The sequence below is a fragment of the Musa acuminata genome, chromosome BXJ2-8 (genome assembly GCF_036884655.1).
Source record: "Musa acuminata AAA Group cultivar baxijiao chromosome BXJ2-8, Cavendish_Baxijiao_AAA, whole genome shotgun sequence".
NCBI classification, from domain to species: Eukaryota; Viridiplantae; Streptophyta; class Magnoliopsida; order Zingiberales; family Musaceae; genus Musa; species Musa acuminata.
In genome coordinates this window covers 11,654,716-11,726,804 of record NC_088345.1, presented here as the reverse complement: position 1 = coordinate 11,726,804, position 72,089 = coordinate 11,654,716, and the positions used below count along the sequence as shown (strand labels likewise).

Genomic DNA, 72,089 nt, shown 5'->3' with positions numbered 1-72,089 from the left:
AACGATATGAGATATCCAAGAGTCTCTTCTGTGCTAGGATGACTGAGGGGATACCGATTCAGAACCATGTCCTAAAAATGATTTAGTGGATAGAAAAACTCACAGGTCTAGAAATTATCCTAGAGGATGACTTGTGTGTAGACCTTGTACTTTAGTCCCTATCAGATTCTTTTTCTCAATTAATAATGAATTTTAATATAAACAAGCTTAAGGTGACTCTCTCTGAGCTCCTCGATATGTTAAGGGAGGGAGAGAGTACCATCAAGAAAGAGAAGCTAGTTCTCTATGCTGGTGAGACCAAAAAGAAAAGAAAAATAAAAAAGTCCCTTAAAAAGGGCAAGGCCAATTACTAAGAAAGACCTAGCAAAGGACAAAGGCTAGTGCTTCTACTATAGCAAAGATGAGCACTGGAATGAGAAATGCCAAAAATACCTTGCAGAGAGGGTGAAACAGAAGCTTGGAGAAGCTTCAGGTATATTTATTTAGTCTCCATTTGTTAGAATCTTATGATAACACATGGGCATTAGATACCGATAGTGCTTATCATATATGCAATTCATTGCAGATTCTGGCAGGACCTAGAAGATTGGCGAGAGATGAGATGGACCTCAAGATGGGCAATGGAGCAAAAGTTGCTACAGTGGCTATTGGCGAGGTCACCCTACATTTGCCCGATGGAGCTATTATTGCATTGGATGCATGCTATTTTGTTCCTTTTATTATCAAAAATATTATTTTTATTTTATAATTGATAGTTAGTGGATATAAATTAGTTTTTGAGAATAATAGTTGTTCAATATTATTAGATGATGAGATCATCACGAGAGGAACATTACATAATGGTTTGTTTATGCTAGACACCGCTCCACATATCATGAATGTAAGTGTGTTCAAGAGGAAATGAGATAAGGTGAACAGTGTATACATATGACATTGTATGCTTGGTCATATCCATGAGGGAAGGATTCAAAAGTTGCTAAAGGATGGATATCTAGATCTATTCGACTATGAGACATATGCAACTTGCGAGTTTTACCTTCGTGGAAAGATGACCAACTCTCCATTTAGTGAAACTAGAGAGAGAGCTACTGAGTTGTTGGAATTCATACATAGTGATGTATATGGTTCTATGTCAACTCATGTCATAAGTGATTACTCATACTTCATTATTTTTACTGATGATTTCTTAAAATATGGATATGTGTACTTGATGAAGTACAAGTCTGAGGCATTCGAGAAATTCAAGGAGTATAAAAATGAAGTGAAGAATCAGACTGGAAAGAGTATCAAGACTCTTCAATCAGATCGAGGAGGTGAGTACTTGAGTACAGAGTTCACCCAGTTCCTCAAGGGCCATGAGATTCTGTCCCAGTGGACACCTCCTTATACACTCCAACTCAATGGTGTATCCAAAAGGAGGAATCACATACTGTTAGACATGGTGCAGTCCATGATGAGTTTTGTCGACCTCCCTATCTCATTCTAGGGATACGCCCTAGAGACCGCGGCTTACCTTCTGAACAGAATTCTAACTAAGTTGATAGTGTCTACTCCATATAAAATATGGAAATGGAAGAAACTTAAGATTGTTAAGATTTGGGGCTGCCCTGCCCACGTCAAAAGATAACCCCAATAAATTGGAATCCAGGATGGAATGATGTATATTTGTGGGATACCCTAAGGAAACTAATGGGTATTATTTCTATCATCCAGAGGACCAAAAGATCTTTATAGCCAAGAGAAAGGTGTTCCTTGAGAAGGAACATATTCTTGGTGAAGATAGTAGGAGCATGATAAAGTTGAGTAAGATTGGAGAACCCAGCTCAAGCACCACTTCATAGCTCGAGTCTGTTCAGGTACCTAGTACACAAGTTCCGACTTTACGTAGGTTCGGCAAAGTAGCTCATCCCCCTAAAAGATATGTGAGACATATTAGAGGAGAGGATATTGAGAATATTGATCCTCTGAGATGGATTCTATGTACTCCAATAAGGTTTGGAACCTAGTTGATACACCCGAGAGTATTGTACCCATTAATTGTAAGTGGATCTTCAAGAAGAAGATCGAAGTAGATGAAAATGTAGAGACATATAAAGCAAGGCTAGTGGCTAAGAGATATCGTCAAAGGCAAGGTGTTGATTATGACGAAACATTCTCACCCATAGCCATGTTAAAATCCATCTTTATTCGATTTGCTATCGCAGCACATTATGATTATGAGATCTGGCAGATGGACATGAAAACCATGTTTCTCAATGGCAACCTCGAGGAGGAGGTATATATAATACAGATGAGGGATTCGTGTTCATGGATAGTCCAAATAAAGTGTGCAGGTTGCTTAGGTTTATCTATGGATTAAAGTAAGCTTCCCGAATTTTAAACATAAGATTTGATAAGGTGATCAGATCTTATGACTTCATTAAGAACGAAGATGAGCCTTGTGTGTACAAGAAGATAAGTGAGAGCGCTATCATTTTCTTGGTGTTATATGTAGATAACATCCTGATCATTGGGAATGATGTAGGAATGCTCTCCACGGTAAAGGCTTGGCTATCTAGACACTTCTCCATGAAGGATTCAGATGTTTAAAGATAGATCTAAGAGAATGCTTGGCTTGTCCCAGTCCAAGCACATAGACACCATTGTCAAAAGGTTTGGCATAGAAAATTCTAAGAGATGTCTCATACCGATGAGATATGGGATATCACTTTTTATGAGTATGTCCCCAAAGACTCCTGAAGAAAGGATAGAAATGGATATGATACCCTATGCCTTAGCGATAGGATCTATCATGTATATTATACAATGTACCAGGCTTGATATAGCGCATGCTCTAAGTGTCACGAGCATATATTAGGTGGATCTAGGCTTGGAGCACTAAAAAGTAGTAAAGTGTATTCTTAAATACTTGAGAATGACTAAGGATCTTTTACTGGTATATGGAGGTAATAGCCTCAGGGTTGAGGGCTAAACATACTCGAGATTTCAATCCGATATCGATGATAGCAAATCTAATTCAGGGTATTTGTTCACCCTTAATGGAGAAGTAGTGTGTTGGAGGAGTTCCAAGCAAGACATTATTGCTGACTCGACTATAAAGGTAAAGTACATTACTATGGTAGAGGTAGCAAAAGAGATAGTCTGGATAAAGAGCTTCATTATAGATCTGGGAGTCGTGCCAAGCAATGAGGAGCTGATTCCCTTATATTACAATAACAACGAGGTGATTGCTCAAACAAAGGAACCCAGGTCTCATCAGAAGTTGAAGCATGTTCTGAGGAGGTTCCACCTGATCAAAGAGATTATCGCCCGAAGAGATGTAGCAGTGGAAAGAGTTCCATCAGAATATAACATCGTATATCCATGGATAAAACCGTTGTCTCATATTATCTTTGAGCGTCACAGGGGTCTGATGGGGATCAGACATATAGGATATTGGCTTTAGGTCAAGTGGAAGATTGTTAGTCATAGGTACCTCGCAAACCAATCATGTGAGTGATGACACATGTAACATGATATACATTCTTTTTGTTTATTATATCTTGACATTTTATCACTTTATATTACTTGTTGCATATATGTATGTATGTATATATATATATATATATATATATATATATATATATATATATATATATATATATATATATATATAGTATGATGTCCATGGATCTGTGCAATGAGAATCAGATTGTGATGAGATCACAAAAATATGAGTGATTTACCTTTAAACATAAACCTTAAATAATCATGGTTATAGGTTACTCGAAAGGAACATCGAGATAACCGGATAGACTAGTGTGTGTATATATATATATATATATATATATATATTATGATGTCCATGGATCTGTGCAATGAGAATCAGATTGTCATGAGATCACGAAAATAAGAGTGATTTACCTTTAAACATAAACCTTAAATAATCATGGTTATAGGTTACTCGAAAGGAACATCGAGATAACCGGATAGACTAGTGTGTTATATACCCGTCCATATGATAGAGACAACTGGTCTCATAGTTGCTTGTGTGGGGACACTAAGGATACAATGCAAGTGCTTATTGGAGAACGAGTTTACTGATTGATCCACTCACGGAATACTGGATGGTTGATGATGTCTTATTATCAGACAGTAATTATGTAATCCCAATAGTGTATCTGGTCCTTAGACTTGAGACACCAAGGATGTCCTATATGACTACTCTACTCTTTGATATCAGACTTATAGGTTTGGAAGTTCCAAATCTAATACAACCGGTTATTGGGAGTGGCAGCCAACCTTACGAAGGCTATCGAGTGTCGATAAAGGATCATATGCTCTCGATATCATGAGAGTAATATCCTATATATTCTTACTCAAACAAATCCTTGGCCAAGGTCATTCGGATTGAGAGAGAAAGAGTTCTTTGGGAGAATTCGATTAGAGCGAGACTCGAGGTAAAACCGTATGGGCCTGACAACACCATGCCCACTATATTGTCTATGGGATATTAGATAGATGAGAGACTATAGGTATACAGTAACTGAGGACAGATATGTCCAAAGGATTGGATTCCCCTATATCGTCTAGGGACTACGACGTAGTGGCCAAGTACGTCTGTAGTCGATAAGTCGAGTGAATTATTATGGAGATAATAATTCACTGAGCCAGAAGGAGTTCTGATATATATAACTCATGGTCAGCTCTATATTAGGCCTAGAGGGTCACACACATATGGTAGGTATTGCGACGAGTAGAGGTTCAGATATGAGATATCCGTTGGAGCCTATATCTTATTGGATATCCAATAAGCCCATGACTTATTGGATCTCATGGATGAGATCCAATAAGAGCTAATAAGAGATTATTGGGTAGAGACCCACTAATCTAAAAGACTTGGGTAATTGGATGGATATCGAGTACCCAATAGGGCAGGATCCATTAGGGTTAACTAAGGGCCTCTATAAATAGGAGGGAACTAAAGGCCTATAGGCTGGGGCTTCTTAGTTGCCACCTCCTATTCTCCTCTCCCCTTTTACTCCTTAGATAACAGGCATGGATATTTAAGGAGCGTCATTGTAGCCCTGCTGTGTGGATCATCGCTAGAGAGGAGGATGCTTGACCTCCTTCATCCTCTCCAACAAATCTATAGGGATTTAAGGATATACGATCTCCCTAGGTAATATAACTATCTCACACGTAGTTTTTTGTGTTGTGGGTTTTGCACACTAATTTGCGCATAATGACAAACACATATTGGGAAATTTAGGGTTTTTGTTTTATATTCTTCTACTGCGCATGTGATGTCGCCCCTAGATTTCCCTACACTAAGAGGCTTGGGTAGTTGAATAAAGATCCAATACCTAATAGGGTAAGATCCATTAGGGTTAAGTAGACATGAGACCTCTATAAATAGGAAAGAACCAAAGACCCATAGGCTAAAGGCTTCTTGGTTGCCACCTCTTATTCTCCTCTCCCTTTCTCCTCAAATAGCAAGTGTGGAGATTTGGGCAGCGATTTGAGGAGCGTTGTCACAGCCCTACTATGTGGATCACCGCTAGAGATGAGAGTGCTTGACCTTATTCATCCTCTCTTGCAGATTTGTAGGGATTTAGAGATATATTATCTCCTTTTTTAGTTTCGTGGGCTTTTTCATACCAATCTTCGCACGACAACAAACATATTTTTGGGAAATTTTGGTATTTTTGTTTTTTTTTCTTCAGTTATGCATGTGACATCATTCTTAGATTTTCATACAAAAACTTGTAGATTTATGTGATACAATAAAGGAGGTCAACTATCCTTCTCTCTAATAGCGATCCATACAACATGGATTGCGAAGACACTCCTTAAATCGCTGTATAATCCTCCTCGTTGTGTGCACCACATAATAAAAAAGGGATTGCCCCTTCTTGCTGTCCACACTATCACGGATAAACTTCTAAATATGATGTTTGATGTAATGCTTTTGTATGTTCGTGCCTTTTGGTATGTTTATGCTTTGCACAGCATGTAGAGGGATGGTCGAATGCTTAACAATCCTATTTTAGTTAGATTTGGTGGTCATTTTAGGCTTGTAAATAAATGTTGTGTCATGTGGACACTTGTGAGAGATATTCGGTATGTAGTGGACCATTTTGACCATTTGTTGTGCAACCATTCACAGCTTGTAAAGCTTCCCTCTTTATGGGACATTGGGACTTGTCTATCGCTCATTTTTAATCTAATCACTTTTTGTTTTACAGGTCTTTCGGGACTTGTACAAGGTTGCAACTAGGCTGAACCTTTGCGGATGCATATGTCGCAAGGATGCCTCAAGACTTAGGTAATCTCAGCTAAGTATGTGAAATTGGTGCATGGGTGCGTCGCAACTTAGGCAACTCAAGCTAAGTTCGTATCTTGGCCGCAAGGGTGTCTCACTACTTAGGCAATTCCATCTAAGTCTGTGACATTGTGGTATCAGAGCTAGGTTAAGCAATTCGAGCAAGCAGTGAAGGAACTTCGTAATTTCTGTTGGGAAATCTTGGGGCGACATCAGATGCGCAGTGGAAGAACAAGAAAACAAAATCCCCAATTCCCAAAGAGATGTTCGTCGTCGTGCGAAGATTGGTGCGTAAAATCCACGAAATTGAAAAACTGTATATATAGTAGATTGTGTTACCTAGGGAGATCGTATATCCCTGTTTCCTTGCAGATCTTTAGGAGAGGGTGAAGGAGGTCAAGCGTCCTCCTCTCTAGCGGTGATCCCCACAGCAGTGCTGCGACGACACTCCTCAAAACTCTAAGCCTGCTCTGAGATGGAGAGGGGAAGAAGAATAGGAGAGGTAAGCAAAGGCTCTAGCCTATGAGGCTCTGAATCCCTCATATTTATAGAGGTCTCTTGTCAAACCCTAATAGATCCTCCCCTAGTGGGTATTGGATCTGCATCGAATAACCCAAGCATTTTAGATTAATGGATCTCTATCCAATAATCTTTCATAGGCTCTTATTGGATCTCGTCCATGAGATCCAATAATTCAGGGGCTTATTGGATATCCAATAAGACAAGGGCTCCGTTGGATATCTCATATCCGACCCTCTACTCATCGCAATGCCTACCATATATATGTGATCCTCTAGGCCCAATATCGAGCTGGCCGTGAGTCATACCTGTCAAAACTCCTTCTAACTCAGTAAATTATTATCTCTGTAATAATTCACTCGACTCATCGACTACGGACGTACTAGGCCACTATGTCATAGTCCCTAGACGATACAGGGGAATCCAATCCATTGGACCTGTCTGTCCTCAGATACAGTATATATATAGTCCCTCATCCATCTACATCATTCCCAATGATCAGGATGTCATCCACATATAATACCAAAAAGGTGATAGCACTCCCACTTACCTTCCTATACACACAAGGCTCATCTTTGTTCTTAACGAAGTCATAAGATCTGATTACCTCATCAAATCTTATGTTTCAACTTCGAGAAGCTTGCTTTAGTCCATAAATGGATCTAAGCAACCTACACACTTTATCTGGGTAATTCTTGGACACGAATCCCTCATGTTACATCATATACACCTCCTCCTCGAGGTTCTCATTGAGGAATGCAGTTTTCACATCCATTTGCCATATCTCATAATCATAGTGTGCTGCAATAGCCAATAGAATTCTAATGGATTTTAGCATTACTACGGGTGAGAAGGTTTCGTCGTAGTCAACACATTGCCTTTGACGATATCCCTTAGCCACTAGCCTTACTTTATAGGTCTCTAACTTTCCATCTACTCCGATCTTTTTCTTAAAGATCCACTTATAACCGATGGGTATAATACCTTTGGGCGCATCAACTAGGTTCCAAACCTTGTTGGAGTACATAGAATCCATCTCAGAATTCATGGCTTCTTGCCACTTCCCAGAGTCTATACTCATAATAGCCTCCTCGTAGGTCTGAGGATCAATATCCTTAACATCCTCTCCTCTAATATATCCCACATATCTCTCAGGAGGATTGAATACTCTATCAGACCTACGTAAAGTTAAAACTTGTGTATTAGGTACCTGAATAGACTCGGGCTGTAGAGTGGTGCTTGAGCTTGGTTCTCCAACCTCGCTCAACTCTATTATTCTCCCACTATCTCCGCCAAGAATATGTTCCTTCTCAAGGAACACTGCTCTCTTAGCTACAAAGACCTTTTGGTCCTCGAAATGATAGAAATAATACCCACAAGTTTCCTTGGGGTATCCCACAAATTTGTATCGCTCTGTCCTTGATTCTAATTTATCGGGGTTGTATCTTTTAACGTGGGCAGGGCTACCCCAAATCTTAACAATCTTAAGATCAGGCTTCTTCCCTTTCCATATCTCATATGGTGTAGACACTATCGACTTAGTTGGAACTCTGTTCAGAAGGTAAGCTGCGGTTTCTATGGCATATCCCCAAAATGAGATGGGTAGGTTAGTGAAACTCATCATGGACCGTACCATGTCTAATAGCGTATGATTTCTCCTTTCAAAGATACCATTGAGCTGAGGTGTATGAGAAGGTGTCTATTGGGATAATATCCCATGGTCCTTGAGGAACTGAGTAAACTCTGTACTTAAGTACTCACCTCCTCAATCTGATCGAAGAGTTTTGATACTCTTTCCAGTCTGATTCTCCACCTCATTCTTATACTCTCTAAATTTCTCAAAGGCCTCAGACTTGTACTTCATTAAGTACACATATCCATACCTTGAGAAATCATCAGTAAAGGTAATGAAGTAGGAGTAACCACTAATGGCATGAGTTGACATGGGTCCACAAACATCACTATGTATGAGTTCCAACAGCTCAGTGGCTCTCTCTCCAGTTTCACTAAATGAAGAGTTAGTTAGTTTTCCACGAAGGCAAGGCTCGTAAGTTGCATATGACACATAGTCGAATGGATCTAGATATCCATCATTTAACAACTTTTGCATTCTTCTTTCATGGATGTGACCTAGCCTACAATGTCACAGATATGCATTGTTCATCTCATCTCGTTTCCTCTTGGACACATTTACATTCATGATATATGGAGTAGTGTCTAACATAAATAAACCATTATACAATGTTCCTTTCGTGATGATCTTATCATCTAATAATATCGAACAATCATTGTTCTCAAAAACTAATTTATATCTACTAACTGTCAAACATGAAATGGAGATAATGTTTTTGATAATAGAAGGAATAAAATAACATACATCTAATATAATAAAAGCTCCACCAAGCAGATGTAGGGCGACCTCGCCAATAGCTACTACAACAACTTTTGCTCCATTACCCATCTTGAGGTCCATCTCATCTCTCTCTAGTCTCCTAGGCCTTGCCAAAACCTACAACGAATTGCATATATGATAAGCACTACCGATATCCAATACCCATGTGTTATCATAAGAGTCTGACAATTGGAGATTGATTATGAATGTACCTGAAGCTTCATTAAGCTTTTGTTTCGCCCTTTCTGCAAGGTACTCTTTGTAGTTCCTCTTCCAGTGCCCATCTTTGCCATAGTGGAAGCACTGACTTTTGTCCTTTACTGGGTCTTTCTTAGCAACCTTTACTTTACCTGGTCTGCCCTTGCCCTTTCCCTTCTTAAGGGACCTTTCTGCTTTCTTTTTCTTTCTAGTCTCACCAGTGTAGAGAACTGGCTTCTCTTTCTTAATAGTACTCTCTACCTCCCTCAACATATTGAGGAGCTCTGGGAGAGTCACATCAAGCTTGTTCATATTAAAATTCATTATGAACTATGAAAAGGAATATGGTAGGGACTGAAGCACAATGTCCACACACAAGTTATCCTCTAGGACCATTCCTAGACCTGTGAGTTTCTCTATCCACTCAATCATCTTTAGGACATGGTTCTGAACCGGTGTCCCCTCAGTCATCCTAGCGCGGAAGAGGCTCTTGAATATCTCATATCATTGAGTTCTTCCTTGTTCCTCAAACAATTTACGGACATGTAGGTTAATGGATCTGGCACCCATCTTTTAATGTTGTCTCTGTAACTCAGGAGTCATAGAGCCCAACATATAGCACTGAGCAAGAGTGGAGTCATCAATGTACTTCACGTAGCGAGCGATCTCATCCTCGCTTGCCCCTTCTTCGGGTGTAGGCATCACTATATCAAGGACGTACATGATTTTCTTCGTCGTGAGAACAATTCTCAAGTTACGGAGCCAATCCGTATAATTTGGACCAATGAGGCAGTTGACATCAAGTATGCCACGTAAGATATTTGAAAGCGATATTTTCTGAAAATAAAGATGCAGTAGAAATGAATAACATGCAGATTTTGCAAGAAATAAACTATCAAGATATGAACTTCTATCTTAATATGCTCCCACTATTTTACTAACAAGTCACGCGACACCCTCAGCACGTGAAACGAAAGTCTCCGATAGACTTCTAGTGGGGATCAAGATCCAATCAGTGTCTTAGTATAACCTCGAGGGACTTGACCAATTACACTAAGCCTAAAAGGTAGGCAACGCTTACGGATCACAACTCCTTGTGATTCCCGTCATGTTCGGCCTCCAAATCACCATGGTCTCAAGGGACTCAACCAACCATGATGCTCGATTAAGTCAACACATTCGTTACAAGATAAGTCTGATTTGATGATATACCCTCGAGGGACTCGACTAAGCATACCATGTCCTCAGGTCACCAGTGACATCTCTATGTTGTAAGCAAGATAGCGAATCACGATATAGGTGAATCTCGAGGGACTCGACCAACTCAACCTACACCGGGAATCGGTTCCTACTTATAACGATGGAAGGCCACGTGGGTCAATCTAATTGCCTCACGTTTACCGACTTAATATTATCAAGAGAGATGTTTCTATGATTTGGTCTCATAATATGACATGTCACACATATACATATTTAATATATATATATATATATATATATATATATATATATATATATATATATATATATATATATATACATACATATCTAGTATATGTATAAGCAATCACACCAGATGATCATGGACCACAACCTAATGTGATTAGGCCCGAGCCAGTAGGCCTAATCACTCACATCAAGATCTATGTGTGCAACGGTGCATCTCCAAGCCCTGTGATCGTCCATCTCATCCTCATCGATTCTGTCGACATCTCGATGCATCTTCATGTATCACGATCGTCCATCTCGTGGGTCCCGTTATCGCATCCACGCTCCCGCTGTGCCTCCTCATGTGATTACAACATAATCATAGGCACGCAGACCCGATAATAAATGAGAAATATAATAGAGGCTCACAGACCCCAATAATAATAATCACAAGTACACACATCACACGGTCCATGATCATCCGTTCACACATCATACATCACATGTATAAATAATCATCATCATGTAGGACTACTAGATAATGATAAAAATAATAATCAACTAAATTTTTAATTAATTAGTATTTTATGAAATTAGGGACATATAGGAAATTTCTGAATTCATAGGGGTATTTTTGTAATTTGGATAAAAGATAAAAACTAGAATTTCTCAAATTCACAGGGGCAAACCTATCTTTTTTACCCAAAACCCTAAGCCCCTCTCCCTCTTCACTACTACTACTGCCGCCGCCACCCTGCCGGCGGTGGCAGGTGCAACGGGGCTGGGGCACCGCCCCTACAGGTGGGCGCCCCCGTGGGTAGCGCTGCCCTCGCGGGCGAGCACCCCTGTGAGCGCCGCCCCTTCCACGGGCGATTCTACCTGCGAGGCAGCGCCCGCTGGTGGTGCTGCCTCGTCGGGGTTTTTGCCCGCGGGAGCAGCGGCCACAGGCGCCACTGCCCTACGGTGCGTCACCTTGCATGAGCAGCGGTCATAGGTGCCGCTGCCCTGCGGTACCTTTGCCCGCGGGCTACCAACCCCGTCGGCCGCAAGCTTGCTGTAGGCACAGCGCTTGCGCATGTGCCGGCGCTGTGCAGCCTGGCTGCTGCTGCCACTGCAGGTGGCTATAGGCACGTAGATCGAGGGCAGCAACTGTTACTACCCTTCCTTGTTTTTGCGTCAACGATTTTGACGTCAAAATTCTTCCTAAACACAACACACGCAGTTCAAAAATCAATCATTCGCACGAACAACCTGGCTCTGATACCACTGTTCGAAAATCTTGGGGCGATATCAGATGCGCAGCGGAAGAACAAGAAAACAAAATCCCCGATTCCTAAAGAGATGTTCGTCGTCGTGCGAAGATTGGTGCGCAAAATCCATGAAACTGAAAAATTACGTATAGAGTAGATTGTGTTACCTAAGGAGATCGTATATCCCTGTTTCCTTGCAGATCTTTAAGAGAGGGTGAAGGAGGTAAAGCGCCCTCCTCTCTAGGGATGATCCACACAGCAGGGCTACGACGACGCTCCTCAAAACTCCAAGCCTGTTCTGAGATGGAGAGGGGAAGAAGAATAGGAGAGGCAAGCAAAGGCTCTAGCCTATAAGGCTCTGAATCCCTCCTATTTATAGGGGTCCCCTGTCAAACCCTAATGGATCCTCCCCTAGTGGGTATTGGATCTACATCCAATAATCTAAGCCTTTTAGATTAGTTGATCTATATCCAATAATCTCTCATGGGCTCTTATTAGATCTCGTTCATGAGATCCAATAATTCAGGGGCTTATTGGATATCTAATAAGACAAGGGCTCCATTGGATATCTCATATCCGAACCTCTACTCATCGCAATGTCTACCATATGTGTGTGACCCTCTAGGCTCAATATCGAGCTGGTCGTGAGTCATACCTGTCAAAACTCCTTCTAACTCAATGAATTATTATCTTTGTAATAATTCACTCGACTCATCGACTACGGACGTACTAGACCACTACGTCGTAGTCCCCAGATGATACAGGAGAATCCAATCTATTGGACCTGTCTGTCCTCAGATACCGTATAACTATAGTCCCTCATCCATCTAATATCCTAGAGACCGTAGATCGAGCATGGTGTTGTCAGACTCATACGGTTTTTACTCGAGTCTCGCTCTAATCGGATTCTCTCGGAGAACTCTTTCTCTCTCAACCCAAATGACCCTGGCCTGGGATTTGTCTGAGCAAGAACATATGGGATATTCCTCTCATGACGCCGAGAGTGGATGATCCTCTATTGACACTCAATGGCCCTCGTAAAGTCGACTACCACTCCCAATGACCAGTTGTACTAGATCTGGGACAACCAAACCTATAAGTCTGGTATCAAAGAGTGGAGCACTCATACAGGACACCCTTGGTGTCTCAAGTCTAAGGACCAGATATACCACTAGGACTACGGAATCGCTGTCTGACAATAAGACATCATCAACCATCCAACATTCCATAAGCAGATCAATAAGTGAACTCATTCTCCAATGAGCACCTGTACTGTATCCCTAGTGTCCCTACACGAGCAGCTATGAGACTAGCTGCATCCATCATATGGACGGGTATACAACACACCAGTTTGTCCGGTTATCACGATGTCCCTTTCGAGTAACCTATGACCGGGATTATTTAGGATATGTGTTTAAAGGTGAATCGATCTCATTTTCGTGATCTCATAACGATCCAATTCCCATTGCACAAATCTAAGGACATCACAATATATATGTGTATATATGCAATAGTTATAAAATAATATATGTCAAAATATAATAAGCAAAAAGATTATGTATCAAGTCACACGTGCCATCACTCACGTGATTGGCTTGCTAGGCACATATGACTAGCAATTTCGCCATGGCAAAGCATTGTGATGAATCAAGCAAAGCGAGGTAAGTCGGACCTTTGCCCCAAGCAACTACAGGTGGGCTACAAGTGCAAACTTGCTCTTATGTCATTGGAGTCGCTTTGGAGGATCAGAATACAATGGAGATGTCACTAGGAGGCGACATAGTGCAGCGAATCATGATAGAACAATTCGTGGCAATGCGATACACACGAATATAGTCCCATGAGGGACTATATCATAAGGAGGTATGATCGAGAGCTACTGGGAGCTCCACTTTAGTGAACAACATGACGACAAGAACAGAGGCGGGTCTTCCGTGTGTGCATCGTTTCCTTCATGGCAACTTGAATAGTAGCACTATGGCATATTCTTCAAGAGTACCCACCTCTGCATCCTCTTGCCTTGTGTCAATGTCTTATGAACCCAACTTTGCCTCCACAAGTTGAGTCACCTTAGTTCCTCCATTAAATGCTTCTCCAAGATACGATGCATGTGCCCAAAAGCTCCCTTCGTCTTTGGCACCATGCAAGATGAGTCCGCTCTATCAGAATGAAGGACCAATGGAATGACATGATCCCGCTCTTGCCTCTGCAAGAGTTCATGTCCTTGGCCTTTGTCCAAGGAAAGCTCTGTGCCTCCACTCCATGTTTCATCTTCTATGCTGGCTCCTTTCATGCGGCTTGGGTATTTCGCCAAGTTTCACCCAAGTTGCTCCACTTCTCGTTTTGCATTGAGTTGATGGTAGCCCTCATGCCCACCATTCCACAGGTCAGCCCTTCGTTGAGTCCGATCTCCATATCGACTCCAAGTGTGCCTTCATTTGTGTTGCCTTTGATCGCTCCCCCACTTGATCTCACAATGCATCCCCTTAATGCATTATCTCAAGCGAGATCATGCGACGACTCCTCGCCGCTCGCTCGGTCTGTTGAGCTTCATGAAGTTATTTTTTTTTTTAGGTACTCCTCTTCAACTTGTGCGGTCTATTGTACATGGTTCTCCCTCTGAAGAGCCAAGACTTATCCCTCATGGATATCTATCCCGTTGGAGCAAGTTCTCTCTTTGCTTCCTTCTCTTTGAATGTTTCGGAGACCACCATCCCCTTAGACTACTATGCCTTGTTGAACAAACTATGCATTGTTCTGCATAGTTTTGGCCACAAGGATGCCTCACAACTTAGATAATTTCAACTAAGTCTGTGACATTATGGTATCAGAGCGGGCAAGCAATTCGAGCAAACAGCGAAGGAACTTCACAATTTCCCCTTGGCAAAGCATTGTGGCGAATCAAGCAAGGTGGGGCAAGCCAAACCTTTGCCCCAAGCAGTCATAGGTGGGTTGCAAGTGCGACCTCACTCTCATGTCATTAGAGCCACTTTGAAGGATCATAATGCAATGGAGATGTCACCAGGAGGCACATGGTGCAGCGGATCATGGTAGAATAGTTCGTGGTAATACGATACATACGAATATAGTCCCGTGAGGGACTATATCATATGGAGGTATGATCGGGAGCTATTGGGAGCTGCACTTCAGTGAACAACATGATGGCAAGTAGGGCTATGGATTTAAGGGGTGAAAGCCATTGTATCGTAGAGGCGGGTCTTCCTTGCGTGCATCGAATTTTACATCGGATGAAAACCTTGGTCATCAGCATATGGGGGCTGTGTACCACCGAAGCAAAAGTTTGAATGCTAATACTAGTGAGTCACATGGGAGGGACTTGATCATGTAGAGGGATGATCAAAACAGTTGGAGAGATGGACTGCTCCAAAGCTTATATTTGCTTAAGGGAGCCCAGCAAGTCAGAGGACAAGGTCAAGTAAGTGAACGTTGCTACCAAGGAAGCTAAGGAGAATAGAATCGGTGCAAACCCTACAACATGATGGCAGAGGTCATGCATATGAGTTACAACCTATCTTTCCATCGACCAAGGGGAACTACTTGGAGAACATAGAGGTGTTGAAGCAAGGGGTCGAAAGGGGCAAGGAAGCGACGACGAGCTTAGAGGGACTTAGCTACCCAAAACAAAGCATCGATTAGAATAGAGGTAGACTCGGAGGAGTGCCATAGAGGCAGATCTACCGATCGTGAAGAAAGGGGTGCGGATGTGAGGTGACCGATAGTAGGGCCATGAGCATGGCAGCGCTATGGTATCACAGAGGCGGGACTTCCGTAGAGTCATCAATCCCTTGCTCTCATGGAAGGAGAGCGCTTGGTCATGAAAGGGGCCGAGGAGGTGGAGTATGCAAAGGCAAACTCCAAGTACCAGGATAAGATTGAAGGGCAGAGGCTAAGGAACTTCGTAAGACTAGTGTCAATGAACTTCTCATCAAGATAGCCGAAAGTGAAGGACTTCGGGTCATGCAAGAGTGCATGACCAAGGAACGAAGCAAGTAGTACACGATGTTGTACCTTTGCTACTTAGTGGAGTAGGCGACAAGGTTGATGGAGAAGACGATACAATCCCAGAGGCGACCAAAACTACTAGAGACTTACTCCAAGTTGGGGTGAAAACTTCCTGCATTCTCGAAGTTTGATGGCATTGAGAAGGTGAATCATAGTAGCTAACTCAACGCAAAGAGTACAAACACTTCAAGTGCTTTAAAAGTGTGAGCAAAGAGCAAGCGAAGGTCAATAACCAACTCGATGCATGAAGTACAACCCTCGAGGAGGCATGCGAAGTCAAGTAACCTTTGTCTTCTCAACTCTTAAGAGAATGGGCGAAACTGAGTACTCTAATTCTCTTATCTATCCAGTAGAGGAACTCTACACAGGTTCAAAGACCATTCGAAGATAATGAAAGATAATAGTTGTCAAATCCTCACCAATGGTGATTAGTACTACAGAGAGCAGATTATCCACTTTATTTCCCAATAGAATGCCAATCGAAAATAAAAGTGATGCGAATCTGCTTGGAAGTGACAACTAAGTGAAAGAAGAGTCAATGTGCAAATTTTGTGAAGGAAGAACCCAAAACTTCAAAAAGTTTACGAGGCGATGCCCGTTAAAGCTCCAACAAGCATCCACCCAGTTCAAGCAGCATAAGGTATTTGAAAGACTAGTGCAAAGTAAGGATGGTCTTTTCCTTCATCTGAAGGATCCGCAGGAACCAACAGTGATCAACACAACTTAGCCAACCTCACACTAGAGTCAGAGTTATTGGCGAGTTGAAGTAACATGGCGGATCAAAAGTTTGACTACTCAACAACAACAGTGGAGAGTAGTTGGGAGCCATTCTTTCTGTAGAGGGACGGTGTTACAGTGTCGGCAAAGGCTTCGACAAGGACGTCGAAGGAATAAGTGGGGGAGAATGTCACAGACAAACTTCTAAACTGGATATTTGATGTATTGCTTATGTATGTCCGTGTCTTTTGGTATGTTCATGCTTTGCACAATATGTAGAGGGACGGTCGAAGGTTTAACAACCCAATTTTAGTTGGGTTTAGTAGTCATTTTAGGCTTGTAAATAAAGGTAGTGTCATGTGGATACTTGTGAGAGATATTCTATCTATAGTGGACCATTTTGACCATATGTTATGCAATCATTCAGAGCTTGTAAAGCTTCCATCTTTGCGAGACGTCGAGACTTGTCCGTCGCTCATTTTCAATCTAATCAACTTTCTATTTTACAGGTCCTTCAGGACCTGTACGAGATTGTAACTAGGCTGAACTTTTACGGACGCATATGTTGCAAGGACACCTCAAGACTTATGCAATCCCAACTAAGTCCATGAAGTTGTCACATTGGTGTGTCGCGATTAGGTAACTCAAGCTAAGTTCATGTCTTGACCGCAAGAGTACCTCACGACTTAGGCAATTCCAACTAAATCCGTGATAACATGCCCTAAATAGGGGCTGCATGTTGAGGAGTAGAATAGGAAGTGGTAGCCAAAAAAGCCTAGCCTATGGCCCTTTGGTTCCCTTCTATTTATAGAGGCCCATTGTCAATTTAACCATAATGAATCCTACCATATTGGGTAATAAATCTCCATCTAACTACTTAAGCCTCTTAGAATAGTGGGTCTCTACCCAATAATCTTTTATTGGCTCTTATTGGATCTCATTTATATGATCCAATAATTCAGGAGCTTATTGGATATCCAATAAGATATGGGCTCCAACGAATATCTTATATCTGAACGTTTATTTATCGTAACACCTACCATATGTGTGTGACCCTCTAGGCCCAATATCAAGCTGATCGTGAGTCATATTTGTTAGAACTCTTTCTAGCTCAATGAATTATTATCCCCATAATAATTCACTTGACTCATTGACTATGGACATACTAGGCTACTACACTACAGTCCCCAGATAATAAGGGGAATCCAATCCATTAAACCTGTCTATCTATAATTATCATGTATGTATAGTCCCTCATCTATCTAATACCTGGAGACCGTATATCGGGCATGGTGTTGTTATGCCCATACAGTTTCTACTCGAGTCTCGCTCTAATCAGATTCTCCCGGAGAACTCTTTTTCTCTCAATCCGAATGACCTTGGTAGAGATTTGTTTGAGCAAGAATACTGGGATATTCCTCTTATGACACCGAGAGCGGATGCCTTTGTAATGTTGGCTATAATTCTCGAGAACTAGCTATACCATATCTGGAGCTTCCAAACTTGTAAGTTTGACATCAAATAATGGAGTACTCATACAATACATCTTTAGTATCTTAAGCCTGAGGACCAGACACACAATTGAGACTACGAAATCGTTGTTTGATGTCAGGTATCATTATCTATCCAGCAATCCATAAGAGGATCAATCAATGAACTTATTCTCCAATGAGCACTTGCACTGTATCCCTAGTGTCTCCACATGAGCAGCTATGAGAATAGCTGCCTCCATTATATGGATAGGTATATAGTAAACTGGTCTGTCCAATTATCTCGATGTCCCTCTCGAGTAACCTATGACCTAAATTATTTATGGTCTATGTTTAAAGGTAAATCGATTTTATTATCATAATCTCATCACGATCTGATTCTCATTGCATAAATCCACGAACATCACAATATATATATATATATATATATATATATATATATATATATATATATATATATATATATATATATATATATATATATATACAACAAGCAATATAAAGTGAGAAAATACCATAATAATAATAAGCAAAAAGATTGGATGTCTTGTCACAAGTGTCATTACTCATGTGATTGACTTGTAGGGCACATATGACTAGCAAATACTCCATTGAGTGAAGGGCTATATGCAATCAATCAAACTCAAAGAGATTGGCAGTTGATGTTGTATCCCTATAAACCTCTAGCACCTATCACATTTTTGGGTGTAGGTTTTACGTCCTTGCACAATATTGATCAATAAAATCTTTATCGAAGTACTTTGAAGGTGAGAGTTCATCTGCCAATGTGCTTCTCGTATATACTATCATGCACCTCGACCAGCACCCATCTCGATTTTCTGAGATGTTAGACATATGAAAAATGATTAACTAAAAGACCTACGGTACAAGCAATTATTAATTAGGTAATATTATGCTGGATAATACTTGACTTTCCAAGTTGACACATGGTCTATTTAGAGTGTTCCGTCTTTTTTGTAGCATAGGATTTGGTCCATCCTGGCTCTTCCCTGATCATAACTACCTTATACATATTTATGGTTCAAGTTAGCAGCGTCTCAACTTAACAGTTAAGTATCATTTGTAGCTCGAACTGATGCTAGTATAGTAAGCACATCGATCTAGGCATTCTCTCCGTGGGAAACCTATAACACGTTAAGTTGAAAGAAACTAGTGATTAGTTTCTACGCTTCAACTAGATATTTTACTATGATTGGATCTCGGGGCTCATAGTTCATTTTCACTTAGTTCAAGACTAACTATGAGTTGCTAAATATTTAGGTATTAAACTTAAAGTTGCTCGGGTGAGTTGAAGACTATAAAGAAGTATCGTATACTCGATTTTATTATTAGAAATCTTAAACTTAAACTACATACCTTACTTATATGAGTCCGATGCCATCTCCCTTTTTGAGGTGACAGAGCTATCCACGAACAATGTGTATGCAGATATGGTGTTTGTTGAACGAAGGAAGAGTCATTTCTATTGCTCACCTCCGACCCGAGATACCATACTGCGAGAGAATTTACTTCAATGATTCGTCAATCATCACCTATACAGCATACGTCTGAAAATAGGGTTGAAGTTTCGTTGCCATCAAGACCAGCACAAATACAAATCCATTGCCCTGCGTGTGTGATCGATGATAAAAAAGATCATCATCAAAGTACCCCGGACGAAGGATCTCCACCGTTTAACTTAGGAAAACTGGACCGTTAGATTAGGTTTAGTGCTCCGACTCCAACAGGGCCACAGGCGAGTCACTCATTGGCACCGCCGCACGCGGTTAACCGCACCCCTTTTGAAAACCCTCGAGAACCCTATTCCGTCCGCATCGTTCGCTTGTGAACACTTCGTCGTCGCCATCTCTCACATCCCCTCCTCTCCCACGGCGGTTCTCTAATGGATCCCGAGTTCCTATTCGACGGGGCGAGCTCCGACGAGGAGGCGGGGGTTGAAGAGAGGGCGGCCCAGTCCCCGTGGGAGTTCGCCTCTTACGCGGAGTCCGTTGCCGAGGAACACGCCCGCAGGAACACTACCTCCATCGACGCCAAGATCACCAAGGCCCTCCAGGAGCGCGCCGTTTCTCTTCCCGAAGATGGAGACGGTGAAGAGGCGGAGGAGGAGCCGGAACTCAGTGACGAGATTCTTTTTGGTGACGAACTTGGGAAACAAGTGAGTCGTTCCGTTTGAACCCATCTTCTTCTTCTTGCTCTTTGCCGTTGTGGTTTCTCTTGGAAAAATAAGGTTTTCTTTTGTCTTTCTTTCTACTTCCTCTGCACGATTAGGTTGAATGATGCCGCCAACCATTCTTCTTGGTGTACTGCAAGATGCAGACACGGTCGCAAGACTTGTATTTTGTTTTTTGGAAACTATGTTTGTTGTTTCCGAAAACATTTGAAGTATTCCATGTCATAGAGACTCATTAGTTTCGAAGGGAAGATCGTTAGACACATCAATCACCAAAATGCCGGGTTTATTGTTTTAAGGAATTGTAATATTAGCATGGAAATTGCAGCCGTACCTCAAAATAGTGTTGTTTAACTTCTGTACGAGATGTTGCAATTTGGTACTCCACACTGGTTCATTGTCTTGGAGAAGTAATTAATACGCCCACATAATATGAGCCTAATCAAAGAACATATGAGATCACTAATCAGCAAAGAAAAGTCTGGTGTCAAATGCACAAGAAGAATGAACAAAAGAGGTACCATGTGAGGGTCCTGCAATGATGTGCTATGTGTTAATATTTGTAGGAAAGTGTGGTAATTTGGATTTTGGTGTCCTAACAAATTTTGATTAGGTTAATCTTGATATAATCTCTCTCTTCATTTAAATGTCATGTAAATGCTTAATTGTTGTTCTAAAAATTTCATATGGAGACCATGGCAACTAAGGCTGGTTATAAGGGTGCATGCAAAGAGAAACTGTAGATTGATGCAGTACTATGGTGCCTTAGCATGAATGTTGTGATTTTTTAGTTTTTGAGCTCTTTCTCTGCCATTTTTGCTTTTATATATCCGTAGAGAAAAATTGTCATTTGAAGTTTCAACTTCACTTGAACTGCTGTCAAGATGTTTTAATTATCTGTATAATTTTTTAAAAGCTGTAATTTAAAGTTTGAATTGCGCCTGAGATGCCGATTTTGTATCTTACAGCTGTTTTTTTAATCCTCAGGTGAATCATAAATCTCGTAAGGCTGATGGTGGAAATTCGGGTGCGAGGGCTCATTCTTTTTTTGCATCACATGGAGCGTCCTTCCATGCAAATTCTTTCCTCGAATTAAATCTGTCTCGCCCTTTAGTTAGAGCATGTGAAGCCTTGGGATATCAGAAGCCAACACCCATCCAGGTTCTGTTTGTCGTTAATGAATATATTTGATTCACTATGCTTGCCATGATTTTGTTCGAGTTACACAAGTTAGTTTCTTTCTGAAGGGTCATGGGTACTAACTGCATCAAAATAAGGTCTCACAGTTCATATACCATACTGCTTATGCCATGTATAGTTGCACATTGTTATTTCTTAACTGGAACTACTTTTCTTTTCTATCTAAACTTTGTGATTTACCAAATTTAGTTGTTCTGATATATTCTGTGGATATAACATATGAGGCTTTGATGAAAATGAAGTAGTTAGTTGTAGGACAGTCCATGTAGGTTGCACAAAGTGAGAGATTGCTTAAAGGTCTACACAACAAAAATGTCATGCAAATAATAGAGGTGGAAAGGCTTGAGTTCTACCACATGTTGGTCGATGAGGAGGAAGGCCTAAAATTGCTGAAAACAGTTTTTTCCCTAAAAAGAAAGCGAAAAAAACTTATAAATAGTTTACAACACCCTGCTGATGCTTTGGCTACCCATGCTGTTTGGTTGACACAAGCTAGGACATGTAGGTCAATTGTTGGACAAAGGCCATGGTGCCCTTGCAAAATACTTCTGTGAAGATTTAGGGTCATATTGATGATCGATGAAAAGTGAGTGACACGTGCTTGAATGCTTTTATTTTGACTTTAACCCAGTAACTAAGATCATTGTAATATGCTTGGAAAAAAAGAAAAAAAGATGCAATAACTCAGTACTAAACCTATTGCTGAGTATTTGGTTTTGATTTTAATCCAAAATGAATTCTATTAAAGTTTTCCATCTTGATCTGATTGCATCGGACATCCTTCAACTAGAATGAAAGTAACTAACAGTGAGGCTTTTAAGATGAGCAAAAAATTACATTAAGAAGTTTTTTGCTGGAAATGTTGACAATAATAACAGAGGCGATTTAGACTTACCGTGATCTGGATTGATTTTCTGCTTTTTTAACTGCCCTTTTGTTGTGCATCAACAAAAGGATTTCAGAAAGCCTTGGAGGTTGCGGTTGGAAAGTTTAATTTATTTATATGAAATACAAATGAAATAGAAAGATCATATGAATTATCTTGGTTAAACAAAAGTTGAAACTTGACAAGCTTATTTAACTTGTCTTTTCATGAGATCGTAGATGATACTTTCTCCAAACATTTCACTGATAAGAGTTCAGAAATACCAACTTTTTTATTAGTGGATAGCAATTAAGTTTTTTCTAAGGTGCAGCATAGAGGATTATGAAATATAGATGAAAGATTAGGATCATCACCAATTTCACGCACCTGAGTTAGTTCCATGGCAATCATACAATGCATTGCTTGTAGAGTACATAATCAAAGTGTGATGCCAAACTTGTGCTTCTGTGCTAGATGTGGGCATGTGAGGGATAGTTGTGGGGCATGTTACTGATTTGTCTAAAATTCTATAACTTATATTGTTTATGTATCCTGTCATTTGTTTTATTCTGATTTCTCTCTGTGTGGAATAGGCTGCATGCATACCATTAGCATTAACTGGGCGTGATATATGTGGAAGTGCCATGACAGGATCTGGCAAGGTACCCCTGATATATTCTTAATTATCTTACATTAGCTCTACACAGTCTTCAAACCTTATTTTTAAGCCTGTTATTTCAGACAGCTGCTTTCACTCTCCCTGTATTGGAACGTCTACTTTTCCGCCCAAAGCGTATCCTTGCAATCAGAGTGCTAATTCTAACCCCAACAAGGGAGCTGGCTGCACAGTATGTTACATAATTTCATTGTACTGTAGCTCTTTGTAGCATTTCTTTAGCTATTCTTTTGTTTCTTTCTTTACATCATGTAGATAAAGTTTTGACATCAAATTGTTATTATGTATTATAGTTCATTCATCTAGGGGAGGGTGGGCCTTGGTATAACGGTGAGGTTGCTCCTTTGCGACCTGGGAGAACAGGGTTCAAGTCACGGAAACAGTCTCTTTTAAATATTTAAAGATAAAAGACTGCCTACATTGACCCTCCCTAGACCCTGCATTGGTGGGAATCTCGTGCATTGGGTACACCTGTTAGTTCATTTGTCTAGGGGAACACAATGCTTTGTTTCTTGGTCATCAGCATTTTACGTTGACATGCCAAATGTCTATGAATCACATCCAGTTGTTGTATTCCTTTCGATTTATGTATGCCTTTTGCTTGCCAGTTAGCATAGTTTGTATGGATGTAACTTCATTTGTGTCGATGTAACTTCACTAGCATGTGAGCACCGACATATAAAAATTATTTAGGAGCATAGCATATGTGATGTATGATTGATCTAAGTTAGATTGACTTTTAGGAAAAATGGTTTTGAGCCCTGTAGTTTTCTTTGTTTTGACATTTAAGATGATTTCATCCTTTTTTTATTGTGCTTAAAGCCATTAAAGAATCCAGTTTGAGTTGGTTTGTAGCTTTTGAATCGTATTTAAGATTATATACTTTGAGGGAATTATTAAGTTATTAAAATCAAGTTCTAAAAGATCTATATGTTTTGTTGGCTAGGATTCTGCAAAGCTGGATGTTTTAGTATTTCAGGACTTTTTTGGTATGGGACTCTTAAGATTGTATGAAAGCTAGTTTCTGTTGATTTGAAAGTTGATTGATTAGTGGAATAAAATTACAGTTCTTTAGTATGACAGACAAAACAATTTACCTATAGCTGGACAGGGGCAGAGGCATGATTTGCAATGGGGTGCAACTCGCAGTGAGCTTATAAAAGACTCAAGATTGTGTATCTTGTAGATTGAAAATGGAATATATACTTAAAGAACTTACATTAGTAAAGATCATTTATTTTTTAGGATGTATTGTTTTTAACTGTTTTATTGTTACTGAAATAGGATTAGAATGTGGTCCAAAATGTATTATTATCACAAAATGGAAACTTGGTCTAATGTTCGAACTCAGTATCTGATATCTTTCCTAATGTTATGTTTCAATATATGTTTTTAAGAATTACTGGTTTACAAACATATCATATTTAGTTTGGAAAATAAGATGGAGGGGTCGAACAGGAAAGGTCATAAGTCAATGTGCATTGTGCATGATTGATTGGCCGTCTTGACAATATGCTTGTAACTGGCTCTGGGAGAGCAATTTTTATCCATTTTTTGAAATTGATGAAATCACATGGCTGGTTGGAGCCTACTTTGTAGTTGGTTCACATAAAAGCTTGTCATCTGTCGTCATGGAAGAGATCTTGGAGCTGTATTATACTTGGGAGCATTTTCCTTGAACAGATAAGAGAGGCAAATTTATTGGGATAAACAGAGTGCTAGTTGGTTAGATTTGTTAGTGAGGTGACTATCTCAGTTCTCTGTTGTTTCGACTTTCATGGAGTCTTGTGTTACCATAGTCTCATGAACAGCTCACCGAAAAGCTTCTTGTATTATAGTCATGGAGGATATCTGGGCCTCATGCTTTACTTCGGAGCATTTTGTTCTAATTGATAAGACAGATATATACATGAGAGAAATAGTGTGCTAGTTTGTTCTTCTACTCGGTTGTCTTCATCATGGTTTTTCTTTGTAATTTAACTTACTTGAAGTTTGAGCCCTGTTCACCCATAGCCCCATGAACAGTTGTCCTGGCAATCTGAAAAAATGACAAAGAAGCAGAAAAGCAACTTCTGTTTTTGCTTGTGGAAAAGGAAATATGAAGTGTTACTTTAATGAATTGATTTTTCCATTAAGATTCTTTATAATGTTCCACTAAATTTTTCTTGTCATGGCTCTTGAACCTGCAGCAATACAGCAGCACTTGTGTTGTTAGTTATAAGTTCACTAGCTCGTGCAATTATAATGAACCAACTGTTGCTACATAATTAAGCAGAATTGATCACTTTTTACTTAATTGCAGGGTTCATAGTATGATTGAGAAACTTGCTCAATTTACAGACATCAGATGTTGCCTTGTTGTTGGTGGGCTTTCAACAAAGGTTTGTTGTAATTTACATCTTCTGTGGTTGTAGTGTATAAGCCCAATGTTATCAATGTACTCTTCTTTCCAAATCTGAAGACACAAACTAACAATTATTATATTCAGTGAGGATTCAAACATGAATCTAAATGATTATTAATCAATTTTAATGTTTTGGATGTTAACTTGGACTTGGAGTATTCTTGACTAGGAGCGGATTCTTACAATTTGGTAGCCAATAATTTTGTTTATAGTGTTATTTACCATATTCCTATGGGTGGAGTATCCATACGCATAAAAGGTGGCAACATTGATCTCGGTATATGCAATTGGTTGTCATGCTGAAACTTGGCATGATTTGGTGTATTGCTTGTTGAATTTTAAATGTACGAGGAATATTTTTCTACATGTTCTTCTTAACCGAACTCACTTCTCAATTAACATATAAGAGAGTAAATGGTCCATTATTTATGCTGTTAACCACTGTTCATTTGTCAATTGAGTACTAAAATTTTCTTATAGTTGAGGACTAACCTACAAAACCATTGTATTTCAATCTCGATGATGATCTTAGTAGGCATTCAGGGGTTTTGTCCATCAACAGTAGGCATTCCGGGGTTTTGTCCATCATCAAAATGGCATTTTTTTTGTTTATTCATAATTGGTAAGTTTAATGTACATCATCTACAAAATTATATATACCTATTTCCCTGTTGACTTATCATTGTCCACATTAGCAAAATTATCATTCAAAGTCATACGTTAACTTTTTTAAGATATGTAACTTACAAAAACCAAAGTATAAAAGATAGAAGCTGTATAGAAGATAACAATGAAAAAATAGTGAATTTCATAGTTCACTAAAGAAGTAACTATGATATTGTTAGAAAATTAATGGTAGTCGTATAATACAAATGTATCATGGGGTTAACTATTAACTAACTATTATATATGTCATGTAGAAGACCAGAAACCTCTTCACATGCAGTTTTGTAGATAGTGGTCTCCTGGCTACTTTGCTGATTACCATGCTGGTGAAGTATTAGGTAATGATAAATTAAAAAAAAAACCTTTATTTGAAGAGAGCACACTTTGGATTTTGTATGAATTGCATATTTTGACATCCCTTTCCTGTGGTGGTATCTTTATTTCCCTAACAGGTTAAGACTACCCTCTATCTTGTGGAATGTGGAGGTTAAGGTTGTATTGTATTATCTATTAAATGACTATTATTTATGTCATACAAAAAAATAACTTTTTTGCATGGTAGTATCTGATAATCGTTTCTCTTTTCTTTTTTTCACTTTTTTGAGGTTGTCAGTTATCTAGAGATGACCAAAATTTGCCTTCGGTGAAGTTTGATTCATTCTAGTTTATTCTGATCAATGTCTATCTATAAGGTCAAGAAATTGGCTAAAATCATATTGGTCTTGGATGACACTCATAAGTACACCTCTGCTACCCAACAACTATCTTCTGATATTGGTTGCATTATGTATTTGTCAACAAGGTTTTGGTTAAAATTTGTCTTCATGTTTGTTACATCAAGTTATATATTCTTTTAGAATTGCTATTATATCATAAAGTTCTAATAGCATACTGTAGCTATTCTTATGGGTTTGGCAATGCTCTGTTCTCTCAGGTTCAAGAAGCAGCCTTAAGATCAATGCCTGATATTGTGGTAGCTACTCCAGGGCGAATAATAGATCATTTACGAAATTCGCTTTCGGTTGGACTTGAAGATCTTGCTGTTGTAATCCTTGATGAGGCAGATCGCCTTCTGGAATTAGGTTTTAGCGCTGAAATACAAGAGCTGGTATTCTCCTTGTTGCTTTTTTTGGCTGTTGTAGTCACAACTGCAAATACACCTCATTGCTATTTAACAAGTATTGGGATTTGTTAACATTATAAACAACAACAATGTCACTGTAAGGTCCAAAATGTATGGGGTTGGTGGCATGGATCTAATAATGCCATTGAGTTGTATCGAGGGCATTATCACTACGATACTAATTTCAATCAGATCTTTCCTTTTAGTGTTGATAATAGAAGTTTTCTTGGGCCTTCTATACCTTTCCTTATGCTGCTAATTTTTAGTTCTCTATTTAACTGGTGCATCTGTATGTCTCTTCGAGTATGCATATGCCTCATTAAGTGATTATCTCATTTTCTCAGATCATGGTTATCCTAATTGTGAGACAAATATTAAAATTAAAATTAATGTTATATTTTTTTTTCAAATTCTAAATATAAAAAAGTGTTTGTTGCATTTTGCTGAATCATCTTGGAAGAACTTATAGTGGTAGTTGAATTATTTGTTTCTGATACATTGTGTGGCAATTTGGTGGTACCTTAAAATACATATCTGTCTTGTGTTGATTTATTGTGTTGTTTGATATGTAAAATAGCTTCTATTGGGTCAGTTTGGTCCAATATGATTGCACAAATCGTAACATCGTGCTTGAGTGTCTACTAAGCTTTGATCTTCTCAATAGTGACACTTTCCTCATTTACTCAACTGTCGAACGTGATTGCACAATTTGCTACAGTTTCTCCTTTTGGTAAATGCTTCTCCTTTCTCCATGGCCTATAGGCCTTGAAAATGCTGGTCCTTGCTTCAAGAGAGATCTTAGTGGCAGAAGAATGATTGCACATGTGAGCATTAAAACAACTACTGAACAGTAATAAATAAGTAGTTATTAGGAAAAAGTTTTCATAAATAAAGAGAACAAAATTTATCAAGTAGTGTTTGGTAGTGCTAGATGTGTGAAGTTCGCATGGTAAGAAAACGTGAGCTTCTTCCAGTCTCTATCTTATCCTAGCATATGGAAATGCTTTCCTTCCCTGCATATGTTTTGTGATTGCATAATGTGATTCATTTCATTTTTTATGTTTGATATATTTTCCCTCTCTGACAACTAAAAAAGGAAAATAAGGGAGAAAAATGTATAGAAAACAATGACAACAGAAATATTGACTGTTGTCTAATACGACCGAAAGATTAGAAGTTCGCCTGCACATTTTCTTCAGGATAATGCTACTGATGGAAACTGAAGGTATTAGGTGATCGGAAAACTTATGTGTGTTAATGACAGTGTTACAACAAGTTGTTTTTATCTGGGCTAGTTGGGAATGGCTGCAGGGACAGTTTCCTGCTGTCAGGTGCCATTTTGGGGCATCACTTGGTAATTTAATCCCATGATAGCTTTTCTTCCTGTTTCTTGGTCTTCTTTGGCTTATGTTGACCTCTTATGTCTGATATAACCATGATTTACTTTCCTCTAATCTGGATATATGGTGATTCACAAGAATATGAAAGGTGTACATGCAAGAGGAAACCTCATTGATATTAGCCATTTTCACTTTAGTTAGTGATGGAGCTAATGTACCAAGTACCAACTAAATACTTCAAAATTTCACACAATTTTACACTAGCATATTGACACAGTATTTTGGACTAGCATTTTACTAGCCTGAGGTTGTAAAATAGTGTTTTGCTTGCTCAGCCATGTTGTTTTATAATGTAGATACGGATGTGTCCAAAACGGAGGCAAACTATGTTGTTCTCTGCAACTATGACTGAAGAAGTAGATAAGCTTGTCAAGCTTTCATTGAATAAACCTGTACGACTGGAGGCTGATCCATCTTCCAAGAGACCAGCTACATTAACAGAGGAGTAATCTCTCTTCTATTTTGTTCAATTATGTTTTGGCGATATGTTTCAGATTGTCTCATGTTTCTTTCTGGAATCAGTGACTTGGTAAAATGTGAATCTTTTAACAATTGATTTTAATTTATTTAACTTCTGTCAACAACTTCACATGTCCTTGTGCCTTCAGTAATAAATTTTGGCTTCCTTTTCATATTTTTTGATGGAGAACTTAAAGCTGACAAAATTGTGATGATTATTGCCTTTTCTTTGTTCCAATTGGATAATATATATGATTCCTGATAATTTTTTAATGAGGAAGGGATTTCATAGGTCTAGATTTGATATCTCATATCTGAAACTACACAAACCTTTCAGATCGCTATACCTGCCTTTGTTCACCCAGCATTTTGAAAGGATTTCTTGTTCACTTGGCTGGTTGTATTTTGGCAACTAAATCATGTTAGCAAATAGGAGTATCTAACAAGATTGTTTATGCATCAAGGATTAGCTTAAAATTATAAATGTTTTTCATAATAGATGAACTTATGAGACACATCTGTTGTGTTCTGATGATGTTGTTTTGATTGGTAAAACAATGGATTTAAGCATAAAGTTGAACTACAGAGACAATTCTTACACTAAAGATTTCAGTGCAAGTAGATCCAAGGTCGGATTTTGTGGCATTCAAATTTGCCAACAAGACAAAAAAAAGCCTATTTGTATAGTTTTATATTATATCAGGCGTAGCATTGTTACTGTTTTTAAAACTGGTGTTTCATCATGCATGAAATAATATCTAATCTTTGAGAAATTTGTTTCAATCTTTTGCAGGTTTGTCAGAATACGTCGTGCACGTGAAATAAACCAGGAAGCAGTTCTTCTTTCACTCTGCTCAAAGACTTTCACTCAGAAAGTGATAATTTTCAGGTTTTATTTCATGTGACATGATTTGCATGACTTTATCTTGAGCACTAAATAATCTTATCAGTGGTCTCTTGTATTTATTTGGTAGAGGAAGGTTATGTAGGAAATGATTGGCCATAAAAGCTAGAATTAATTATTCATTAAGGTGTAAACTGGAATAACTTGTACGATTCTGGCTTAGGTTTTGATTTTGTTGTTCCTGTCTTATATTTGCAAGTACAATCTGATATCCTCATTCAGTTAATCCTCAGATTTATGTAATAAGAACCAATGGGTGCAATTTTGGGTATCAGCATATGGACATATGATATGCTGAAGCTGAATGCACCTTGGTACCAATCTGTTGGGGGAGGGATGGGTAAAAAAAAGGAAGAGGAAGAAGAAAGTGGAAGACGAAGGAAGGGGAAAAAGGAAGAAGAGGAGGCGATGGAGGAAGAGGTGTGGGAGGAGAAGAAGATACACCAAAGACAGGGGCAGCAGGTGGGGAATGGAAGGCACGCGGGCAGCGGAGGAGAGGTGCTTGCGAGAAGTTGTGACCCAGAAGCTTCTTGTGAACCCTAGCCCATCAGATGATGCAAGCATTTAACAAACTGGACCAGTTGATTTTAAGCAGTTGGCATCCCGGTTGGCGATTGGACTGGCAAATACCGACCATTCCGTACTGAACCGGGCAAAATAAAAAACTTTGACAAGAATTCATTGCTATCTATAATTTCTTTTATTTGGGCATGTAGTTTTTGATGTTTAAAAAATGTATTTTAATTTTTTCTTTCTTCTTGTTAACTGGTTGGTATAGCTCGGCCTATCTCACAGTCAAGGTTTTTAATTTCAGTGGAACGAAACAAGCTGCACATAGGTTGAAAATAATATTTGGTCTGTCTGGAATGAAAGCTTCTGAGCTACATGGAAATCTTACTCAAGCACAACGTCTTGATGTGAGTAACCTTCTATGTGATTTATAATCCATTTCTATATGCATGCAATCTGTTAACTTTAGTTTGACTTATGACACGTCCTGAAAATTATTTTGACTAGGAGAGACTAGGCTTAAACTTTTAAAGTTTGAAATGGATTTTCCGTTAAGTTCGACTTCTGCTTACCTACTTTTGCTTATGCTAACTGTGATCTTAATATTTTACACAGTTCTGTGCTTTTAAGTTTGATAAGTTGTTACAAATATAGTTTATAGACATGGTTGTTCCAATCATTTATTTATTTTATATTATGTTGATTTGTTGCTTTACATGGAAATGGTCACAGTGGACCTGGAAATTTCATCATTTTAATGCATGAATTTGCTTGGCTACATGAATTTTACACCTGTATTACTGATACCCTTACCAATCTCTAGTCAGATTGTGTGCCTTGATTTGCATTTGCATTGTTTCTTTATTTGTTTAGTTTGGCATGCTTTGCAGGCTTTGGAACAATTTAGAAAGCAAGAAGTGGATTTTCTAATTGCAACTGATGTTGCTGCTCGTGTAAGTAATTTGGTTAAATGTTTTGAGGGTACGTTTATTGAAAAAGTGCATGTGCTCTTGAAATCTTCCATGCTTGCCTGTATATGTCATCAACAATATGTCTGTCACTTCTTCTTTTTTTGTGTTACCTTGTTCTATTAGTTAACTAGTTAGTGCTAATCAGATTTTGCAAAGTATCATAATGACATTGTTCTTCTTTCCTGTGATCCTCTGATGGAAACTTTTGGAATCTATATATTGCTGTCCAAATTGATGACAATATTTTCTTGTCTTCTTGAACAGGGTCTCGACATAGTTGGTGTTCAGACAGTAATTAATTTTGCTTGCCCTCGTGATTATAAAAGGTTTACAACACATACTTCTCTCTTGTTAATTGTTACAAGTACATCTTTGTTACCTGATTATTTAAGTGAATTTTCGATCATTGATCTGTCAACCATTTTTTCTCAATGTGTTTGGTTGTAAGAGTTAGAATATTTTTTTAAAGACATGTTCAACATGTTAAGTATGGCTAATCTACATGTAACAAACATATTAGAATTTTCCTTGTAGCTTTGTGGTGAACCTTTTTGGTTTTATGTCTGCTGATGGCCCCAGGATCCACCTCTTGTTAAAATCATTGTATCTATATGACATCAAGATAATAATGTTTATGGTCATTCGACCCATCGCTTTCTAAGTATGCCAATCTCCATTACAGACAAGTTTGATATATATTGTTTCAACCAAGGATTATAATATCGAATGATACCGTCCGTACCGGGCGGTACGTATCGGTCCGCCAGCAGATCAATATGCGGATCGCTCACTTCCAAGCATATTGTCGATTGGTAACAATCGATTTCGACTGTTGTCGCCCGCTACCAAGCGGTATCAGCCTGACTGTGGCTTGGTTGCGACGAGGGAGAAGGCGCTCGAAGAAGAGGGAGAATCGGGAGAACCTCGACACTTCTTAATCCAGCTGTGCCCTCCCTCGACGATCCTGATCCAAGAGGTAACGAAGAGGCGGCGTTTCAGCTTCTTTGTCGTGTTCTTTGCCAAAGGCCGAAGATGTTTGTGACCCTCGACGTCTTCGTCGAACGTTGCAGATGAGGAGAAGACCGCGGTCTTCTCATTTGACGTGACGAGGAGAAGAAAAGGAGGCGACGTCGCCGAGGCAGCGTACGCCTCCTTTTTATTTTAATATTATTTTAATATTTTAATATATTGATTTTTATATTTTTATATTATATATATACGGTGTACCTCTTGGTACGCTCCTACCATATCGAGCAAAACTCGAAACGCCGATCGGTATGATACGAAATTACGAACCTTGGTTTCAACACTATAGGCAAGGTCTTACAACTTTTGCAGATTTCTGCACCATGTTGGTTGTTCTTGGTCATGTATTATTACTTTTACAATCTTATCTTGGGGAAAATTTATTATGGTTTCTGTTAGCTACTTTGTAGCCTCGATTAAAGTTGCCGAACACCCTGTCCATCAGATGCAGCTGAACTGTGCATCTACAGCTTCTCACTGTATGTGTTTTAGTGGTCCAGGTGTTTTTACAAACCACTGTCATGAGCCCTTCATTGTTTGGTTCTAAATACAATAAGCAGCTGCATGAGAATGGTCAATTATTACAAGCTTTTAACATACCAGGACCAAATATCAGACATGTATGGGATCCTTATGTATTGGTATCAGTTATACAAAACCACAAGATCAATGAAGGATGGGAAAGGCATGGATACACAATTTATAAACCTTGAAGACAGTTGGGTAAAAGCAGATTTATGTGGGTGTCTTTAGATTGAGGGTTGCCTATGTAACATGAGTCCTTTACCAAAGGCATTACTGCATCCATAATATTATGATGTGGAATGGAAGATGAGGTTGTTTCAGTTTAACTGCAAATCGAGGGGGAGAGAGTTGAGGGGGTAAAACTAACTGAAGAGACTGATGGAAAGCAGAAATGAGTAATTATAGAGCAATTTAGAAAGAGATAAGTGTTAGTTTAGTAGTCACCCTTGATTTCACCTGCTATTTTAATGCTTTTATTTACTGTTTATGTAGCATGAATTCTTGCACCATAGGTGTCTTTCTGATTCTATCATGCATTTTGATTTAGTGTTTTTGGTTGGATTAGTTTTATTCTACTGATAACTCAGTCTGAGACTATTGATTCCAGTTTGACAAGAGTGCATAACGGTTGAGCACCTTTTATTTTAATGATGTTTTATGTGTTGTCAAAGACTGATGATTTGTGCTCTGGTATTTAGCAGTGATTTAAAAAGCTTTAGGCGCCAAAAGGCGCCAAGGTCCAAAAACGCCCGAGGCGCTAGTCGCTTGCCCAAGCGCTCGCCCAAGCGCTCGCCCGAGCGAAGCGAGGCGCTAAAATATAAAAATATATAATATAATTAATAAATATAATTATTTAAAATTTTAAATAAAAATATGCTATTAAATTAAGAAAATCTATTAACAGTATTGAAAATTAATCATTTCAAATAAACTTAATATTAACAGTATACTGTATACTGAGCTTGCTGATTGAGAAATGAGGAAGCAGCGGCGAGCAGCAGCGGGAGGCGCGAGCGGCGATAGCGACAGCGGCAGCGGGAGTAGGAGCGGCGAGCAGCGACAGAGGCAGCGTTTGCGAGCAGCGACAATGGCGAGCGGCGACAACGGCAGCGTTTGCTAGCAGCGACAGCGGCGAGCAGCGAGATCGAGATCGGGATCGGGAGTGGCAGCGGGTTAGGGTTGGGTAAGGGTTATATCGGTTTAGTTGGTTCGATTGAACCAACTAACCAACCGAACTAAGACCGAACCAGACCTAAAATCCTGGTTCGGTCGCCTTGGTTTACCCAAGCGCTCGCCCGAAGCGCCCAGCGCTTGGCTCGGGCGAGCGCCCAGGCGACGCCTGTTTGAAGCGCGTCGCCTGGGAGATTAGCGAGGCGCTCGGGCCTTGCCTCGCCTCGCCCGAGCGCCTTTTTCAATCACTGGTATTTAGTGAAGAATCAAATAACATGGTTTTAAAAATGGCTGATTATTATTTGATCAACCATCAAGCAATCCTGATTCTTTAGAAAGACCAAATTTAATAGTGGGTTTAAATTTGGAATTTACAGAGCTCTACAGTATGAAAAGATCCATGTGGTTCACCTCAAATGGTTTGGTTATTATATATCTTTGTTGTTTAAAATTTCTTAGAAATTTATTTGATTTGGCTAGAACTCACCAGGATGAACTGATCCCATAAAGAATCAGCCAATTTTGATGGGTAGAGGTCGAGTCTGGGTGTTTTTGGCATAGAATATCCATCATAGAGGTGTGATTGGCCATCGCTTGGAGGATGGAGAAGTGTCTAATGCAATGCAAAGAGGAGGAAAAAGAAAAGGATGAAAGTTGAATAGAAAGAGAATATGAACAACTTCTTGATCTGATTTAGCCATCAGGAACAGGAGATGCAGGAAGGAGAAAGACCAACGAGCGCAAGGAATGGGGACATTTACCACCTTGTTGCCTTTGCCTGCTACACATCTTGTCGTCACACCTTGCCCTCTGCTCCTGTCCACTTGTCATCACCTGTTCCCATCTGCTTACTTTCACTTCCCTAGCCCATGCCCTAGATCTGGTCGAATATAAAATGCAAGCAACTAATGTAGAATATTATAAATGCTTACATAGATGACATTAAAAAATACTTTTGTTATAAAAAATATTATAATGCGGCCACTGCTACCTGAAACTGGTAGTTGGGTGGATAAGCCATAGGCGAGAATGAAAGATCTATTTATAGCTATGTTTATAAGGTAACACAAACAATATAGTTTTAATTTTCTTAAAATATAAAATTAGGAAGAGGCTTACAGTTACAATGGTGGATTGCAGGAGGCTACTGTGTTCATGCTGTAAGGTATTTTAATATTTTTATAGTTTACAATTCATATTAGAGGAAATTTTAATTTTATATCCTTATGATAAGTATGTCAAGTTTTTTTTGCTTATTTTGTGATTTATTATTTATTTTAAAATCCTTTGCTTGGCCAATTTAGATTCCCTCAATCCACCCAGTGATTTCTGTTGTATATTGTATCACTGCCAGGCAGATCACAACTTTTGTTCTGCCATTGTGAATTATGGTTAGAGACCTTCATTAGCATTTGCTCTTAACAACTGCTCTCTATGATGAGATAATAGGCCCATGTACTCACGACACTTATAGATGCTAATTAGAAGAGATGAAATGAATACTATTAATTGAGGCGTTATGAATTTGTTGTTGTTGGTTGATAAACTATCCCAAGGGCATAGGCAATTTTAAGTTTGAAATTTGTGACATTTAAAGTTCTAATTACTTGCAAATCATGTCAACTTTTATAACATAGGAGACACATGGAAGGCATGACTCATAGTACCTGGACTCTTTGGATCTGCTGATCCATAGTTGGCCCAACGTGATGGCTTGAGCTATCATGGAATGGCTTGAGCTGAGTAATGGGAATCTATTTGGAATCAGTAATACTTTGGTCAGGTAGACATTGACTTCTTCTTTTAGTGGGTTATTTTGAGATGCCATCCCCCTTTTTTGTGGATCATGGTAAGAATGGAATTTTAAGACTTTTGAATAGTGAGACATTGTAGAAGTGTGGGTAAGCTAGTTGGCTTGCATTTAGAAAATAGGAGTCTAGGTTATAATAAATGGAAAAAGAATCAGGTAACTCTTCCTACGGGCCTGAAAGCATGTTCGATTCTAAATGTAAAGTGAGGATTTGCATGGGATGGTTATGTTGGGAACCTTGTTTCATTTATTCTTGAGAGGTTTTGCAGCAAAAATGAAGTTTAAGGCTTTAAGGAGTAAAAAGTTGATTTGTAAGTTTTGTGGCCTGTTTGGAGAAAGGCAGAAAAGGATAGTTTGAATTCTTGAAAGTTTGAGTTCTGTAGTTGATATTTCAAATTCCAACTGTTCTTCATAGAAAATCTGTAGGTAGCAAAAGAATTATTTTGGTTCATGAGCATTTGGTCTTGCTGAGAAATTATTTGTTTGAGGCTTCACAGCTTTTATATTATTGTTATTATGCAGAAATAATTCAATGTATGAATTTCCAGGTAGTAAATTAGCTGGATAATTTGAATGGGCACAGTTTGTGAGTGTTGGGTCTTAATTTCATCTTGAGTTACTTGTTTGAAGAAGGTAGTTAGCTTAGTTTGCTACAGTTTAAATCTGATGATATCCTACAAATTTAAGTGAACAAACACGTATAAGCATTTATATTGTGAATGTATATCAGTATGGTCAACTTAGTAGATTGTTCTTTTTATTTCCTTTTAAACTAGCTTGAAGCATCATCACCTTATCACATATTTGTCCAATAATTCTCATGACCCACTTTTTTCTCTTTTTCTCACGTGCAATCATGTTTTTAATTGCAAATTAATGTTTCTAATTTCATGATAGTGTATATTGGTGATGTCCTGAAATTGTGTCACAAATGTCTTGGCCTGAGATGGGCTCTATATCGAGTAGCATGCTGGCACATATCAGCATGGCTCTCAGCTACTATGTCACATTGCTCTTCCCTTGCGATTTTTTATATGTTATGTTTGATTATGCAGTTATCTTCATCGTGTTGGTCGTACTGCTAGAGCTGGGCGTGAAGGATATGCTGTTACATTTGTCACCGATGACGATCGATCTCTTTTAAAGGCCATTGTAAGCTTCTACTAATGTGATAAGTTTTTAGTTTTCTAGAGAATGGTTTCAACTTTCAAGAACTGGAGGCAATAAACATTGAGAAATTTTATACTTGAAGAAAAAACCCAACTACTTGGTTCAGCATATTTTCTCTCATATGGATCTCATAGTGTTCCACAAATCCCTGTCTTTGTAGAGCTGTGAGTAGGATGTGGCCTTTGGTAGATATAGATATACCGTTGTTATTTTGGAGTTCTATTTTGAGCACAAGCTCTTCTAAGTTCCATCATTGGTGGAAAGCCTTATGCACTGGGGCATCTTTTTCTGTTTGTGGTTCTATTTCCTAGCACTTTCTGTTGTTTGTTTAGTGCAGATGAATCTGAATTTTCACCATAAATTGCATTATATGCTATGCTAGAATAATTAAGCTTTACGAAAATTTCGATTTAGTTTTTTTCTTGAATTAACCTCTGTTTTTTTATTTCTTTAATTTAGACGGTGTGACCGGCAAAATGATTCTAGTATTATGGCATATTTAAGAAAACACTGCAGCCATAATAATAGGAATAATTACTGGTTTTTCTTTATTTGTTTGATGTAATAGGCAAAGAAAGCCGGCTCACAGCTGAAGAATCGGATTGTTGCAGAAAGACCAGTTGCTGAGTGGTCAAAATTAGTAGAACAAATGGAGGATCAAATTTCTACAGTTCTTCAAGAAGAAAGGTCTTATTTCTTATTTCAGATTTACTCAGTAATAAGTTGAACTGGTCAGTAACTTTTTATTAATATTTGTTGGTTCAGGGAAGAGAGGGCTTTGAGGAAAGCTGAAATGGAAGCTACAAAGGTATATGCATTTTCTTTGAATTGTCATTTGTAGCTTTTGAATAATCTGATGTTATCATGTATCTAATATGACTTTAGACCTGTACAAGGCACTTCTCATCGGAAGGTTCTTTGACTTTTAGGCAGAAAACATGATCATGCATAAGGAAGTAATATTTTCACGCCCCAAAAGAACCTGGTTTGCAACTGAGAAGGAGAAAAAGGCTTTAGCTAAGGCTGCAAAAGTAAGTTTGTTTACCACAACAACCATCATCTGGTTGGTCAATTTGATTCATGCTTCCAGGATTTCATGATGTTATGCTTTAATTGCTCCTCTCAAACAGTTGAAGCACTACTAGCAAAATTGTCTTTTTAGGCAATTTCTTTTTATTTGTGTAATTTTTTGGGGGGGGGGTTAATTGTGTGAGACTTGTATTCATGTGTTTAGTTTCCTGTTTTTTTCCCTCTTTTCTTTCATGTTCTGTTTCTTTGCTTTAAATCATCTTTCCTTTTGTTTCCTGTTGATGTAATGATGAAGTTATCCACTCTCTCGAAAAGATCTCATAGTATCTCTATGCATCAGTTCTAAATTCACATTCCAAACTTCATTTTATCATATGTAGAGTTCATACATGTCAAAAGTACTTGATGTTGTACTAAATTCTAACAACCTTTTTTTTAGATTTGGTCCTGGAATCCATATTAAAATTTAATTGTTGGTCCTTTTGTTGGCAAAAATCATTCAATTCTTACTATTTTTTTATTTTACTTATATTTTTAGTCACTTCTTTCACAGTCATCTTTGTTGAGTGGATGGATAGGTTAGAAATTATCTTTTGTTTAAATCAGGCAGTGGATGGGCTAAATTTAGAGTTGCTTAGATGATTTAATTTTCATGAGAGGCTATTTGATTAATGGTTGATGATCGATCATTCAAGACTTAATATTTACACTGTCATAATCAAATTTGCCTTAGTTGTGGAAGCTTAAAAAAGTCCTTAGTTATAATTCTGATGTGTCTTGGTTTTTCCTTGGTTGCATCAACTGACCATGATGATCTCTAGTTCTCTCTTGGTTCATGCATGTATAAATTTGTCACTTTGCCTTGAAAACTATCATCCAGTTGAAGTATAAGCACTCTTAGATTTTAATTTTTATGCCTGTAAGGAGTTGACTCTTAGGGCCTCTTAGATGTGTGTCCTATGTTGGGTATTCTTTTTGTTCTTTTGATATATCACCTTCTGTTTGCTTTCCTGTCTGTATAGTGTTCTTATCTCTGAAGTATCTTCTGCGGTTTCTAGAATATGAAAATTTTCAGCATTGTTTTGCGTGGTATCATCAAAACCATTCTGTGATGAAAAGGGATATCTGCATTGGTGCTCTCTTTATTTTAGATGCTTTCTCATTTTATATTGGATGGTTACCGGTTAATTCATCTTTCTCTTTCACACTCTTTAAATCCTGTTGTTACGTTGGTCCATATCATGTGTTGTGATTCATATCACTCCAATGTTCCTTATCAGGCATCCCTGGGTAAAGATCAAAATGGTCTGAATGAGGTAATGAGTTTACAGGAAGCAGAAGATCTGAAATTGAAGGAGAAAAGGAGGAGGGAGCGAGAGGTACACTTTCCTTCCAATTTAAATTTGATGGTCATGCTGATTGTTCATGTATCTACATTGATTGGAGGTTGTGTTGCATATGATGCTTGTTTTGGTTTTTAACAGAAAAATCTGCCTCGGAAGAAACGTCGTAGATTGGAAGCAGCTAGAGAGATGTTAGAGAATGAAGATAACGACGAGGATCAGGTCTGGTTGCCTATATGTGTATTACCATTCGATATACTTTCAGATTATCTTGAAAATCTTTTTGATTTTTGGCTTACATTTTTCCACTCTTACGGATTTTGGTGTAATTTTGTCAAACGCTGAGCTGCAAGAATGTTCTTTTGAGATCTTGATTTGTATCATTTCTTTTGGAATCTTATCTTTTAATTTCTTATACTGCATTTCCTGGTGTACTCGAGGATGTATTGAAAGTGAATCAGGTAATGGTATGCCAGATTAAAGTTGATCTTTAATATCTAGATTGTGTCAATTCTGATTGAATGCAGGAAACTGAAGGTGGAAATAAAAAAAAGACAAGGCAGTCACTTGTTGATCTAGCTTATAAGCGAGCCAAATCAGTGAAAGCCATGAAGAAAATGCATGAAGCTGGGAGGAATTTGAAGAAGACTATCAAGTATAAAAACAAACCTGTTCAAAAGGATCAGACAAGGAAAGAAGAAATGCTCGAGTTATTCCAAAATGATATGAGTGATAAAAAACAAGCACGTATCGGTAAGAAAAGTAGCAATGTTTCAGGGCAGAGAAAATCAAAAAGCTCTTTTAAGAGCAAATCAAGGTACCGATGACACTTCTAGTACGTTTACATTTACACTTTACTTTTTCTGCAGGAGTGCATGGACTGTATCCATCTCTTGTTTGCATCAATTCTGCATTTTGTATTTAAAATTGTTATATGCTAATGCTTGGTTTTGCACAATTGATATTCATAATCCACGGACACTTTGTTTTTCCTGAGTCAGATGCTTATGACATATCTAATTGTGGAACATAGATATGCAAGAAGGTGCATGTCAATTCCTGTTTGTTGGCCAGCATTTGCTATGCCAGGATGATATTGATGCTTGAACTGTGGATCAGTTAGTCAAAAACTTTTCAGGACCATGCACCAATAGCTGGCGGATGTGGGTTTTAAGAAGACCTGAATATGTGGGGAAGGGTTAGAGTCATGAAAGGAAGCTTTGGAAACCTGAAAGCAATGTGGCAAGTCCTTGACTTTTCAAATAGGGAAGGACTCTTTGCTAGCAGGAGGGCCAGTATGAGTAACATTGGTCAATGCTTAAGGACTAAAAAGTTGGTGGAAGCCTGCAGAACCTTAAATCATATGTTTGTATTATTTTGAATGGTTTAACCATAACATAAATTACTAATAACAAAGGTGCCCCTGTAAGAGTTGATCACAATTAGATGGGATCAGGAATATGTGGTGCTTACTCATGTCCTGCCTTTTTTGTGCTTTCACTTTGGCAGCAGACATTATCAAACAACAAGTGCCCCTTTTCCTCCAATTTGTCATCATAAGTTGTAACAAATTTGATGTAACTTGGTTAAGATCAAAGTTCAAAAAACTGGGTGTGCCTGTCGGTAAGAATCTGTATTCACTGGTCGAATTCGAAACCATGGCATGGACGATTCTGTTTTCGCCCAGTTTCAGTTCATGCTGGGCTCACCATTCAGTATGGTTTCACAACCGGACATATGATCCGGTTTTTACTTTTGGAATAGGGTGCTGGATGGTAAGCCTATTCCCTAATATAGATATCAATTTTAAAAAAAATTCAGTTGATAATTGTCTTTTTCTTCATTCTTTCTCTCCTTGAACGTGCTCTCCTATCCTCTCCCCTCTTTGCTTTTACACCCTTGCCATGTCCTCCACCAGTGTGTCACTGCTGCCACTCCTACTGATCCACCTGCTGGATATTGGGATATAATAAATCTTGGAAAACTTAACTTGTTGAGTTGAGTTGAAAAGGAATCGCATGTGATAATACATCATCTAATGAGACTGGGATTCAACACCATGTTTGGATTAATGTTAAGAATAATTTCAACACCATCTTTTCTTAATTTCTACTTTTTGAATTTCTTGCAGGTACAAGCGCAAGAAGTAGGAGAAATTGTGGACAGTATATACAAAATTTGACAGGGATGCTTCCTGGTCGGACCACGATTAAGGTTCTGCTCATTATTCAAATATTAATTTCATATTTATGATTTTGAGAGTTTCATGTTTATGTTTAATCTCTCAGTTAGAGAGCCTGATGGTGGATGTTTGTGTGCCATCTGTTTTCGCTTAATGGTCAACCGTACTTATATCTGTGATTTCCAGTTTCCAGTTTCTTACTCCTGCCAAATTGATAGATCATGCCAAACAGCTGAAATTGGCAGGATTTCACATGTTGAACTGTGGCTGTGGTAAAGGATTTGATTTTCTCACACCTAGTTTTTAGAGTTCAGAAAGTGATAGAGCTATTTTTTCTCGATATGCCTAAAAGCTCAAATGCTGTTCTATAATTTCATGCAAAAAGCTCAAAAAGTTGAATTTGATCTCGATATGAATAGTCCCTCTCTCTTTGAACCGAGTTTAATGCTATTCTGTTGCCAGTTTGCCTAATTCAGACCTTTCCTCCCTACTGTTTGTGTGCCATCTGTTTTCGCTTAATGGTCAACCATACCTATATCTGTGATTTCCAGTTTCTAGTTTCTTACTCCTGCCAAATTGATAGATCATGCCAAACAGCTGAAATTGGCAGGATTTCACATGTTGAACTTTGGCTGTGGTAAAGGATTTGATTTTCTCACACCTAGTTTTTAGAGTTCAGAAAGTGATAGAGCTATTTTTTCTCGATATGCCTAAAAGCTCAAATGCCGTTCAATAATTTCATGCAAAAAAGCTCAAAAAGTTGAATTTGATCTCGATATGAATAGTCCCTCTCTCTTTGAACCGAGTTTAATGCTATTCTGCAGCCAGTTTTCCTAATTCAGACCTTTCCTCCCTACTGTTTGTGTGCAGCAGGTTTGAGTTTTCGAAGCATCCGTTGTTTGCCTGAAGATGGATCGATCAAAGGTGAGGGAGCAACTTTGATTCGTGGCTGTAGGCAGTAAACTTTGATTCCTAAAATGTTTACATGTATGTCTTACATATGTTGCCGAGGCTCACATCACTTGACCAGCCTGCATTGCACTCTGATTCGTGGCTGTAGGCAGTAACATTTCAGGATGTTCTCCTTACGTATATTGCCGATATAGACATAATATTTATGAGATTTTGCCATCAAGCAGGCAGTTCAAACAACATGTAAACTTATGAGATTTTATCTTTTTTCTTTCTATATCCTCCGAGATGGCTGTCATGATTTAAATGGCTATGCAGCCATCATCTCATAACTATTGAGTTACTATGGCGTTAATTCTTGATATAAAGTTATAATTATGATAAGCTAACATTTTACGGAATTAATGTTTCTCTGGAGGCGGCTTTTGAAAACAGTGTCACGTTATCCCTCTTCTCGTTTGCTGCATTAGCAACACAAACCCGATAGATTGCCCCAGTTATCTTTACGGTCAATGGGCATTAAGATGAATAAATGTTGATATTATTCGTGTTCGAAATATGCATTCACCTTTCGTGGGTCGATCATATCAATTTCTGCACGGATTGATTCTGCGTTCTGCGTGCATAATCGGAACGGCTCGCCATTGTGGGAACACCACGTGTGGCCCACCACTCGCATAGCTGATTCGAGGGAACAGTATGTTCGCTGTGCCGCACGCGACAGGAGAAACCTCTTCTGAGCCTGATGGTTCTCACGTGTTTCACACCTGATTTCGTCGAGGTCGGCTGCCTAGCGTCGGTGGCCCGCGGGACCAGGCTTCCATGGGCCGCCGTTCCAAATCCCGCGTGGGACCCTCGCGAGTCCCACCAACAGAAGCCCACGAAATGGAGATCAAATTAGCGCCCGCGTGGCAGCGGACCGCCACGCTGCCTCTATAAATGCACCCGTGCCTCCTTTTTCTTGAAGGGTTATTGCTTTCCCCATCCGGTTTTGATCGGGGAAACCCTAACCCTGGTTTCTTGTTTCTTAGCTTGGCTCTCTTTCTTTCTTTGATTGCCTTCTCTATATCGCGTATCGCCTGATCTCGGTGCTTTCCTGCCCTGATTCGATTGCCGTGCTGAGATGTCGCGGTGTTTCCCGTATCCGCCTCCTTTCTTGGAAGAGTCCCTGATCGAATCCATTAAGGTTTGTTGAGCATCGATGCTGCTGTGGTTGATTTCTTGCAGTCTTGCTCGACTTCCTTGGTTGGCGATCGGTTCGCCATGGGGATTCTTGATCGATATGGTTTTTAGCGTTGAGAAACTAACTCCTAACATAGACGACTGTACTCAGTCTGTTCAATTGACATGCCAAAGCGGACAGTTGTTAAGTGTGGTTAACTACAGTATGTATCGATTGGGCTCTCGTTGGGTGGGGTGTTTTTGCGGACTCTTCTTGATTTCGTTTCGATTTTGCTCTGAAAATCTGATAAGTTTTCTGGGTTAATGATGAGCTACTGCGTGGGGGATTAGTGGACACATGATTGCAACAAGTAGTCGCAGCTAAAACATTGATCACTGGGGAATATATAGACGACCTATTGTAATGGTTTACCGTGAGATTTTAATTTGATTCTTGTAGGCAGACATGATACTTCTTTGTGAATCCTTCGACTTAATAAGAAACATGCAATATTTCTTGATCTTATTGGAGACATGGACATGTATTTTGGTGACATTTAGTTGTTAGATATGATGACTAATTGGAAATGTTTGGGAATGCTAAGTAATGTGAATCGATTTTAGAAAGAACGTTGGACTTTATGTTCATGTATTGGTTTTAGATTGTGACCGTGTACACTATATGGTTAATTCTGATATTTACTTATATGAAGTTTAGCTGAAATTTTTGGAAGCCTATCATCATGTAGTTTTTCACTGGAAGAGTGGTTGTGGGATCTTTTCATTGATGTGTTTAGTGGAACATGTGTTACAAGGCAACAAAGATGTCTGGCATGGGTGAACACTGGCATGAGTTTCATGTGTGTATTTGACAACATGTATTTTTTTCACCCGCAGAAGCCATGGAAAATGGAAACTTGGAGTTTAGTATTAGGATGGACAGAGGAATTCATTTTTGGAGGTCTAATCTTCTTCGGTCATCTTAGGCATTACAAATTTCTATTTTTCGTGCATGTTTGATTTTGTTTAACTTTTATGGTACAGTGTTCTGGATTTAGCTGTGAGATATCTGCATTACATTGATTGTCTAACAAAAGGTTCTTGATCACTTATTTCTTAGTTTGGATTGATGGTCCAACTTTATCTTGGTTCGGACCTTGTCAGTGGTGAGTCCTAACATGCAGTCGATTTGTATTAGTTTCGGAAAAAATCTCAATATTAGAACCTTGAGCAAGAAACTTTAGAACTAACTTGAATGGATGAATTTTAATTGTGAGCCACTGGTTTCTTATCAATGTATATCAAATTAAATCAGATTGTGAGTTTACACTGCTGTGGTCTTGTAGACAAATTGCAGTGGTAAAACCTTTTGTCAAACAACAATTATATGTGTTATTAGTTCATAGCATATTAGAGAGTGTCTTGAGATTTTGAAGTAGTGATGTTGAAGAAGGTTGGTCTAATATATTGAAGCAATCGTAGGTCTTACTTGGGTCCAAACTTTATCTCTTTCTTGTTGAAACTTATATCATGTTCCGATGTTGGTCTTCTTGGAACGTTTGGATTTACTCAGATAACCGTGTTCAAATCCTGGCAATGGATTTACGACGAATACATATTCATCTTGTTGGAAGTACTCGCTTTTGAAAAGAAAAACGAGATTTGGTAATCTTACTTATGGGCATCTTTGTTCAATGTGAAATATCATGCTATTGGAGCTTAACGACTGTGATCTCCTTGACTGGGTGTCTATGTGATCTATCTTTTCCTATGCATTGCTCCTTGCTTTGTTTGCCTCTGTCATGACTGTTGTTCTGGTGCAATGGAAAAGGCAAAGAAAGAGGAAAGGGAAAAGGCAAAGGAGGTTGAACGAAGAAGGGTAAAGAAGGAGACTAAGAAAGGGAAAAGGAGGGAGGAGAAGAGGGAAAATGTTGAGCAGAAATCCGCGAACTCTCAGCACGAGGGAAAGAGCAAGCATGAAGAGAAGAGCCCGTCCGAACAGAAAGATCTGTACAGCCAAAGGACAAGCAATGATGCCATTGAGCAGTTGGAAGGCAGCGGCCTTACGGAAGAACATGAGCTGCTGAGTTTCACTGGGGACAAGTATGACTCCCCTGAGAGCTCTCAGGACAGCAACAAGAGGAGGAAACTTGTGTCATCCATCTGCGGCCACAATAAGCATGGTCTTGGTAAGACTCGTTTCTCGTTTAGGTAGTCTTCATCTCCTTTGTTGAGCTTGGCTTACTTTTTACATATTGACGTATAGGGAATATCCTTCGTATCAAGTTGCCATTACGGTCTGCATCATCGAGTCGAGTAGATTTAGAGCCATTGCAGCCATCATTGAGGCCACCGGCCATGCAAACAGCAGGACAAGTAGTAGTGGCCAAATCCAAGGAAATGGTTCATGAGCTGCCTGAAGTCCATGAGCAGCCCAGTGTCTCAGGCAAGGACGCGAAAGCAGCTGGGCCTTCTTCACATTTGTCTTCCGGTGTGATTCGGACGAGAACTGGGCAAAGGGGACAGTTTGAAGATTTAATAGTGAATTGGAACCCGCCGCTATCGCAGTTGGAGTCTCTGGATGTCAGCAGCGAGTGGTGGCATTTTGGCGATCCAAAGCGGCGCTCCACTCCCTGTACCAACGAGTGTGAGGCCATCACAGTGGGAGGGTCGAGTTGTGGAGAGCGTAGGATTTCTTTGCAGCAGCCCCGAGCCTGCTACTTGCCCGAGTTCGATGCGTACCAGCTGCCATATGTTGTCCCCTTTTGAGAGGGGCGTAAGTATCTGTGACAAGGCTATGCCACATTTAGATTGGGCGTGAATCTGTAACAAGGTGATCGAACTCACGTTCTTTCTCAAATATCTCCGCTTGCTTATGTTTGTGGCAATTCTTTAATTTAATACAAGTTTAGGAAAAATAGTCTGTGATAGAGAAAAAGGACTTGCTACCCTATGATCGTTTACTAAGACCATGAAAAAACCGGTGTTTCTTTCTCTTGGAATGTTTATGGGATGCCCGAGACACGACGCAAGGAAAAAAGTGTACCTGCATGAGAAAAAGTGAAAAATAAATATGCATGATTTGCGATGGTACAATCAGATCCTCTAAGCATAACTGCGTTGTGAAGTCAATTTTAAAGATGCAAAAGCTTCAGGCATGATTATACACTCACCAAAAAAAAGAATCAAAATTTCAGGAAAAGTCTCATCTTATTTTACAGAGGTGTTCCCTTTTTCATATTTTACGAGGAACACCTCCTGTTTACTGATCCTCAAATGCCTCTGACAAGATAATTGGAGCACCATTCTGATTGGTTGTTAGGGTAAACTAATTTTGTCCCCTAGATTTGCCGTCAAAATCATTAATGTCGAAAGGGTAGCAACTGTTGTTGCCCTTACTGCCCTCGCAAATAATGATGGCACCAAAGGATCAAAAACACACTTTCTTTATCATCGACCAGAGGCATGTATTGATACCGAGTCATGTCATTCGGGTTCAAGCACCAAGAGGAACGTTGAAGTGTTTGTAGATGACATGATAGTCAAAAGCAAAACGACTGACTAACATTTGGCGGACTTGGTCGAGACATTTCAAGTTCTAAAGAAGTTCAACATAGGCCTTAATCCGACCAAGTGCGCCTTCAGAGTCAGATTGAGGAAGTTCCTCGAATTCATTGTGCACCGAAGGGGAACAGATACAAACCCTGAGAAGGTGCGAGCCATACTGAAAATGCGCTCAACTTGGTCGGTAAGGGAAGTCCAACAGTTAACAAGGAGATTATCAACACTTGACTGATTCTTATCCTAATCAGATGATAAGTGTCTATCTTTCTTTCGAGCATTAAAGAACTCAATGGGCTTCCTATGGATCGAGGAGTGTCATGAGGCTGAAGCACCACCTTGCCCAATTGTCACAACTCTCCTCTACCTCTGGCAAAACTCTTTTATTTCACTACCATCAACCTAACTGTCAGCTCGATGCTGGTACGAGACAACTCGGTAGTTTAGAAGCCTATTTACTATGTTAATCATGTTCTAAGCGAACCCCAAGAACGATACCCCTAACGAGAGGCTTGCATTTGCACTAGTACTAGCGGCAAGGAAGCTCTACCCTTAGTTTCAAGCGCATATCGTACAGGTGATCACCGACCAGCCACTCAAGTAAGTCCTTTCACTATTCGACATCTTAAGGTGATTGTTGAGGTGGTTAGTAGAGCTAGATGAATTCGACATCCGATATGTGCCGAGGACGGTCATAAAGGCCCAGGTGTTGACAAACTTTATCTCAGAGCTAACTCCCTCACTTAAGGTCGACAATTACACCCCCTCGGCATGAACGATGTTCATGGATGGTTCTACCACCTCGGAAAGGGACGGTGTTGGACTCGTCCTGAAATGCTTGAACAAACAAGTGTATGAGCAAGCCTTCCGGATTGAGTTCAAGATCTCCAACAATGAGGCCAAATATGAAGCACTTCTCTCGGGGCTTCAGCTTTCCCAGAAGCTTCAAGTTTAAGACTTGATTATGTTCAGCAACTCGCAACTAGTCGTGAGTCAGAAGGAAGCTACGAGGCCTGAGATGCGACCATGGCGATGTACCTCACTGAGGTGCGGAGATTAGCTCACAGTTTCTCCCGACTCAATGTGTTATAGGTCCCTAGTGAAGAAAATGTCCAAGCTGATGCGCTCACCAGGTTAGCATCCACCTAAGCTCCAAGGGAGGGCTAGTTGTTGGCCAAGACGCTGTCGACCTGAACCATTGAGAAGGATGACATGTTCATAGTTGAGAAGGAACCGAGTTGGATGGACGAAATTATGCATTACAAAAGAGACAAGACGCTCCCAATCGACCTCGCAACGACCCAAAGAGTCAAGCATCATTAAGCATGGTATTGCATAATTAACGACCGCCTATATCACAGGTCCTTCAGTCAACCATTCCTTCTATGACTGATGCCCCAAGAGGCCGAAAGGGTGCTCGCCAAGGTACATGAAGGTATATGTGGAGAGCCACATTGGTGGATGGACCCTTGCCTTCAAAGTGCTTCAGCAGGGGTTCTACTAGCAAACATTGCATAAGGATGAAATAGCCTATGCCCAAAGATGCCACAAGTGCCAGAGGTTTGCTCAGATACACCATCAATCGACAATCCCTTTGAGCTCGATCGATTGCAGGTGGCCCTTCGAGTGGGGGATAGACCTCCTTGAACCCTTTCTTCCAGCCTCAGGCCAATTGAGGTTTCTCATCGTAGGAGTGGACTATTTCATGAAGCGAGTGGAAGCTGAGCCACTAGCGTCGATCATCGAAAAGTAGGTTGAGGAATTTGTATGGAAAAATATCATCAACCACTTCGGAATCCTGAGGGCCCTCATCACCGACAATGAGATTTAATTCAACAATACAAGGTTCAAGGAGTCTTGCCAATCTTACAGGGTTCAATTGAGATTCAGCTCAATGGCTCATCCTCAAACCAACAATCTTACCGAGGCCACTAACCGAGTCATTCTCAAAGGGTTAAAGAAGTGTATCATTGGAGCAAAGGGTACTTCAGTGGAAAAGCTACCAAGCATTCCATGGTTCTCCCGAACGACACCTAAGACTAGGTCGAGAGAATCATCATTCAGCTTAGCTTTTAACACCGAGGTTATCCTACCGCTTGAGATAGTCGTCCAGACACCTCGAGTTGAGAGCTTCAACGAGGAAACCTCTAAAGGACTTTGAAACGAATTTGACCTAATCGACAAGGTAAAAGTAGAAGCACACCTACGAGCGTTGCGATGCAAAAAGACGATGGCCAAACTATATGTTCAAGGTGTTCGCCCTCGAGGAGTCGGACTAAAGGACTTGGTGGTTCGCAAAGCTGAAGTCAATGACCCGACCATGTCCTAGGGGAAGCTAGCGTCGAACTGGAAAGGGTCGTATTATGTCATTGAGGTCGTCCGAGACGGAACATACTGCATAGGGACAACAAAAGGTGTGGTGCTACTGAGAATGTGACATATTGAAAACTTAAAGAAGTTTTACCCCTAAGGCCTCTCTTGGGATCAGGTCAGGGAAGACTACCCCTTGAGCATCAGGCGTTGGGTAGTCTAACCCAAAGACTCAAAAAAGACCATCACAATGAGAGATGACAGCTCCGATGTCGAGACAAGGCGACGAGTCAAGACAATCGTCAAAAGGCATCTTGGCCGCCATTTGGACATTCTGATCCTCGGGGGTAATCAGCGAACGGATCCTCCTCAAGCTCTAGCTTGGGGTACCTCGCCTTGAAACGGGCTAAGGTGATTTGATACTTGAACTGGTACTATACGACCCCCCGACCTCACTAGAGCCCTTCTAAACTCAACTGACGTATTGTAATCAGAGATCGCCTCCTCCCGGTACTTTGGTATCATTTGTCACTCGGCCTCCAACGCTTCCCTCATATCCCGGGCTTGCCTATTGGTCATTGCGACCAGCTCGATGAGCTCTTAGTTGTGCATCCTCATCGAGTCTAGGTCCCTAGTAAGCTACAACAATTCGTCCTCCATTTCCTAGTTATTGCTTCGAACTTCCATCAATTGCTTAGCGAAGTGACAAGGCATAGCTCAGCTTCCTCCAGTTGTTACGCTAGCTAGGCTCCTCGAGCCTCCGCCTCGACAATAACAGAAGGGGCTCTTCCCTCCTTCAACCCCTCGATCTCTTCCCGTAGATTGTCAATTATGAGGGACTATGTGAATGACAGAGTTAGTGTCTCGTACACGATCGATAAGGGTCATTACGTAGTGGTGGTGCTACAATCAAGGATGAACGGATGAGCAATGTGAATCCAAAGGGGCTAGCCATGACCTAACTAGCACTTCGTTGCGGTAGCAAGTGTCGATCAAAACCTCCGAAGGGGAATGATAGATCTGCTTTGCCACCCTTGAACACAAGGACCCACGATAGTATTGTTTTGAAGCTGCGCCATCACCCCACACCTTTTGCTCTCCTGCAAACCCTCTCATCTCGATTACAACGATGTACTTGGGGGTGGGTCTAGTAGGTCGGTTATTTGTAAAGTCGCGAAGGGCAGGGGTTTCCCCTTGCATAAGTCGAACATCAACCTCGGCCTATCCCCTCTTTTCCCCAAAGAAGACCTAGAACTTTGGAGACCCTCTTAAGGCATCAACGCTATAGGGGTAGGAGGCTGCTTCTCTAGAACCGACTCCTCGAGTTCCTCACCCCTTCGAGAGCAAGGCACATTCCTCACAATTATCTTATGCTTCTTCTTTGGCTTGTCAATGCTGACATGATAGTCAGACCCGACGCCTCAAGCGATGGCTCGTGGACAATGGTTGAAGCCGAAGAGGCCATTGCCATGCCCGAAGAGGAGCCAAGCCCGTTCCTCTTCAACGAGTGCAAATTCATGTCTGCAGAGGATCAAAAAGAGAGGTGAGGTCAAGTGATGGGAGGTTCGAGTCATACTTCGAGGAGTCGGGCTAAGACTCGTGTCAATCAATAAGTCCTCGTCCATCTTCCAAATGGCCTCAGAGGAAAAGAGTTTGTCCCTCAGTCGAAGCACTTGACCCACCTCCTCGTCTGACAAGAGAGGGGGGTGTTATCTATGCAATGTACCGACCAGGCGAGATTGAACCCTTAATCCCGGCCTGAACCTACTAAAAAGAAGCACTCCTTCCAACCCTTACGGTTGAAAGGGGCACCACTAACTTTGAAGCACCCCCCCACCCCTCTCCGGGAGCGGCTAAGTAATAGCCACTTCTCCCCTTGCATAGTTGAAAGCAAGCAGCAAAAAGTTTACGGGTCGAAGTAATACCGACACGCCAACATTCTTCGATGAACACTATTAGATAGCGCCACAAGTTGAACGCCATTTAGGATGACGATATCTTCCACCATTGTAGGTAAGACACTATCACCGGGTGAAGGAGAAGACAGTCCCATCTTGAGGGCATCGTAGGATAATCAAAAAGACCCGAGCGCAAGGTGGAATGGACATTGACTAGGTGGAGGACTTGAAAATCGAACTCGACTAGGATGGAATACTTAGCTCGCAAGTGATCCAAGAGTGGTGCACTCACCATTGAATCGTAGTCATGCGAGCTTTTCATGGACTCTAAGTCCCGAAGAGCATTCAAGTTCACAAAAACTGCCTCGCCGACGAAGGGGAGGTCAGGACCTCAATTGCCCTTGAGCTGTCCAAAGACGAAGCACAGACCTCGACCGTCTAGCGACCAATAGATCGAGAGGAGCTTGTACAAGAAAGGAGAGACATCCTGCCCTAAGGAGGCGGAAGAGCAGGATAGTGGAAGATCGATTTGTCGCAGAACCGACATAGGGACTACGAAGGACTCGAGGACTGACTCGCGCTGCAAAGAACCAAGACAAAAGTAGAGAACACTACTAAGGAGGCCCTAGAGGCTCAAATGGAGGAATGAGCCTCACCCACATGGTACAAGGGGATTTACAATGAGGGAGTCAATCTCTCTCCTCCCACGATTGAGACAAGTGTCCCTTCAAGACAATTCCAAAAGAATGTCAATGGATGAAGGACTCAAAAAGTGTTGGATGAAGGACTCGAAAAGCGCCAAAATCCAACACGACGAAGGCATAAGGCCAAATGTGCTCGAGGCGCATGGGTCAAGAAAACTCGACCAATGCGAGGAGAAATCTGTCACAATAAAGGCACAATGCCAAATGTGTCCAAGATGTGAGTTGGGAAAACTTGACCCGCATAAAGAGAAATCTGCTACAATGGAGGCGTAGGGCAAAATGTGCCTGAGACGCGAGTCGAGAAAACCCAATCTGTACGAAAAGAAATCTACCATAGTGGAGGCATAGGGCAAAATATGCCCAAGGCATATGAGTTAGGAAAACCTGACCTACGTGAAGAGAAATCCGCCACAGCGGAGGTGCAAGGCAAAATGTGCCCGAGATGCGTAAGTCAGGAAAACCTAACCCGCGTGAGGAAAAATCCGTCACGATGGAGGCACAAGACCAAATGTGCCTGAGGTGCATGACTCGGGAAAACTCGATTCGTGCAAGGAGAAATCCGCCACGTCGGAGGCGTAGGGCAAAATGTGCCCAAGGCGCGTGAATTGGAAAAACCCGACCCGTATGAAGAGAAATCTACCACAACAGAGGCTTAGGGCAAAATGTGCCCAAGGCGTGTGAGTTGAGAAAACCCGACCCGCATGAAGAGAAATCCACCATGACAGAGGCACAAGACAAAATATACCCAAGGCGTATGAGTTGGGAAACCCGACCCACATAAAGAGAAATCTGTCAGAGACGAGGTGCAAGGCAAAATATGTCCGAGGCGCGTGAATTGAAAAAACCCAACCTGCATAAAAAGAAATCCATCACGAGGGAGGCGCAAGGCAAAATGTGCCCCAAGCGCGAGTCGAAAAAACACGACTAGAATGAAGAAAAATCCATCACGACGGAGTCCCAAGGCAAAATATGCTTGAAGGGTGTGAGTTGAGAAAACTCAACCCGTGTGAAGAGAAATTTGTTATAGTGGAAGCATAAAACAAATTGTGCCCAAGGTGAGTAAGTTGGGAAAACAAAACCCGCGTAGGAGATAGCGAAGGCACTAGGCAAAATGTGTCCGAGGCGCGTGAGTCAAGAAAATCTGACCCGCACGAGGAGCAATCTGACACGACGGAGGCACAAGACCAAATATGCCCAAGGCACGTGAGTCAAAAAAACTTGACCTGCGTGAGAAGAATCCGTCACGATGGAGGTATAAGACAAAATGTGCCCGAGGTACGTGAGTCAAGAAAACCTGACCCGTATGAGGAGATCCTGAACACACTCGTGTCAGATGAACTAAACATCGCACTTTATGCCCTAAAGCACGCCTTGAGATGGGACAAATGATAGAGAATATACTATTAGTCAATTATCATTCGACACACAACCACTACATTGAGTCCTCGGAGGGAGGTAAAGATATAGGTCACCTTCCACTTGTCTGCCCATGTGGACAGGAGAAGGCAAGTAGTTCGAGATTCTCCCCCTTATCACCCACATGGATAAGATGCTAAGAAGGGGATGTAAGAGCGATTAAAGGTTATCCCCCCTCTAAGGTCAAGTATAAAAATACATCCCCAACACAACAAGAGAGGTTTTTACTTATTTTGACTACTCATGCTCGCATTTACCCGAGGTTACTAATTTAAGTATCGAAGGGATCGAATTAGAAAATATTTCCTGACCTTGGTCTTCACGTAAGAAACACCTCAAGAGCACGATGTTTCCATCTTGGAGACACCTCAGACAACCTTACACACATAGGTCTGGATCACTTCAGGCTGATCAAGACAAGACGTCAGCAATAGTGGCGAACACCTCTTAGGAAAAAAAATCAAAATTTTTTTTTTTTTTTTTTCCATTCGTCCATTTCCACAGAAGTGGCAACATAGTCCAACAGATAGGATTCGTCCATTTCACCCCATGAGATAAGCTGATCAAGAAATCATTACCAATATAGTCCAACAGATGATCTACGACTAGAAAATATTCCAAGGACCAAGAAAGCGTGCTTCATCGTGGACCCAATTGGTTTAATCATCGCTAATCATTCTTGGTGATCTCTCGTCAACTCCAGATATGGAATTCATTCTAGGGAGGCTGCTTAAGAATAGTTATATCTCTGATCATATGCATCATCAATCATCAATCATCAAAATTTATTCACATACACGTACTTATCCAGTGAACCGCCCTTAAACAACTCCTCGAGCATAGTTTTAATACTGTGGAACTAGATCTAAACCCTCCGCTCGCTGACTCGAATTCTGGCTCAAAGTCGTCCTAGACTTGATACACCGGAGCTGAAACCATTTCTAGGTTCAATCCTATTGCCAGAGAAATGTCCTCTCAGATGCTTTCCCTGAGAACAAAGACCGATTGAGAACCGACCAGGCAAGGTTGCTTGGTCCTCAATAATTGGTATTACCATGTTACATACACCCTACTCAATAGGAGACATGACCTCTGCCGTATATAAGGGCATGCAACAAATGCCACCTTGCCTGATACGAAAATGTTACCACGGACAGTAGGATCCTATAGAAACATAACTTATGTAACGAGGAAGAACAAAAGCATCGGAGTCAAATCTATATTGTCCCGACAAAAGAATATACAACTATCAAAATCCTCCTCTGCTGGCATTCTATCTGATTAAAAGATAGAAACCTTGCTATATCGGACATGTTCTATGCCTGTGATCAGAATACTAAATGCTAAATGCTTCCAAAACTTCAATATGATAAATCACAAATAAAACAAAATAAGCATATTCCTGAGCAACTCTAGGTTACATATTTGAAGAGCATCATAGAGCCAATTATAAACAATGATCACATATTAATGTCATCTCTTAAGGATGCAACTTGTTATTCCTGAAGATTATTGCTAAGCATTTTCCATGAACTAACCTGACCGTCAATCAGTCCTCATCCATCTTCCAGAAGGCCTCAAAGGAAAAGAGTTTCTCCCTCAGTCGAAGCACTTGACCCAACTCCTCGTCCGACAAGAGAGGGGGGTGCTATCTATGCAACGTACCGACCAGGCGAGACTGAACCCCCAATCCCGACCTAAACCTACTAGAAAGAAGCACTCCTTTCAACCCTGGTGCCCCCCCCCCCCCCCCCCCCCCCCTTGCATAGTTGAAAGCAAGCAACAAAAAGTTTACAGATCAAAGTAATACCGACACGCCAACATTCTTCGATGAACACTATTAAATAGCGCCACGAGTTGGACGCCATTTGGGAGGGTGATATCTTCCACCATTGTAAGCAAGACACTATCATCGGGTGAAGGAGAAGATAGAGTCCCGTCTCGAGGGCGTCACAGGATAAGCAAAAAGACCCGAGCGTAAGGTGGAATGGACGTTGACTAGGTGGAGGACTTGAAAATTGACTCGACTAGGATGGAATACTTAGCTGGCAAGTAATCCAAGAGTGGTGCACTCACCATTGAATCGTAGTCATGCGAGCTTTTCATGGACTCTAAGTCCCGAAGAGCCTTCGGGTTCACAAAAACTACCTCCTCGACGAAAGGGAGGTCGACACCTCCATCGCCCTTGAACTGTCCAAAGACGAAGCACAGACCTCGACCGTCTAGTGACCAATAGATCGAGAGGAGCTTGTACAAGAAAGGAGAGACATCCTGACCTAAGGAAGTGAAAGAGCAAGACCGATTTGTTGCAGAACCGACATCGAGACTACGAAGGACTCGAGGACTGACTCGCGTTGCAAATAACCAAGATAAAGTAGAGAACACTTCTAAGGAGGCCCTGGAGGCTCAAATGGAGGAATGAGCCTCACCCACATGGTAGAGGGGGATTTACAATGAGGGAGTCAATCTCTCTCCTCCCACGATTGAGACAAGTGTCCCTTCAGGATAATTCCGAAAGAATGACGATGGATGAAGGATTCGAAAAGTGTTGGATGAAGGACTCAAAAAGTGTCGAATGAAGGACTCGAAAAGCGCCAAAATCCAACACAGCGGGGGCATAAGGCCAAATGTGCTCGAGGCGCATGGGTCAGGAAAACTTGACCAATGCGAGGAGAAATCAGTCACGACGGAGGCACAAGGCCAAATGTGCCCAAGATGCATAAGTCGAGAAAAATTGACCCGTGTAGGGGAAAATCCGCCATGACGAAGGTACAAGGTCAAATGTACCCGAGACGCGTGAGTCAGGAAAACTTGACCCGCATGAAGAGAAATTTGCCACAACGGAGAAGCATGGCAAAATGTGCCCAAGGCGCGAGTCAAGAAAACTCGATTCATACGACAAGAAATCTACCATAACGGAGGCACAGGACAAAATATGCCCAAGGCACATGAGTTAGAAAAACCCGACTCACGTGAAGAGAAATCCACCACAACGGAGGTGCAAGGCAAAGTGTGCCCGAGATGCGTGAGACAGGAAAACCTAACTCGCGTGAGGAAAAATTCATCACGATGGAGGCACAAGGCCAAATGTGCTCGAGGTGCATGACTCGGGAAAACTCGATTCGTGTAAGGAGAAATCTGCCACGACGGAGGCGTAGGGCAAAATGTGCCCAAGGTGCGTGAGTTGGGAAAACCCGACTTGTATGAAGAGAAATCTACCATAACAGAGGTGTAGGGCAAAATGTGCCCAAGGTGTGTGAGTTGAGAAAATCTGACCCACATGAAGAGAAATCCACCTGACGGAGGTGCAAGGGACAAAATATGCCCAAGAAGTATGAGTTGGGAAACCCGACCCACATGAAGATAAATCCATCACGGACGAGGTATAAGGCAAAATATGTCTGAGGCGCATAAGTCGAAAAAACCCAACTCGCATGAAGAGAAATCCATCACGGGGAAGGTGCAAGGCAAAATGTGACCCAAGCACGAGTCGAAAAAACCTGACTAGCATGAAGAGAAATCCACCACAACAGAGTCCTAAGGCAAAATATGCTTGAGGGGTGTGAGTCGAGAAAACTTAACCCGGGTGAAGAGAAATTTGTTACAGCGAAAGCGTAAGACAAATTGTGCCCAAGGCGAGAAAGTTGGAAAAACTAAACCCGCGTAAGAGAAATCCGTAATGGCGAAGGCACTAGGCAAAATGTATACGAGGCACATGAGTTAGGAAAACCTGACCCACGTGAGGAGCAATCTGCCACGACGGAGGCACAAGACCAAATGTGCTTGAGGCACGTGAGTCGGGAAAACTCGACTTGCATGAGAAGAATCTGTCACGACGAAGGTACAAGGCAAAATGTGTCCGAGGCGTGTGAGTCAAGAAAACCTGACTCGCATGAGGAGATCCTGAACGCACTCGTGTCAGATGAACTAAACATCGCACTTCATGCCCCAAAGCATACCTTGAGATAGGACAAATGATAGAGAATATACTATTAGTCAATCATCATTCGACACATAGCCACCACATTGAGTCCTCAAAGGGAGGAAAAGATATAGGTCACCTTCCACTTGTCTACCCGTGAGGACAGGAGAAGGCAAGTAGTTCGAGGTTATCTTCCCCTTATCACCCATGTGGATAAGACACCAAGAAGGGGATGTTAGAGCAATTATAGGTTGTCCCCCCTCTAAGGCTAGGTATAAAAACACGTCCCCAACAACATGAGAGGTTTTTACTTATTTTGACTACTCGTGCCTGCATTTACCCGAGGTTACTAACTTGAGCATCAAAGAGATCGGATCAGGAAATATTTCCCGACCTTGGTCTTCATGCAGGAAACACCTCGAGAGCATAATGTTTCCATTTCGGGGATACCTCGGACAACCTTGCACACATTGGTCCGGATCACTTCAGGCTGACCAAGACGTCAATGACTCTTTCCCCTAACACCACCAAAACATTATAAGCGTATTGAAAAATAATTATAATTAAAAAATTCAATTGATTTACCACGTGGACTTATCCACCAAAACCGGTGAAGTTGTTATTGTGGCTTGTCAAGGTACTTAGAAAAATATGGCAATAAGAAAACATCTATTGAAAAATATAAAAAGGGGAACAACTATTGGAAAAAAAGCCAAAAAATAGATTTTTTCGTTTAATTGTCAAGGGTATTTGAAAAATATGGAACTAAAAGAACATCGATTGAAAATTATAAAAAGGCGAACACCTCTTAGAAAAAAAAAACCCAAAAAAAGGATTTTTTTTTTTTTCATTTGTCCATTTCCGCAAAAGTGGCAACATAGTCCAACAGATAGGATTCGTCCATTTCACCCGATGAGATAAGCTGATCAAGAAATCATTACCATTATAGTCCAACAGATGATCTACGACTAGCAAATATTCCAAGGACCAAGAAAGCGTGCTTCATCATGGACCCAATTGGTTTAATCATCGCTAATCATTCTTGGTGATCTCTCGTCAACTCCAGATATGGAATTCATTCTAGGGAGGCTGCTTAAGAATAGTTATATGTCTGATCATATGCATCATCAATCATCAATCATCAAAATTTATTCACATACACGTACTTATCCAGTGAACCGCCCTTAAACAACTCCTCGAGCATAGTTTTAATACTGTGGAACTAGATCTAAACCCTCCGCTCGCTGACTCGAATTCTGTCTCATAGTCGTCCTAGACTTGATGATACACCGGAGCCGGAAACCATTTCCAGGTTCAATCCTATTGCCAGAGAAATGTCCTCTCAGATGCTTTCCCTGAGAACAAAGACTTATTGAGAACCGACCAGGCAAGGTTGCTTGGTCCTCAATAATTGGTATTACCATGTTACATACACCCTACTCGATAGGATATATGACCTCTGCTGTATATAAGGGCATGCAACAAATACCACCTTGCATGATACGAAAATGTTACCACGTACAGTAGGATCCTATAGAAACATAACTTATGTAACGAGGAAGAACAAAAGCATCGGAGTGGCAGCAAATCTATATCGTCCCAACAAAAGAATATATAACTATCAAAATCCTCCTCTGCTGGCATTCTATCTTATTAAAAGATAGAAACCTTGCTATATCGGACATGTTCTATTCCTGTGATCAGAATACTAAATGCTAAATGCTTCAAAAACTTCAATATGATAAACCACAAATAAAACAAAATAAGCATTCCTGAGCAACTCTAGGTTACATATTTGAAGAGCATCATAGAGCCAATTATAAACTATGATCACATATTAATGTCATCTCTTAAGGATGCAATTTGTTATTCCTGAAGATTATTGCTAAATTTATCTCTACATTTTCCATGCACTAACCTGACCGTCAAGTACTATTAAAACAAGACCCAAACGATTTCAAGCCACTACTAAAATCCTAGCAAGAAAGTTACTTAGGCACCTCAGTTAGGTTAAATTAAAGGAAAAATTTATGAAGATAGTCATACATAATTGTAACATCAAATATCTAAAGTTCTTGAAAAACAGCTCTGAAATCCATTTCAGAACATTATTGACACCATGTGTATATCACAATTTAGCTCTTTAAACCAAAGTATTCAAATACTACACTGATACAGAATCTTATATACACAAATGAAACTCTTGAAAAGTTTTGGCAGAAACCTTCGTCATTTTATGGACAAAATTCCCCTAAAACATACTGTGACTATCATATATCGTTTCATGAGCAATCATATAGAAGATCATGTGACACTACCTCTATTTCATTATTGAACATTTTACTTTCCGACAGAACATTTGACAAGAATTTATTACTCTATTACAGTTTATTTCCGTTGTGTTTAAGATTTTATTGTATTTCAAATAGTCTGATGCTAACTCTACAGGGTCCTTCATCTATGCAGTTGTCTTTGGCATCTTCATCAAGTCATTGACATGCATAGTTCTGTTGACGTTATCTCCCTTTATCCAGTCTTTGGTATAGCCTTTTGACCCTTTATTTTTTTTTGATCAAATTTCCCTCGATAACAACCTTTGGTAACAGTTCATTTCCAAAAATTAATAAGAAATTAGCAGTGCAACATGTAATTTAAAGAAAACTAGTTGAAATTGATTTCCTGAGCTGCATGCAACGTACCGATGAAATAAATTTGAAGTGATAGAGAAGGATATTGTGAGTGATAACAAGTACCAAGCGGCATACTAGGAAGGAAGTTTATATTAAAGAAGAAAAACAGAAAGGTTACTGTTCTATTAATCAATAGCTAGTGGAAGTTTGCCGCTTCATATAAAGAAACACGTAGATATGACTTTAAAAAATTACCTTAGAATTGTTATGTATGCCATATTCAGTGAGCATAGAATTGTCATCAATGAGCTTCTCATTATGGTGAGCAAGGCAAAAATTTGCCCAGACATGCCTCCTGCACGGTAAATGAACCAGTACCAAATCTTTAACAGATGGCAGGTTTTGGAAATTTTATAAACCAATTTCAGTGACTTGAAGAAATGTACATACACATGAATGATATTTTTAAATATATCATCATAACCAAAAGGCGAAAGATATACTCAACATTGCACTAAATTTATACCCATATAATGTGCTTCAATTTTTACAAGGTATTTTGATTCACAAGTTTAACCAACAATTCCTTTTGTTTTTTAGCCATCATCTTGGATAGTAAAATTATTATATCAACATTATGATTTTTATATATTAGCTAAGAGCAACAGGGGAAATACTTGAGATGGGAACGACCAACAAGCTTTGGATAAAGTCAGCACAAGGATTCTTTTTCTTTTTCTTTTTTTAAGCTGAGGAGAAGGAAGGTCAACAGGGCTAGTTTACACAACATACGAAAATAAATAAATGCACGTATAATAAGATGTAACATTTCTTACTGCTCGAGATATCAAGAAGTCAGAACTCACAAAACTGATAAAAGTGATCTATTATCCCTTTGTATGAACAAGGTGATATGATAGCCACGATTTTTTCATGGAATAAATACCTGCTGATTTTTGAAAATTTTCTTGAAAGTTTTAGCTGAGAAAATGAAAGGATAGGAGAGGTACCATGAAATGTGGCGATGACCCATTTTGGCTTGCTCTATTTCATTTATTTTCTTCCTGATTGCTAATTTCAAATCCTTGACAGTAGCAGAGTTCAGAACTGCGACATCTTCAGAAAGGAAAGCATGGTCATTTTAGATTAAGTCCCTTTAGGTAGAAACAATTGAAATAACATGGTAGAATTTTACCAAAAAAATCAAACAGCATCTTTCTTGCATGATATATTGAAACCCGCAATTTCCACCGAGTATGGATTACTAGACTAATAAAAAACATGCCTTAGCCTGATCTGAAACTAGACATGCATTGCTTCAAAATGAAATGAAAAAAAAAGTATCGATAGTTGTCACTTCTACGTTCTACTTTGGGACCTTATTTTTCAGCAATGATGCATCTATTAATTTGAGAAAAACAATGTGCTAGACAGGTTTTCCACTTTTGCAGTACTTAAAAGACAACGGAACACAGTACAAAGAGAAAGCTCCAATATTGGTGAGGATCCTCGCCTATAAACAAGAATGATAATGAAGCATGCTACGAGTAAAGCGGCTGCAGGATCACAAGATAAGGTGCATTATCCTGTTTGCTGGCTCAGTTCATGTCACGATACTGGTACTATAGATTATCTTTAAGTATCAAGGATCTTAACTTCAGAAGACTGGTGGTAATTACTTCAGCCACTCCATAAGCACATGGAATGAAAGAACAAATTCTACCGAAAACCAAGAACAAGACCACGTACCAAAAGAGGTATTGTCCACCTTAGTGACAGATATTTTCATTGCACTGCCGAGCTCCAAATTTATTAAGGTGTCAACATCTGCAAGTGTAGGTTTCTTAGGAACATCGAACAATATCGGATCATCCAGAAGAGCAGAGAGCATAGACTGTAGCTGGGCTTTCTTGGCAGTGATGCTGCTGTAACCAACATTTTCCTCGGTTTTGGACCCTGATTCCATCTCTTCAGAACAACATCCTACAGGCATCAGGTATAACATCATTTTGCATCAAAAAGATTTCTATTCTATATCACTTCTTCGGCTATAATCAGCAATCAACATTCTACATTCCGTAAACAGGAAATTCTGAACGAAGGCGGCAACCCTGTTCAGATTTGTTCTCGGAAAACAGTTGTTAGGCATTCACCAGTTCTCTATTGTTCCCGAAACATCAAAACAGGCCCAAGTTGCTTGAGGAAATCCATCACAACCCACATGAAAACGACAGAAAGGGAGACTAGGAAGGGCGGACGGAGCCGAGGGCAAGGAAGGACATCGAAACCCGCTCGTTTCGGGGGGTGAAGAACACGGTGCCGCTCTCGTCACCGACGAAGCACCCGGAAATCATAGCAGGCTCGAGCGGCGTTGGCCGTGTGGAGGAATCAAGAGGAACGAAGAGAAAGGCGGGGTGAGAAGCGATCTGCCATGGGGCGCGCCATTTGTAGTGGCCCGTGGGCGTAGGGCACATAGTAAGAGAGGGCTAGACGCTTACCGGCGGCGAACTGTGGGAGGAGAGCGAGAGGGCGAGGAGCGGCGGACTGCGATCGGGCAAGCGGTGGAGTGGGAGGAGAAATGCGGATGATTTTGCTTGTGTTTTGTTATATGATCACTTTAATCAGGAAACAGTTTTCGAAAACAAAAACAAATTTTCAACTACGCACGATTACATTTATATGCTAAAGTCAAATTAATAATAGAGGTCATAGTGGTCTAAGTCGTGACGTGTCACCTAGGGATGTCCTTAGGGTTCAATAATAGGTGGATCATTAACCTAAGATACTTAATCTCATAAATCAATCCAAGTTTTTATAATATTTTCTAATTAAAAAACTAATTATTACTCAGATTATTATTGAGCTCGAGCTCGAGTGCTTTAGAATATTTTAGTGCCCGTTGGAGTGGGCTTTAAGAAGACATTTGATGTTGGCAAGTCTCTTGCAAAGGGCTACCAACATGGCAACGAGATTCAACAATTATTATTCTTGTGTGCGAATCTTTTGAGGGTGAAGCAAAGCTCAAATTAGATAATAAAAGCTTCATTTATGAGGCAACGAAGAAATTTTTAATTTAATATTACTAATAGATCCCTCGATAGTGTTTTATTTTTCATAAAGAAAAAAAGTCATTTGAGGTTGAAATTATATGAAAACATATTATTTATATTTATCTAAAACTATCATAGTGAAATAGCAATAATGGTATAAAATAAGAAAGATTATAAGGAATATTGGAACATACATCTAAAAAAGCAAAGCCGTCTGGTGCCAATTAGTCAAAAGGAAAAATAAATTTGAAGGAAAGATTTTAATATTTTGATAAATATTCAAATATCACATCATCCTCCATCCAAGCTAAGTTCTCTTTGTTCAACAGATGATAAGCGCTCTTGGAAGAAGCTTTATCATTTGGATTGAAAGTCATCAAACCTATGAAAAGTATTAATTTTTAAATAAAGATTAGATGTAACATTTTGGGAGTGCTGAAGAATTGCATGAATTGGATATCAAAGGATAGATATTTAGTTAGTCATTTAGATTGAAAATTCTTAATAATCCATAGTTTTTTTTTATAGTGTACCCATCCACTTTTTAAGACCTGATTTAAGTTTGTCAATAAGTAAGTTTTTCCGAATTAGAATATATATGAGGGTTTTATTTTATATTTTAAGAATTGATTATATTATATTTAGCGATGATAATTTTAATCCTTAGAATATATTTCTGGTTAATCAAATGAATAAATCTTTTAGTACAAATTTTTCTTCTTGACCGTATGGAGGTCTCGAATACCCAAATCACCATTGCACTTAGAGGAAGTGACTTTGTCCCATGCAATAAGGGTTTTTTTTTTTTGTTACAATTTTAATATTGTTGAAATTTTAATTAAAGAATTTTATGTTCATAAGAAAGCAGATAAGAATCAATCGAATTGATAACGGAATTGATTATTAGCATGATTTTACAAGTAATTAAACCTTTTATCATAATCATGAATCCTCGAGAGGACTTTATCTACCAAAAATTTGAGGAGAGATTTATAATGTTACAAACTAACTACAAGATTAATTGGAGATGTATTATGATTTTGACGGATAGATACATTATTAATTTGTGGTGTGCATCGTATATTTTTTTTCCCAACTATCCATAATCCTTAGTATTTGTTATATGTTAAAATTAAGCTCTTTTAGTGAGACAAAATTGGAGCAAGTTTTTTTTTTTCTCAATCGGATCCATCTTCCTTCAAAATTTAGTGTTTTTATATTTTTATTCTCATAAATTTATATGTGTGTTGATTGTATGATAAGTCGTTGATTACTTTAGCCTCTCAGTATATTCAAATACTATAAAGGCTGGCCCACTAATTTAATTGAGACTAGATCATTAATTCAAAATATTTAAAGTTCAATTATAGTAATTTAAAGTGAGTCAATCTGAAACTTTTGACCGCTTATAATGTGGAAGCATAGGAGAATAATTTTTTTAACCCAATGGTAAAAAATTTATATCCATATTATGATGACATTTCTCGTTATTTTGATTAAAAATAATTATATTTTTAGTATAAGTTTGGTTGTCTGACCTGGGACGATAGTTCGGATCTAACCAAGGTCGATTCCAAGTCAGTCTCACTTCAAATATGTAAAACTAAGTTGGGAGCATTTCCAATAAATATCTTTTTGATGATCAAGTTAGTTATTAAATTCGATCCGATTGATTTGATCAGATCGTTCATCGAAGTAGTGATGTTCCTTTTATATGTTACTATAAAGACGATTATGCTTGAAATCATCAATAACAAAGGGGAACATGTAATGTTTTTATTAGGATCAGGGTCGGCACTAAGAAAGGGGGTTGAATTAGTACAGTGAAAAAATCACGTCTTCAAAAACTTTCATACGATAAAATATATTTACGTTGAAAACAATTTCAGAAACTTAACTTAAAAGCGTATGGAAGCATAGTGACTAAGTAGTTTGCAGTATGTAAATGGCAACAATAGAAATGCAAACCAGATTTTAGAGTGGTTCGGTCAACGTGACCTATATCCACTTTCGGCTTCCTCCTCCGATGAGGTCACCGGCGTCCACTAGAGGTCTTCCTTCAATAGGCGAAGACCAACCACCATTTACACCCCTCTTCTCCTTATCACGGGTTTAAGAGACAATCCTTACAAGCACTCATACTCCTCTTACAGAATTCTAAACTTAGAGTGGAGGGAATTTCTAAACAGATTGCAATAGCATTTTCTCACTTTTGAATACTCAATGCTTGTGTATTTTAACCAAAGATGAGAGGGGTATTTATAGGCTTCAAGTTGATTCAAACTTGGGGCCTAAAAACATCTCATCCCGGGTTTCCCGGGCACGAGCGGTACCACTACCTACGTTGGGCGATACCACCGCCAATGTCAGTCTAACACTAATACTACACTGGGCGGTACCACCGCCTAGGGTGCTATGTTGGGCAGTACCACCGCCCATACTAGCGATACCACTGCCTAACATAGTCTCGAAGATTGTGCCACGACGGTGGGACTTCTTGGGGCATTGTTTGGGTCTCTCATTGGGCCCAACACAGTTCTTACATGGGCCTAACTGGCTCCTAATTAGGTTGACCCAAATCCAAATCTAATTACATGCTAACTATAAAATCTAAGACATAATCCAAGCTAAATAAGTCCATAAGTATATTCTTTCGGCGAGCTTTCGGCGAACTTCCGACAATCTCTCAGCAATGTTCCGGCAGACTCTTGGCAAGCTCCTGGACTTCACAACGATCTTCTTGGCGAGTTCCGACGAGCTTCTCTAGCAAGCTCCAAGACATCTCAACTGGTTCCATCAGAACTTCCGATGAATGTCCGAACTTTCGACGAATGTCCGAACTTCCAACGAACTCTCGAACTCCCAACGAAGTTGCGTCCTTGACTATGGGACTTCATTTTGCTTCCTGCCTTGCTATCGTAGTTAATCCTACACATATAAAAACATACTTCGATATAGACAATTAATACTAAGCATTAATCATGTTGTCTGGCATGTCATTGGTCCCTCGACGCTTCGTCCGATTCTTTGGCACATCGTCCTCTCTTGCGGCCTATTGCCCAATCAGCTAGTTGACTCCGCAACTCTGATATCCTTAGCGCAATATCCGCTCTTCTTGGCCCGATGCCTCAATCCATGGCCCGAAGCCTTCTGTCGATACGTTAACTGATCCTCCGGCTCGACGTCCAATTTTCTGACATGTTTTCCTCCGGCATAACATGATTCTTCCTGCTTTAATTGTCTCATCCTGATCGAAGTATCCTGCGTCACTCAAAACGCAGATTAAATCATAAACACTTATCAATTGATTTCATCATCAAAATATAAGATTTAACAATCTCCCCCTTTTTGATGATGACAAACAATTGATGACAGAGTTAACCTTAACTCCCGGAGTTTAACCAAACTCTCCCTATCAATATGTCATATTGATAGAAACTCTTGGATTCAAAAATCCAAGCAACATGTCATGATCAAATCATGCATGACATCAACATACTTCTCCCCCTTTGTCATTAACAAAAAGGAGAAGTTCCAACTATCATGTGTTTGAGATATAAATTCAAATCATTGTATAAAAAACATAATATCAAGTTTTATCATCATGCAATTTGAAATTAGAAAATTTTAGCAAGTGTCACATCATGCTTAGAACATTCAAGCTATCAAATTGTAGATATGCAAGACAGTAAGATAGCATGTTCTATATCATACAAGCTAGCAAAATTTCGAAAGCAAATGCAAGATAGCTTCTTGTTGAAGTGTGCAAGCTAGTGATTCTTGCTTCCTATTGCAATATGCAAGTTGCAAGTTTTGCTTCTTAAGATAGGCAAGATAGTGATGTTTCAAGAGAGCAAGCTCTTTCTTCTCTTTTGAGAAATACCATTTTTTTTTCCTTCTTTTGCAAAGTGCAAGCTAGCAAATTTGCTTTCTAGCAAGTTTTGCTCCCCTTTTGTCATTGTAAAAAAGAAAGGAAGACCATTTACATTAATTTTTAAATTATGATAAAGGTAAGGTAATCAAGTCGTGAATATCAAAATAATTTTTTATTATAAATATTTCATTGCATGCATCAAAATAATATCATGAGTGTTTCATGCATTCATATCATCACATCAAGAATATTAAAAAGAACTTAGTGATGAGATATACTTCATAAATTCAAAGAATTTTACATAATAAAATTCAAGTCATAAACCTTAAAAGATGTAATGAGAGAACACATAAATGATCTTGATTCATGTATAATATCTCTCAATTCATTATGAATTATAAAAATTATAATTCTGAAAAATCATGATTCATTTGGACAAAAAGATTATCGATTCATATATTTGAATAAATATTTTTTTTAACACGTAAAATCATTAAACATGATACAATCATTTATTTTTCAAACATTTATCATAATTTTCAACTCATTCAATTTGTCAAATTAACACACTATCATGAGTATTTCATGATTTCATACAATCACATGAGAAGAAATCAAAATGATGATTCATATAAAAAATATCATGATTTATATTCAAGAGAAAAATCATCATTCATTTTCAACTCTTTCAATTTGTCAAATCAACATTTTAATTTGTCAAATCAACATTGCTTAGATACGCATGATATCAAAACATGGTTTCAAATGTTTAACATATAACATGCATAATTTCAAACAATTTTCAAGATCATCAAAGATAATAAATATTCTTATTATCATAAAAGATAGCTCAAGTAGAGAAATAAAGTTCGTTGAAAATTTTTCATTCAAATCAAAATCACTTTTTGAAAGATTCAAAATGACTTAAATAACTTTATCAATCTCTTGGTGAAAAATCGATAAGATAAAGAAAAATTTTTAAAGAGAAAGCTTTCCTCTTTTTAGTTTATTTATACAAGCATGCCTTTGTCCTTTTTATGCCAATATATATATATATATATATATATATATATATATATATATATCATCAATCATTTAGGATCGAAAAATAAATTTCATCATAAAAACCATTAAGATCAATAAACCATAAATTACTTAAAAATCATTATGCATAATTTTGAAATTTATTAAGGGTGATCATTATGCATCATTAAATATACAATCGTCAACACTTACACAATTTCATATAAGCATATCTTTTTAATTTATGTCAAATCAAAACATGCATCATTTTTAAAACCAAAAAAGTCACTTTTATTACCATAAAAATCAATAATCCATAAATCACAAAAATCATTATGCATCATTTTGAAAGATAAATTTATTAGGCATGATATCATCAAATATGATTTCATAAGGCATTTTTAATCAAAATCATTTTGTTTATCATAAACATGTAATTTTTATGATTATTTTCAAAATTACTAGAATGATAAGCATGATTCCTATTTTTTGCATTTTCATTATTAAACATGTAATTTTCAAGAAAATTAATTATAAACTAATAAAAAAATACATCATAAAAAGCATCATGTAATTTTGAAATAAACTAAGGACATTTTAATTACCTTATTATCGAATGTCATTAAGGCGTAGTTTGCCACCTCGCCTTTGTTGATTTTCTCGTCTTCGGAGGAGCTCGATTCATCCCAATTTGTGTTCTTCTTTTTGCGTTCAAAGCTAGTAGTTGCGTTCTTTTTGTTCTTTAATTTTTGTTTCATTAACTTTTTAAATTTCTTAGTGAGTTCAAGTTCACCATCACTTGAGCTTATACTCGAGTGGTCTTCAATTGTTCTAAGTACCAAATCATTCCTGTTCTTTGGAAGGTGGTTTTGTTCATCATATTCATCATATGCATTATGCACCATTTCATATGTCATCAATGAACCGATAAGTTCTTCAAGTGAAAAAATATTTAAATCTTTTGTTTCTTGTATTACCGTTACTTTCGATTCTCAAGTTTTAGAAAGTGATCTTAAAATCTTGTTAACGAGTTTAAAATTTGAAAAACTTTTATCAAGAGCTTTTAAACCATTGACGACATCCGTAAAATGGGTGTATATATCAACAATAGTTTCACTTGGTTTCATATCAAATAATTTAAAATCATGCATTAAAAGATTAATCTTCGAAACTTTTAATCTACTAGTGCCTTCGTGTGTGGTTTCAAGAATGTGCCAAATATCGAAAGCCGTTTGGCACAAAGAAACCTGATTGAATTCATTTTTGTCTAAGGCACAAAATAAGACATTCATAGCATTTGCATTTAGAGAAAAAGTCTTCTTCTCCAAATCATTCCAATAGTTCATTGGAAGAGAAGACCTTTGAAAATCAAATTCGATTATATGTCATAAATCGAGATTCAATGAAAGCAAGAAAACTCTCATTCGAGTTTTCTAATAAGTGTAGTCCGTCCCATTGAAAAAGGGAGGACGAATGAGAGAGTGACCTCTTGAAAGCCGAAAAGAGCCATTTCTATTTGGGTGTTAAACCAAATTAGAAAACGAGGCTCTGATACCAATTGTTAAGAAAGCAGTTGGCATTAAGAGGGGGGGTGAATTAGTGCAGTGGAAAAATCACGTCTTCAAAAACTTTCGTACGATAAAATTTGTTTACGTTAAAAATGATTTTGGAAACTTAACTTAAAAGTGTATAGAAGCATAGTGACCAAGTAAAGTAATTTGCAGTATGTAAATGGCAATAATAGAAATGCAAACCAGATTTTAGAGTGGTTCGGTCAACATGACCTACATCCACTTTTGGCTTCCTCCTCCGACGAGGTCATCGGCGTCCACTAGAGGTCTTCCTTTAATAGACAAAGACCAACCACCTTTTACACCCCTCTTCTCCTTTTCACGGGTTTAGGAGACAACCCTTACAAGTACTCACACTCCTCTTACAGAATTCTAAACTTAGAGTGGAGGAGGGAATTTCTAAAGAGATTGCAGCAGCGTTTTCTCACTTTTGAATACTCAGTGCTTATGTATTTTAACTAGGGATGAGAGGGGTATTTATAGATTTCAAGTTGATTCAAACTTGGAGCCTAAAAACATCTCATCCCGGGTTTCCCGGGCTCCTGGTGAAGGCCCTTCAAAGAGATCTATAGTTCATCTGAAGTCGATGCGGGACTTGTGTCACATTCAGGCTCGCTCCAAAGGGGAGCCTTTTCAGGCTCTTAGTATGGCCAACCATCCGGAGGAGGAGTCGGGGGCTCCCTATAGCACCAGATGGCCAACTCTCAAAGCTAAGAATAGGATCTGGTCTGATGGGTCGGCGACCCAAGAGTTCTCATGGGGAGTGCTGCATCCGACATTGGCGAAGTAGTTATACTATTCACCCTTTGTGGTGCTGATGGATCGGGTGGCTAAGTCCCTCATTTGGGTGAGTTCAGCGTTTTTCTTGCTACTGTTTGGAAGCTGATGCTGACATCAATCGTACGCAGGGTCAACATTACACCATGGCCTTGATCGACCACTTTTATGATGCTAGTAGGTTGATCGAACGCATGGGTGAGTTGAACTCGGCCCTTCGCCGAAAGATCGAGGAGTTAAAAGGTGGGTCTGGTCCAGCGACCGTGGTAGCGGCCAAGCAGCATGTCATGGATTTGGAAGCCGAGGTCGAACGACTTAAGGCCGAGCTGGCCAATTCCCAACGTCAATTGAAGGAGAGTCGAGGGCAAGTTCAAGCTTTGGATGATGAGCTATTGACCCTTTCGCAGAACGCCGAAGCTATGCGGTCTACGTCCTGGGTGGCGGAAGAGGCTTTGGCCGAGGAGCGCCGGTTGGCACCTAAAAGAGTGAAAGGGGCTATCTTTGAATACAATTTATCCTCGGGGTTCGAGCTTGGTTTGGCGAGGTCGGGCCAAGTGACTTATGAGTTTAGATATCGAGTCACCCTTGCTCGCATTCGGGCGAAGTGTCCCGACTAGGAGGTGGAGTCGGATTCCTTCACTGATCTTCCTGAGGACCAAAACGTCAGGATGCTGGATGAGGTCCCTTTCGATGATAGCCTAGAGGCTCCCCCAAATTAAGGGGTGTTTTTTTTTTTTTACTCCTTTTGTCCCTTGGTCAGGTTGAGTTTTTGAGTTGTAATACCTGGACCAAGCATAATGTATGTGCCTCTTGAATTATGGAAAACATGTTTATGCTTTTGACATACCGACATGTCTAAGGATAAAATATTTTGAGATTTACGACATTCCATGTCCTTGGTAGAGGTTTTCCCTCTGTGGTTTCGAGGCGGTTAGTTCCTTCTCGGATCACATCATAAACTCAGTACGGTCCTTCCCAGTTTGGGTCCAATTTTCCTCTAGCTCGAGTCGGGTCGCTTACCTCGGCCTTCCGTAAAACGAGGTATTCGGCTTTTATTTATCAGGGTCGAACTTTGCGATTGTAGAGTCAAGCCATGGCCTTCTTATATGCCAAGTTGCAAAGGTGTGCCTCAGCCCTTCTTTCTTCGAGCAGGTCGAGGTTTGCCCGAAGGCTTTCCTCCGAGGTGTTTTCTTCGAAGTTCTTGATGCCCAGGGTGGGGAACACCATTTCGGGTGGCAGGATTGCCTCGGTTCCATATGCTAAGCTGAATAGGGATTCCCCCATGGCTATTTTGGGCGTGGTCTAGGATGCCCATAGAATGCTTGGGAGCTCATC

At 39.6% G+C, this 72,089-nt stretch overlaps 3 protein-coding genes across 5 annotated transcripts; 2 read left to right on the top strand and 1 right to left on the bottom strand.

Moving 5' to 3' along the window:
- Positions 1 to 20,120: 20,120 nt before the first annotated feature.
- Positions 20,121 to 43,136, top strand: LOC135586638 (DEAD-box ATP-dependent RNA helicase 28-like). Of its 2 annotated transcripts, none has more exons than XM_065120992.1 (20): positions 20,121 to 20,497; positions 21,500 to 21,673; positions 23,171 to 23,239; positions 23,319 to 23,425; positions 25,556 to 25,634; positions 27,258 to 27,431; positions 29,143 to 29,291; positions 30,099 to 30,194; positions 31,024 to 31,126; positions 31,610 to 31,672; positions 31,955 to 32,016; positions 37,277 to 37,373; positions 37,960 to 38,078; positions 38,157 to 38,199; positions 38,321 to 38,422; positions 39,701 to 39,799; positions 39,905 to 39,985; positions 40,291 to 40,580; positions 41,895 to 41,977; positions 42,816 to 43,136. In XM_065120992.1, the coding sequence occupies exons 1-19, from the start codon at positions 20,225 to 20,227 to the stop codon at positions 41,911 to 41,913; spliced, it is 2,199 nt and encodes a 732-aa protein (XP_064977064.1). In that variant the 5' UTR covers positions 20,121 to 20,224; the 3' UTR covers positions 41,914 to 41,977; positions 42,816 to 43,136. The 2 variants fall into 2 exon arrangements, with proteins under 2 accessions (XP_064977064.1, XP_064977065.1); XM_065120993.1 differs by having other exon boundaries at positions 42,819 to 42,957.
- Positions 43,137 to 43,834: 698 nt separating this feature from the next.
- Positions 43,835 to 46,894, top strand: LOC135619201 (uncharacterized). The gene is made up of 3 exons (XM_065120988.1): positions 43,835 to 44,043; positions 45,850 to 46,207; positions 46,285 to 46,894. The coding sequence occupies exons 1-3, from the start codon at positions 43,981 to 43,983 to the stop codon at positions 46,785 to 46,787; spliced, it is 924 nt and encodes a 307-aa protein (XP_064977060.1). The 5' UTR covers positions 43,835 to 43,980; the 3' UTR covers positions 46,788 to 46,894.
- LOC135619202 (U11/U12 small nuclear ribonucleoprotein 25 kDa protein-like) lies at positions 46,804 to 63,085 on the bottom strand. Of its 2 annotated transcripts, none has more exons than XM_065120990.1 (5): positions 62,958 to 63,085; positions 62,209 to 62,442; positions 61,470 to 61,575; positions 60,715 to 60,814; positions 46,804 to 47,064 (listed from the first exon to the last, which is right to left on the bottom strand). In XM_065120990.1, exons 2-5 carry the CDS (start codon positions 62,423 to 62,425, stop codon positions 46,969 to 46,971), a joined length of 519 nt encoding a protein of 172 aa, XP_064977062.1. In that variant the 5' UTR covers positions 62,426 to 62,442; positions 62,958 to 63,085; the 3' UTR covers positions 46,804 to 46,968. The 2 variants fall into 2 exon arrangements, with proteins under 2 accessions (XP_064977062.1, XP_064977063.1); XM_065120991.1 differs by lacking the exon at positions 46,804 to 47,064 and adding an exon at positions 60,139 to 60,423.
- Between the last annotated feature and the right edge of the window lie 9,004 nt (positions 63,086 to 72,089).

Coding starts and splice junctions, on each gene's coding strand:
- LOC135619202 (XM_065120990.1), bottom strand. CDS start 62,425: ATGGAATCAGGGTCCAAAACCGAGGAAAATGTTGGTTACAGCAGCATC. Junction 60,815..61,469: donor GGTCATCGCCACATTTCATG/GTACCTCTCCTA, acceptor TTTACCGTGCAG/GAGGCATGTCTGGGCAAATT. Junction 47,065..60,714: donor GCATACATAACAATTCTAAG/GTAATTTTTTAA, acceptor TTTCTCATGCAG/GTACACTTTTTTCCTTGCGT.
- LOC135586638 (XM_065120992.1), top strand. CDS start 20,225: ATGGATCCCGAGTTCCTATTCGACGGGGCGAGCTCCGACGAGGAGGCG. Junction 25,635..27,257: donor TTGGTGGGCTTTCAACAAAG/GTTTGTTGTAAT, acceptor CTGTTCTCTCAG/GTTCAAGAAGCAGCCTTAAG. Junction 38,200..38,320: donor CTGAAATGGAAGCTACAAAG/GTATATGCATTT, acceptor TTTGACTTTTAG/GCAGAAAACATGATCATGCA.
- LOC135619201 (XM_065120988.1), top strand. CDS start 43,981: ATGTCGCGGTGTTTCCCGTATCCGCCTCCTTTCTTGGAAGAGTCCCTG. Junction 44,044..45,849: donor CCCTGATCGAATCCATTAAG/GTTTGTTGAGCA, acceptor GCAATGGAAAAG/GCAAAGAAAGAGGAAAGGGA. Junction 46,208..46,284: donor CCACAATAAGCATGGTCTTG/GTAAGACTCGTT, acceptor ATTGACGTATAG/GGAATATCCTTCGTATCAAG.